The sequence below is a fragment of the Tauraco erythrolophus genome, chromosome 20 (genome assembly GCF_009769465.1).
Source record: "Tauraco erythrolophus isolate bTauEry1 chromosome 20, bTauEry1.pri, whole genome shotgun sequence".
NCBI lineage: Eukaryota > Metazoa > Chordata > Aves > Musophagiformes > Musophagidae > Tauraco > Tauraco erythrolophus.
In genome coordinates, this window is record NC_141484.1 from 13,573,916 (window position 1) to 13,631,055 (window position 57,140).

The window sequence follows — 57,140 nt, forward strand, 5'->3', positions numbered from 1 at the left end:
GATGTGCAGAGTGAAAGGATGAGAGACAACAGACGTGTTGCAGCAATAGAAATTTTGATCAGGTATTAGGAAAAAAATTTCACCATTAGGGTGATCAGATATTAAAGAGGGATGCAGAGGGACTGAGGAATCTCCATTCTTGGAGATAATCAAAACTTTATTGGAAAACTTGATCCAACATTTGCCCTGCCTGCGCAGGAAGGTGGATCAAAGAAGATGAGATTCTTCCTGAATCGCACATTCTATCACACTGTTTAATTTTTTCAATAAACTACATGGCAACAAAAAATGTTGTCTCATTTGGGCAATATATCTGCTCTTCCACAGTGTTCTCTGCTGACGAGACCCTCCATAAAGTGCAGCCATGTCGTCAGACTCTGAGATGGCCATATTCGGGGAGGCAGCTCCCTACCTCCGAAAGTCAGAAAAGGAGAGAATCGAGGCCCAGAACAAGCCCTTTGATGCCAAGACTTCAGTCTTTGTGACCCATCCTAAAGAATCCTTTGTGAAAGGGACAATCCAGAGCAAAGAATCAGGGAAGGTCACTGTCAAGACTGAAGGTGGAGAGGTGGGTAAAATGCAAGATTTACAAACAGCATTAAATTCCCACTCTGAGATCTTAGCTGAAATGCATGTACCTTGCTTTTCTCTGACAGACTCTGACAGTAAAGGAAGATCAAATCTTCTCCATGAATCCTCCCAAGTATGACAAAATCGAGGACATGGCCATGATGACCCACCTCCACGAACCCGCTGTGCTGTACAACCTCAAAGAGCGTTATGCAGCCTGGATGATCTACGTAAGTACCAGCAGCAGTCTTCCTTTGGGCAGCTAGGAGCAACTGCTCTGCCAGGCTAAGCGGAAGCCAACGTGCTGTCTCCCTTCCTCGCAGACCTACTCGGGTCTCTTCTGCGTCACTGTCAACCCCTACAAGTGGCTGCCGGTGTACAACCCGGAGGTGGTGTTGGCCTACCGAGGCAAGAAGCGCCAGGAGGCCCCTCCACACATCTTCTCCATCTCTGACAACGCCTATCAGTTCATGCTGACAGGTGAGTGGCTCTCAGAGAAATTCTATCAAAAGGACATTTTAAAAATAATCACATAGTTTCCCTGATAAATGTACTGATCCTTTCTTAACACATCATTACAGTTGTACTTCAGTCAGAGAGTTAATCACTGCTAATTTAAACAGGATTTTTTCATGTCAGGATTTCTAAAAAGGAAGTATAGTACCAGAATTAGTGTGCCAGCAAAAACAAGAAGCCAAATAGACTAGGTGGAGCAAGGAATATAGTTATGTCTGTAAGGAAATAGTGAAAGTGAGCAGGGTATGAAATCCACATGAGATGCCAAAATTCTGTCTAATGACACGAAGTTAATACATCAAAGGGCTGCACGAAAAATTTGTATCACAAATGTTCAGATTTGTCTTGATAAAACTATGACATGAAAAAATGAAATAGAATTATATATTGCTGCTAGTTTTGTTTCCACCTTTTCATTCTTTTCTTTCTCTGTGTTATTGAGTTCAGAACTATTATTCATGCTCTGGATTCCTTTGTTGTGGGTTTTTACTATCCCTTTCTCAACTCTCTACATACAGTTTGTGTAGCAGAAAATTAAAAAAACAAAGCCAGAAAAAATTTACTGTATGCAGGAGAAAATGGACTGTAAAAAGTTTAATAGGGAAGAAACACATATCCCTTCAAGAGTTTTCATTGTTCACGGAAAAGCATTACTTTGCAAAGAACTTAATTTTTAAAAACTGTTACTAATAAGCAAAGGAAAAAGCATGCAGACATTTTTCTTGTCATAACTTCCAGTTACTGCATTAATTTTCAGTCTTTTTTGTTCTTCATCTACAAAGTCTATTTGTTTCTGCCTCTCTCACAGATCGCGAGAACCAGTCGATCCTGATCACGTACGTACCCTCCCTGCTCGGGTCCCTGCGGGGCTGCCCGGTGCCAGGGGACCTCCTGCCTGACCACACGCTCTCTGCTTCTCTCTCTGGTTTGGCAGCGGAGAATCTGGTGCAGGGAAGACTGTGAACACAAAGCGTGTCATCCAGTACTTTGCAACAATTGCAGCCAGCGGGGAGAAGAAGAAGGAGGAGCAATCAGGCAAAATGCAGGTAAAATAACGGACACTGGCTTGAATCAATGCTTTTCTCTGTTGCTGACATAGTTTTTGGAAAGGAAAACCAGCAATAATTATAATCCTGCAGGGAACGCTTGAGGATCAAATCATCAGCGCCAACCCACTGCTGGAGGCCTTTGGAAACGCCAAGACTGTGAGGAATGACAACTCCTCACGCTTTGTAAGTTCCTGATCAGAGAAGTTGACATTTACAGGTGAACAAGGATGTCAGAACAGAAGCTGTCACTTCTAAAGTGTCATGGTCAGATGACTGTGTTAATTTAATAAATATTTTCTTCATATTTTTTCAACTGAAAGCTATCTAACTAGACTATCTTATTAACAGTATAACTTTTAAAGTGTAGTGCAGCAAACAAATATTTATCCAGGAGGATCATTTAAATATGTATAAATATCTATATTATTTAATATTTAAAAAATTATATACACACATACTCGTGGTATCTGGCGTACAGACTGTAGATAAAAATGTATGTAAATTCATACAATGTAGAAGGACGGCAGGGAGAGAGGAAAAGACAGACAGACAGAATGGAAATTGCCTGCATCAGATCAGGAAAAACACGTCTTTCTGGTTTTTTAGACACAGAACTGGTCAGGTCTGTTAGTTTGACTGTTCAGATCTTGATACAAGTTGTCTGGGAAGCGATAGGGACAAAGATGTCTTCAAGACTTCCTATCAGAATCCAAACTACTGTATGACATGTCCTTTTGATCCTTTTAATGCCAAAAGTCTTTCATAAAATTTATTAGATAAGCTGTGAATGTCTCTGAGAAATAACAATAACAATACCAATCCACACTTTCAGCATAAAGTTCTGTGTTCTGGATGGGTTGCCCCTGTCCCCAAAACTCAGAAAATAACAACTGCCTTCTGTTTTTCCACAAGATCTGAAATAGTCATTTAACATTTACACCAGCAAAATCCACCTTCACCTTTAATCATAACCTGATTAAAAAATGAAGTCACTGCATCTTGGCTTTCTCTATATCCATCTGTTTGAATGGAGGCATAAATGACCTAATACAAGGCTTGCTTAGTGATTTTCTTGTTTCTGTGCATTCAGGGTTATCTGCTAAATGTTAATTAACTCGGCTCAGATATTTAATCTAGCATTATCAGTACAGAAAGTTTCCTGATTTATTTCTTTTGTTTTGTTTTGTTTTGTTTTCCTAAGAAAAACAAGAAAAAAAATCGAAACAACATCTAAGTTTAAATCGTGTCCTCTGTGTCCTTACAGTTTTAGTGAAATTTCAAAATGCCTTTTTTCTTTCCCTTCTAAAGGGCAAATTCATCCGAATCCACTTCGGAGCCACAGGCAAACTGGCTTCTGCTGACATTGAAACATGTAAGAGATCTCCTGACCTGATCACCTTCCTTCCTCATTTTCCACCTTAGTGTACTATCTCAGGCCTAACTCTGTCCTACTGTCTTCGCCAGATCTGCTGGAGAAGTCCAGAGTCACTTTCCAGCTCAAGGCGGAAAGAAGCTACCACATATTCTATCAGATCATGTCCAACAAGAAGCCAGAGCTAATTGGTAGGAAGAATGACTAACTTGGAGGCAGATCGCTGAACATTGGCTCACACTACTACCTTCTTGACTAAACTAAGCCTGCATGTCCCCTCTTCTTACTTTCAGACATGCTCCTCATTACCACCAACCCATATGACTATCACTTTGTGAGTCAGGGTGAAATCACTGTTGCCAGCATCAATGACCAGGAGGAGTTGATGGCTACAGATGTAAGTGACACAGAGCATATCGGTAGGGAGAAAGTTCCATTTAATGTTCTAGAGGTTTATTTGACTGATTCTGTTGCCAGAGTGCCATTGACATCCTGGGCTTCACTGCTGATGAAAAAACGGCCATCTACAAGCTGACAGGGGCTGTCATGCACTATGGCAACCTGAAGTTCAAGCAGAAGCAACGTGAGGAGCAGGCAGAGCCAGACGGCACAGAAGGTATTAACAAAATCTAGAATTCCCAATAACAAAAAGCTTATGTGGCTGGTAGCTGGCATTCAGGTATCTTGCTCCAATTTACTTTCATAAAGACATATATCGCAACTTCAATAATGCTCATGCTTCTAAATTTCCCTTCAATCTATCACAAGATTGCAGTGCTGAAACCTACAGCTACATCTTAGCTTACAGCTACTTACAGCTTACATCCAATTTCAATGATCACTTCTCCTCTGTCACTGTCTCCATCTCTCTTTGTGTATAGTTGCTGATAAAGCTGCCTATTTGATGGGTCTGAACTCAGCAGACCTGCTCAAAGCCCTCTGCTACCCCCGAGTCAAGGTTGGGAATGAATACGTGACCAAGGGTCAAACCGTGCAGCAGGTAACAACCAGCTGGTGACTGGGAACCTCTGACTTGATTTACTCTCTTGCTCTGGGTACTATTTTCCTTCTGCTCCGTTCTTTAATTTAGGTGAACAATTCAGTGGGTGCCCTGGCAAAAGCTGTCTATGAGAAGATGTTCCTGTGGATGGTTGTTCGCATCAACCAACAACTGGATACAAAGCAGCCCAGACAGTACTTCATTGGTGTCCTGGACATTGCTGGCTTCGAGATCTTTGATGCAAGTACCACAGAAATCTTTGCTATGGCTGCATTTAGTGCACTCAGAGAAGTTCTATAGACACTTAGGAAAGGTACCTGAGTACAAGCCAAGACTGGCAAACTAACAAGGTCTAATTTTTTTGTAAGGTCAATGGGAACATTTACATAACACAAGAAAAAAGAGCAATGTAAATTGTACATTGATAGGGACAAGATTACCAAAACTTTTTGGAATTTGGTTTAAAAATAAATTACGTGTATAAACATCATTCAGGAATCAAAGAGAAAAAAAAAACACCAACGTCTTTAAAAACAGTTAATGGCATGTTTAAAAATTAAAACGAAAATCTCTGTTTTATCTGCGCACTCCTGCATGGGATTCTGAGTGCACAGCAGAAAGCTATACAGACAGTTCTTCATCTTGAGAATGAGTAAATCTTGTCTTTACACTGAGCAGTTCAACAGCCTGGAGCAGCTGTGCATCAACTTCACCAATGAGAAACTGCAACAGTTCTTCAACCACCACATGTTCGTGCTGGAGCAGGAGGAGTACAAGAAGGAGGGAATTGAATGGGAATTCATTGACTTTGGGATGGACCTGGCTGCCTGCATTGAGCTCATTGAAAAAGTATGTTGATTACATCTCACATTTTGTTATTTCTTCTTTGTGACAGAATTTCAGGATTTTTCTTCAGCCTTATTTTTTCTGGCCCCAATGGTTCACAAATCTGCCTATTATTATTCATTTATGTTCCTGGCTATTTGTATTCAAAAAGTACCTTTTCATTTCAAATACTGTATGTATTCAAAAAGTAATTTCTAAGGACTTTTGTGATTAGGCTACAAATGAAGTACCTTTAGGTTACCCATTAACTACATTATTACATCTTTTTAAAAAATTAGCTATAATTTTGCTTGTTTGGCAATAGAAGAATGTATGTTTTCTAGTCTGCAAAGATGAAAGGTCTCTTTTCAGAAAACCGGACAAAATTTTCAGTATTATGATTTCAAGGTTAATATTGTGATTTCTGAAGCATAGAATCATAGAATCATAGAATGGTTTGGGTTGGAAGGGACCTCAGAGATCATCTAGTTCCAACCCCCTGCCATGGGCAGGGACACCTTCCACTACACCAGGTTGCTCAAAGCCCCATCCAACCTGGCCTTGAACACTGCCAGGGATGGGGCAGCCACAACTTCTCTGGGACACCTGTTCCAGTGCTTCATAGTGAAGAAACACAACTGCTAAGCAAAATCATAGCTGTACATAGAAAAAAAGTACTGCATAAACAGAGATAAATAAAATCATTATGAGATGACACCAGTTTTTGTAACATCCTCTTGTATAGGACTGAAAAGACAGATACCTCATCAAAAAATAAGATTTCAGGAAGTATGTGAAAGATCAGTTGATCTGCTGAATAAAGGTTAATTTCAGTAAGACAAATTTGTCTACACAAATTTACTTTGGGAAAGCATTAATGCAAAAAATAAAAATTTACTTTTGATTCATCAGAGTTTCCAAATTATTCAGAAAACTTTGTGTGATTATTATGAGTCTAACAGTTCTGAAATGCATTAGTTTCTGACACAAATTCATACTTCATCAAGAACTACATATGCAAAACTTAACAAAAATTTGATCCATTTTTGACCCCAAAATTTAATCTATATCTCAGTTTCCTGTGCCTTCCTGCAGTCTCCTTCTGAAGGTAGACATGAGTTTTATAACTGTTATTTTTTGCTGTTTCTCCCAGCCCATGGGCATCTTCTCCATCCTGGAAGAGGAGTGCATGTTCCCCAAGGCAACCGACACCTCTTTCAAGAACAAGCTCTATGACCAGCATCTGGGCAAGTCCAACAACTTCCAGAAGCCCAAGCCTGGCAAAGGCAAGGCTGAGGCCCACTTCTCCCTGGTACACTACGCTGGAACAGTGGACTACAACATCACTGGCTGGCTTGAGAAGAACAAGGACCCCCTAAATGAAACTGTCATTGGGCTTTATCAGAAATCATCTGTGAAGACACTGGCCTTACTTTTTGCCTCTGCTGGAGGAGAGGCAGGTCAGTTCTCTGAAATGTCATCTCTTCGGTGCATAGTGGTTCTGCAAAATTGTGGAATCATAAATGGACCACAAAACCATAAATGTTTCATTGTCTTTACTTTATCAGAGGCTAGTGGTGGTGGTAGTGGCAAGAAAGGTGGCAAGAAGAAGGGTTCTTCTTTCCAGACTGTCTCAGCTCTTTTTCGGGTAAGTAAAGACTTTATCTTTTCATCTATGCAAATTAGAATTAGACTGTGCTTTCAACTAGCTCAGCCAAAATAAAAAACAAAACCAAAACCAAAACCAAACAAACTACTTTTGTTCAGATCCTCATTAAAAAAATAAAATTTTATGAAATTAAAAATGACATCGTAAAGTCCTAAACTTACACTTTCAATGAACATGAATTTTCTCATAAAACTATGAAGTCTGCACTCTCTACCTCTCATTGAATTGATAGCAACTTTTTTTCTTATCCTAAAAGCTAACATTCAATGTTCAGAATCATAAGGGATTGAGCTATTGATTGAGGTATTATCAATTGATAATTTTCAACCCAGTGCATCTCCATTGATAGGTCTTTTATGCTAAGTTCAAAGAAGCTAAGAGTTTTTCTGTATTTCATATAAACACATCAAATCGTGGCCCCACAGGAGAACCTAAACAAGCTGATGACCAATCTACGGAGCACTCACCCCCACTTTGTCCGTTGCATCATCCCAAATGAAACAAAAACACCTGGTAAGACACTCAAGCAGAAAAAGAACTTCCTCTGACACAATCATGTCCCTCTGTGTTGGAAACTGGTCTTCATTTATGCTCTGAATTTCCAGGTGCCATGGAGCATGAATTGGTACTTCACCAGCTGCGGTGTAACGGTGTGCTGGAAGGCATCAGAATTTGCAGGAAAGGTTTCCCCAGCAGAGTCCTGTATGCTGACTTCAAACAGAGGTGAGAGCTATGAAATGAAGAGGTAAGTCAGGTGTTCTCATTGATTGCTGTTCATCAAACAGCCAAACTTTGCCAGTGTTTCTGAATATGGAATCACAATTGAGCTGCACAAGCCAATGCTTACAAGAATAAAAAATGCAGGTTGGGACATGGCTACAACACTTTCTCAGACAAAAATTACAAACTCGGATATAGGGCTTTGGCCATTGTATCAGCTGCATGTTTCAGGGGAAGATGCTTTCTTCCTATAAACAGTGGCAACGTTCCTCTCTAGCAATTTTCTACAGTACAGTTTAAGTGAAAAAGATATTGGACTGAAATTGCTGGAGATCAGTGTCCTCTTTTCATGTATGACTGATCACCTAAAGATAGTAAAATTTTCCTTAGTTTTGTTATCTGATTAGGACTTCATTATAACTGTATGTCTAAACAAGGGATGAAATTCCAACTTCCTCAGCCTGATTCTGCTGCAAAGACTGCTGTTAATTTCAATAAACAGGATGATCTTAGGACTTGAGTTTGCCTTCATGTTTCCTCTCATTCCACAGATACAAAGTGCTTAATGCCAGTGCTATCCCAGAGGGACAGTTCATTGATAGCAAGAAGGCTTCTGAGAAGCTTCTGGGGTCAATCGATGTGGACCACACACAGTACAAATTTGGTCACACCAAGGTACAAATGCTAATTGACTGATGTACTGTGCTTGCAATACCTGACAGTTATGTGCTGCAACGTTCCCTTTCTCAAGGTGTTCTTCAAAGCTGGGCTGCTGGGACTCCTGGAGGAGATGAGGGATGAGAAGCTGGCACAGCTCATCACCCGCACACAGGCCAGGTGCAGGGGCTTCCTGATGAGAGTGGAGTACCAGAGAATGGTGGAGAGGAGGTAGACATTTCTCATCTTCAGCTGAAGTCACTGTACTTGGGGGAAAGTGTTGACATTCGTCATATTGAAAATATTCAATGTACATTTTAATTATGCTTCAGGGAGTCCATCTTTTGCATCCAGTACAATATTCGTGCCTTCATGAATGTGAAGCACTGGCCCTGGATGAAGCTGTTCTTCAAGATCAAGCCCTTGCTGAAGAGTGCAGAATCTGAGAAGGAGATGGCCAACATGAAAGAAGAGTTTGAGAAAACCAAGGAAGAGCTTGCAAAGTCTGAGGCAAAGAGGAAGGAGCTGGAGGAGAAAATGGTTTCTTTGCTGCAGGAGAAAAACGATCTGCAGCTCCAAGTGCAGGCTGTGAGTATCACCTTTTATTTCCCACTCAGAAAAGGAGTCTAAATTCAGACTGCTCTTCTACAAGCAGAAAGTCAGACTGTAGATGACCAGATGTCAGATATTTGTTGAATTATGCATCACATTGACTGTGAAGTTGAAGAAACTGGTGTCTCACAGTAGCTTGGTGAGCCCTCTGACATCCAGTGTGAAGAGGCAGGGAGCTCCAAGAGTCAGTTCTCTTGCTTTCTGAGGAGGAAGCCATCTATAGCTAGCCAAGATGAAGTACTCAGGACAGGATTGCACCTGAACCCCCAACACTTTTTGAGCAGGTGAGTCCTCCAGGCAGTAGTTCTGTCTCACCAGGTTTAATACACTTTGCACATTAAATGTAACTTAGAATTCAAATTGATGCTTGTAAATTCAGCCGCTTAGTAACTAATGGATAATTGTTCATTCAGGAAGTGGGAAATAATGACTTGAAATTTCTCCTCAGTCTAAAAAGAAATTAATCCACATCTCCTGCTTCTGAACAAAATCTTATCTCCCATAGTTGTTCTATGGTGTTTTACTATGCTCAAAAGTGCTCAATATTCCCTGAACAGATAGTCCCTGATACAGCCAGATGCTGAATCTCCCTAGTGAAATGGCTGAGTCCTGCCCACCCTGCTTTAATCCATAACTCTTAAATTCAAAATATGTACCAATTTGGAGATCATATGTATGTGTCATTTCTGGGTAGGCACTTCATATATCTGTATTATTTAGACATAATTTACAGGAAGGCTGGGGAGGGACTTTTTACAAGCGTGTCCACTGATAGGACAAGGGGAAATGGGTTTAAGTTGAAGGAGAACAGATTTAGATTAGATTTTAGGAAGAAATTCTTCAGTACGAGGCCGGTAAGACTTTGGAATAAATTGCCCAGAGAAGTTGTGGATGCCCCCTCCCTGGAGGTGTTCAAGGCCAGGTTGGACGGAGCCTTGAGTAGCCTGGTCTAGTTGAGAGGCGTCCCTGGCCATGACAGGGAGGCTGGATTAGATGATCTCTGAGATCCCTTCCTGCCTATGCCATTCTGTGATTCTATGATTCTGTGATAATTCAGTACAGCGCAGAATAACAACGCAGATGAGTAGTCAAGCAAAATATTTGATTTCTGAGTACTGTAGTGACTTTCATCTGCAAGCTGATTTTTAGTCATATGTTATGTGGTAGATTTGTTATTAACAATATCCCATGAACCTCGTAGGCATATCAAATTAAAAAAAAAATTATTTAAATATATACCCCAATAGCATTGGATATTCAAAGCCCACCTTACCAAGCAATTCTAAATTACTCATTAAATTATGGAAAGCATTGAAATTACCAAATATATTAGTCATGTTTTCACTGGTTACATAGTGATTTGAGCCTTCAGTTAGAAAATGGGAAACCTTTGGATTTTTCTTCTGTCTAAAAGAAAAAGATAGACACAGATTTTGATCTTCTTACTTATAAAGGTGTCTGTCAATTAAACTCAAATGAAATACCAAAGTTCAAAGGAACAGAAGGCCAGCTGATATTAGCATTGAAACTCCAGACGGGCAGGCTGGAAATACAAGAAGTATGCAGATTCTTTTAAAGTCAATACCTCTGTAGTATGTGCAGGAATTCTAATGAATGTAGACGAGAGATATTCTTCTTTATCTAACAGTTATTCTTTTGAGAATAATAAATCCTTTACGTCCCCAAATAACACTGGGTTCAGCATCAACTTCAAAAGGGAAGCCACTGATTACCGTGTGTCAAGGAAAGAGCCTGCAAGTCTATTCCATTGAAAAATTAGTAAGAGTAACTTTTTGTGGTACCTGTAAGTGCATGAGGTATTCTCACAACTACTAATTCTAAGAGACATTATTGAGAGAGCTATAAAAAACAGAAGTAATTACAAACTGAAAACTTCCATAACTATTTCCCAGACAGAAAAAAAAACAACATAGTTCAGCTGAGTGTAAGGACTATTTCAGAAAAGGCTGTTACATGTGTCAATTTAGCATAGATAAAAGATAAAGAAGATATATTATAAACAAAGAAAATCGGTATCTCCCCAATAGGAAGCAGACAGCTTGGCTGATGCTGAGGAAAGATGTGACCAGCTCATCAAAACCAAAATCCAACTGGAAGCCAAAATTAAGGAGGTCACTGAAAGGGCTGAAGATGAAGAAGAAATTAATGCTGAGCTGACAGCCAAGAAGAGGAAACTGGAGGATGAATGTTCAGAGCTGAAGAAAGATATTGATGACCTTGAGTTAACACTGGCCAAGGTTGAGAAGGAAAAACATGCCACGGAAAACAAGGTATGAGGCAGAACCTGTCACTCATGCTTCAGAAAAGAGCACTGTGCTGCTACTGGACTTCTGTAGCTGCTTCCTTTCTTCTCCTTTCTTCTCAAAGGTGAAAAACCTCACAGAGGAGATGGCAGCCCTGGATGAGACCATTGCCAAGCTGACAAAAGAAAAGAAAGCCCTCCAAGAGGCCCATCAGCAGACACTGGACGACCTGCAGGCAGAAGAGGACAAAGTCAATACGCTGACCAAAGCGAAGACCAAGCTGGAGCAGCAAGTGGACGATGTAAGCACGATTGCCCAGAAGAACAGGACAGGTATGGAGTTAGACCTGGCTGGCAGAGCACTGATGTCTTGTTCTGTTTAGTTGGAAGGGTCCCTGGAGCAAGAGAAGAAACTGCGCATGGACCTTGAGAGAGCTAAGAGGAAACTGGAAGGAGACCTGAAGCTGGCCCATGACAGCATAATGGATTTGGAAAACGATAAGCAGCAGCTGGATGAGAAACTAAAGAAGTAAGTGTGGCCGTGGGGCACCTGAACATTGGGCTGGTGCACTTGTCTTTTATCTTTGAACTCTAACATGGTTTGCTTTGCTTTGCCCAAAGGAAAGACTTTGAAATCAGCCAGATCCAGAGCAAAATCGAGGATGAACAAGCCCTGGGCATGCAGTTACAGAAGAAGATCAAGGAGCTGCAGGCAAGTCTCTGTTCCTCCCCCTCTCTCACTCAGTCTCAGGTTCGGAAGGAGGAGGGCCTGGGTGTGAAGGGTCCCTAATGTTCCCCAGGCTCGTATAGAGGAACTGGAGGAGGAAATTGAGGCTGAACGAACCTCTCGGGCAAAAGCAGAGAAGCATCGTGCTGACCTCTCGAGGGAGCTCGAGGAGATCAGCGAGCGCCTGGAAGAAGCAGGAGGGGCTACCGCAGCTCAGATCGATATGAACAAGAAGCGCGAGGCAGAATTTCAGAAGATGCGCCGCGACCTCGAAGAGGCCACGCTGCAGCACGAAGCCACGGCTGCCGCCCTGCGGAAGAAGCACGCGGACAGCACAGCTGAGCTTGGGGAGCAGATCGACAACCTGCAACGAGTGAAGCAGAAGCTGGAGAAGGAGAAGAGTGAGCTGAAGATGGAGATTGATGACTTGGCCAGTAACATGGAGTCTGTCTCCAAAGCCAAGGTACACCAATACCTTATAGTGTCATCGACTCAGTGGAATTCTATACAACTTCTTGCACCTGCTAGTATTCAGAGTGTGAATGGTTAAACCCTCCCCTTTTGTATGTTGACACACAGGCAAACCTGGAGAAGATGTGTCGCACTTTGGAAGATCAGTTAAGTGAGATTAAGACAAAAGAAGAAGAGCATCAGCGTATGATCAATGACCTCAACGCTCAAAGAGCTCGTCTGCAGACAGAATCAGGTAAGACATACACAGCTCAGATGTGCAAATGAATAATGTCAGAGTTAGTGCAGAAATGACCCTTCTGGGCACATGGTCTGTTCAACATGTTTTGTCTCCCCTGTAATGAGAAATGCATGAAATGGGATCATAAGCTTCTGCAAGGTCTGCTAACTACCTAGTTTTACAGCCCTAAATGTCCACAATATTGTCATCAATGTCAATCAAAGGCACGTGTATCTGCAAACTTTCCTAGGTGAATATTCACGTCAGGTGGAGGAGAAGGACGCTTTGGTTTCTCAGCTGTCAAGAGGCAAGCAGGCATTCACCCAACAGATTGAGGAACTCAAGAGGCACTTAGAGGAAGAGATAAAGGTGAGAAGGCTTTCCATATTTCCTCTTATCCATTAGATTACTCCTCTCTAAAAGACATTTCAGACAGGTAACTACAGAACTATCATGATGAGACAGGCAAAAAAAACACTTGTGTAAATCAGTGCAAGTCTTCTCATGTTAGCTTTTCCCTGGCTTTTATTCTTTTTTTTTTTTTTTTTGTCAATCCCTTCTTTCCTTATTTAACACATTATTGTCATTCTGCATAGAAGAATAATCTAGTGTCCATAACATTTCGGTCAAGACATTTCCCAGGATATTTCCATTCATTGTCCTAGTACTATTGTTGCTGCAGGCCAAGAGTGCCCTGGCCCACGCCTTGCAGTCTGCTCGCCACGACTGTGACTTGCTCCGGGAACAATATGAGGAGGAGCAGGAAGCCAAGGGGGAGCTGCAGCGTGCCCTGTCCAAGGCCAACAGCGAAGTGGCCCAGTGGAGAACCAAATACGAGACAGATGCCATTCAGCGCACGGAGGAGCTGGAGGAGGCCAAGTATGTGGTGATAAGATGTGAAGAAGCCAGGGGGGACTGAAAAATCAAAAGTGAAATTGGAGAAGACACATCAAGATATTCTGAGGAAAAAGTCATGGATTTGCTTTATAGAAGGGTAACTGAAAGTGGGAACATGTATCCTGTAGAAGGTTTAGTGGTTTAATACAGGCAAAGGCCAAGAAGAGCATAAATGTAGCCCTTTACTCTGTATGGCTGCAGATTACAAAAAGATTAAGCATGCTCTTGTCAAAAGCACACTGCTTCCTCAGTGCTAACTGTGAGCCGTGCTTACCACCTCCCAGGAAGAAGCTGGCACAGCGCCTGCAGGATGCAGAGGAACACGTTGAAGCCGTCAATGCCAAATGTGCCTCCCTGGAAAAGACAAAGCAGAGGCTGCAGAATGAAGTGGAGGACCTGATGATTGATGTGGAGCGATCCAATGCTGCCTGCGCAGCCCTGGATAAGAAGCAGAAGAACTTTGACAAGGTCTTTTGGGCTCCAGCCCTGGGCTTCCTGGGCAGAGCATCCCCTCCTGATTGCCACATCCATACTGAGACCCTGTTTCTCTTCAGATCCTGGCAGAGTGGAAGCAGAAGTATGAGGAAACGCAGGCTGAGCTGGAAGCCTCCCAGAAGGAGTCTCGCTCTCTCAGCACGGAGCTGTTTAAGATGAAGAATGCCTATGAGGAGTCCTTGGACCACCTGGAAACGCTGAAGCGTGAGAACAAGAACTTGCAACGTAAGTCCCTGGCCCTCTGCTCCTGGCAGGGCTTTCTCACAACCCACCACTACCCACCACTCTACACGGGTCTGTGCCTGCAGGTCTGCAAAGTTGCCCATCACCTTGGTGTGTCAGGGCCCTTCCCGTCCATCTTTGTGTCTGACCATGCCATTGGTCTTTGTTCCCACAGAGGAGATTGCTGACCTCACAGAGCAGATTGCTGAGGGAGGAAAGGCGATTCATGAGCTGGAGAAAGTCAAGAAACAGATTGAGCAGGAGAAATCTGAAATCCAGGCTGCTCTGGAGGAAGCTGAGGTACATGCCGGTAATCATTGTTTTCCAGAGAAGGGTACTGAGGAGCAGTGGGAGAGACAAAAGGTTGGGACTGTCAAGGAATTTCAAGGCCACAGTTTCCACATCATTCAGAGCAAAATAGTCCTATTTTTCTGTGTATGAGGTAGTTCGGAAGAAAATAGCTGTAGGAAAAAATCCTTTTATTGACATGGCATTTCTCTCTTATTCAGGCCTCCCTGGAACATGAAGAGGGGAAGATCCTGCGCCTCCAACTTGAGCTCAACCAGGTGAAGTCTGAGATTGACAGGAAGATAGCAGAGAAAGATGAAGAGATTGACCAGCTGAAGAGAAACCACCTCCGAGTTGTGGAGTCCATGCAGAGCACCCTGGATGCTGAGATCAGGAGCAGGAATGAAGCCCTGCGGCTGAAGAAGAAGATGGAGGGAGACCTGAATGAAATGGAGATCCAGCTGAGCCATGCCAACCGCCAGGCTGCAGAGGCACAAAAGAACCTGAGGAACACACAGGCAGTGCTCAAGGTATGGGACAAGGAAACAAGTGCTCACTGGTTTTCAAAAAGCTAAAAAATTTCCTGTTCTATAACTGTATCTGTTTTACATTGATGTGAAAATAGGAAGTAAGAAAATAGGAAAAATACACCTCATAATACGTCTTGTCTCTCTTACTAGGACACCCAGATACACCTGGATGATGCTCTCAGGACACAGGAGGACCTGAAGGAGCAGGTGGCCATGGTGGAGCGCAGAGCAAACCTGCTGCAGGCTGAAGTTGAAGAGCTCCGGGCAGCCCTGGAGCAGACAGAGCGGTCGAGGAAAATGGCTGAGCAGGAGCTTCTGGATGCAAGTGAGCGAGTTCAGCTTCTCCACACCCAGGTAAGTTCTAAGGTTGAGTAGATGTATCTACAGTTCTTAAAGAACTGAAATAATAATCAAGTCTATTTTCCTTTTTTAATAGCTGTATTTCACAGAATCTTCAGCAGTCTACCTTTAACCATTAATCAGCAGTGCATGTTCTTCATATAAAACATTAATTAAACCTTAAATAAAAATAAGCAATTTGTTTTTACTAAATGTGGTGTAAAGCTGCTGGAGAAAACACTGCAGTTTTTCTTCAACAGAACACCAGCTTGATCAACACCAAGAAGAAGCTGGAAACAGACATTGCCCAAATTCAGAGTGAAATGGAGGATACGATCCAGGAAGCCCGCAATGCTGAAGAGAAGGCCAAGAAGGCCATCACAGATGTGAGTTGGGGACTCCTTTCACCACCGATAGTGGATGCATTCTCCCCCTAAATGTCTCCAGCCCCAAAATGGCTTTGATCCTTTGCTTTCCAGGCAGCCATGATGGCAGAAGAGCTGAAGAAGGAGCAGGACACCAGTGCTCACCTGGAGAGGATGAAGAAGAACCTGGACCAGACGGTGAAGGACCTGCAGCACCGTCTCGATGAAGCCGAGCAGTTGGCTCTGAAGGGAGGCAAGAAGCAAATCCAGAAGCTGGAGGCCAGAGTGCGTAGGGCTTTTATTTGGGCACGACTGAGCATGTCACATAAATAACCACCAGGGAAGCTCCAAAGATGGGCTTCTTGTTGCAGGTGCGGGAGCTGGAAGGGGAGGTGGATGCTGAGCAGAAGCGCAGCGCTGAAGCCGTGAAGGGTGTGCGCAAGTACGAGAGGAGAGTGAAGGAGCTGACCTACCAGGTAAGGCAGGAGGCCTCCTTGGGCTGACAAAGTTTTCTCACAGCAAGTCCAATTTTGCACACACCATCCCCAAGGGGAATTATTGACCTCACATAGTGATAAATCAATAATTCACTCTCTGTCCTCTTTGCCAACCACTCTAGTCTGAGGAAGACCGGAAGAATATTCTCAGGCTGCAGGATCTGGTGGACAAGCTGCAAATGAAGGTGAAATCCTACAAGAGACAAGCTGAGGAGGCTGTAAGTATTGTTTGGAGAATGGGGAAGTGTTGCTTTCTGTAGGTGTCCCGCAGGTGCTGAGGAGATGAATATCAGAAATTTGGAAAATGCCAATTATCAACGATCTAGGGGTTTAGGGGTTTTGTCATCTAGATAAATCCCTCTGAAACACGAGCACCAAACAAGTTGGAGAATAAGTACACAAATGACAAATCTGAGTGATGAAATAACTCCTCAAGAGTGGCAGCATACTGGTGAAGCTTCTCATAGTGGGGTCCTGAATAAGGGAGGATGAGGAGGTCTGTTTGAAGCTTACATGTAAACAGTGTGGGGTGGGGGATGGAGGCTTGTGCCTTCCCCAGGGAAGAGCCGCAGCCCTGTAAGGCCGAGGTGCAGGAGGAGCCAAACCCCTGCCCTGGGCTCCTCACCACCGACTCCCTCTGCCCGCACAGGAGGAGCTGTCCAATGTCAACCTCTCCAAGTTCCGCAAGATCCAGCACGAGCTGGAGGAAGCCGAGGAGCGGGCTGACATTGCAGAGTCGCAGGTCAACAAGCTCCGAGTGAAGAGCCGGGAGTTTCACAGCACAAAGATCGGCGAGGAAGAGTGAGGCTGCCATGAGGCAGCAAAGTGACATGAGGGATGTACAAAATGTGAACCTTTTGGTCACTTTCTGCTGCAATGAGTCTTTGTACCCATGTCAGTGTCTAGAGAATAAAGACTGTAGATTCCTTTGCATACACAGCAGAAGCAGTGCTTGCGTTGTTAGAAACCAATTCTGTAGCTATCTAACTTTTGGTTGTTTTCAAATAATTACTTTTCAGGAGTAAGCTCCAGAAATTAATTTATTTTCCGGGGTAAGATTGACAAACCGTACTACTCCATTTATTGTAACACTTAGAGCTGTCAAATCAAACAACATGTTTTGCACTACACAACAGTGTTTTCTAGCAATGGAATTGTAATTTAAATTTTGAATTAGTTTCTGTAGGAAGAGGAATTGTAAACCTGTATTTTACAAGGTTTACAAGGGTACATATCAAAAGGAAGTGGTTTTGATCATTTAAAACTAGAAATGAGAACAACTCTTGGAAAATGACAGCATGAAAGAGATCTTCAAGCCTGGCACTCTGAGAATACAGGGAAACACTAAACATGGTAGCTCCACACTGCCAAACAGTGTGTCCTGTCTGCCTTTTGCAGCAATGGATGAGTTTTGTGGTGTGAGTGAACTGAACATTGGGTGGAAGAAGAAGCCAACAGTCACTGACTTTTTTTTCATCCCACATGGGGTAACAGTGCAGACAGTTAAAATAAGAATATAATGTGTGGGCAGAACAAAAATGAGGAAAAGCTGACCATGAGAAAGAGCTTCCAGGCAGAAACGATGGCTCCAGCCCCAGCCATTCTCATCAGCGCTAGGGGGCTGCGCAGTCTGAGCAGACAGAAAGTCTGGATACCACTGGTACCTCCACCCTGAATCAAAGAGCACTGTATCCACTGGGAGATCATAATGACACTCACATTAGTGCTTCATTAATCTGAAACAGGTATTTAACAGAGGCAACTGCCTAATTACCTGCACAGGAAACAGCAGGGCATCTTAAAATGTGGAGCAGCCATTCTGGCAGCACTGGTGTGTTGCACAGCTGCTAAGGGCAGATTCTACTAGCAGATGTCAGGAATGGCCAAGGAGACTTGGCTCTCTTTCACTACAGGGACACTTAGGGCTCCCTCGACACTCCTGGCTAGCTCTGCACCACTTCATTTCCAGGGAGTACTTCAAGAAGCTGTGAAGTTGCTGGGGAAGGGACCTGGAATTATTGGAGGAGAGGAGACAGCAGGAAGGAAACCTTTTGCACTGACCACAGCGGTCAGTGTGTTTGCAGCAACAGCATTCAGGATTGGGAGGTCCTCCCTCTCCAAAGCACGCTGAGGTTTACACCCAAGGAATCCTCCCATGTTATAACTAAATATGGAAGTACTTTGCTAGGCAGCTGCTAAATATATTTAAGGAAAAGATGACACCCTGTGTTGACTCTTATGTCACTGTAAGTCATGCTCTTGAGAGACAGCATCTTTATGTGTGAAGCTGTGAAAGCTGCAGCAATGCCAGTGATATCTGGGCACCAAAGAAGGGAAACCACCTCTCTCCTCTCTCTCTTCTTTCTTTCCAGACAAAACCTTTGTTTCCACACCTTGAAAGGAAGCAAAAGGATTTTGTCTGGACTAAAGCACATATTTCTTAACAAACAAACGACACCAAACACAAAACTTGAGTCAGTGTATTGCAACCGTGGCTCAGCACTATGAGGAAACGCAGGCTGAGTGTGGAGTGTGCTTCTCAAGTGTGGAGAAGCACTTCTAGCTCCATGGGTACCTTTTTCAACTTGCTGACTTACCAGCAAATATTGGAACAACTTTGAGGACCATATTTTGATGCCTAAAATCCCTGTTCCACTTGGACAATATTACAATGACCATCCAAAATAAACAACTTGACCTGACTGTGGAAGAACCATGATGCACTTGAAGCACTTGAAAATGCTGGGGCTCATCTCTCACCTGCAAGAAATTATGGCTTGAGAATTTGTTCCTAAAAGCTCAGCTGATGAAAGTGAACTTTGCAGGTTCTTTAAATGACAACACCTTGGTCTGATTATCTACTTTGAACTGCATGTGTGTGAAATGAAGTCCCACACATTGCATTGGGCTGACCTGGCCTTGCCACTGTCCATCCCAGAAAGCATGACCAGAGACTTCTTGGAATCAGAGTGGAACATTAGTGGGAAGGGTAAGGAAAACTAATTTCTCCTCACTTTGTGATTCACTGCCTTAGATGGAGGACAGGAGTCGTTTTCCACTGACACACTATTTCTGGAGTCAGAGTGCTTGTGACCTGAAGAAGTGCTGATGCAAAGGTAACTGATCTTGGGGAAAAACATGATTACTATCAGACACATCTTGTCATAATAATGTTCGTCATCGCTGTTCTCCAAGTTCTTCTAAGCTATACGCTCAGGACCCAGAAACATTGCCTTGACCAAAAAGTGCATTTCTCCCCAGTGACAGAAAAGGAGAGGGACAGCGAGTGAAGCAGAGAAAGTAAGCGATACAGGGAGTGAAGGGGGAAAAAGTAAGTGAGAAAGGGAGTGAAGGGGAGAAAGTAAGCAAGAAGCAGGGGATGGAGAAGGAGAGAAGGTGGTGGGGTGGAGGGAGGAGAGAGATTGAGAGAAAGAGCAAAGAATGAGTGAGGTGAGTGAGAAAGGAAGAAAGGATGGAAGGAAGGCAGGAAGAAAGAAAGGATGGATCAAGCGAACATCATCTAGCTTTTGTATCTGACCTTGGACTTCCAGTCTGCTGCTTTTGATCTTCTGTGAGAGCATTTGCTAGTTACAACATCAGCCCTCTTCAAGTAGTTGGGTCATAGTGCAGGTAGCTGCCATTCCTAGGTGCAGAATAGTGGCTTCAGTGGCCAAAGGTGTGATGACAAGAACACAGGGATGCAGGGAACTCGCTTGGGAGTGACTGTAACTGCTGTACCTATGATCTGGAAGGGGAATCCACACTGCTCTTGTGAACCCACAGCTCATCCACCCATTTCATGCCCATTGCCTTAATTCCTCAATGCTTGTCTCACTGGGTAAAAGAGTGTCTTGGGAAACAGATCCGTTTTCTGAATGTCTGCTTTGTCCTGGCACTGCAGAAGGGCCTGAGCCTCCTCACACCCCGAGTCCTTGTGAGCAATGTTACCTAAAGAAATGTCTGAAAACACTGAAGGGAGGGGCACCTTGGGAAAGCAGAGGTACTGGTGGGGACTGGTAGGGTGAGTAGAGTGTGGGACGCTCCTGGGATATCTGAGAGGGTTTACACATTGGGCATCGCATGACATACTACTACTTTGCAACCTGGTAATGCTTTTAGATACAGAGACCCTAAACATGATGGTCTCCATAGGAGAGACACTAGTCAGTGAAAACAGTATTAGAATTTCAGCTAGGCAGGAAGTTTTCCCATTCTTAAGTGCTCTTGGAAATGTTCAGAATTTCCTCCTCTCTTGGTGTGTGAAATTACAGTATTAGAAAACACATTTTAGTATTTGTCCCATCCTAAAAGACACTTGCCTTGGGTAGACAAAAATCAAGCATTAATGAAGGATTGACTACGTCCATGCTTCCACATAGCAATATGGAATCACTGAAATCAAACAAGGAAACACTTAGAATCATAGAATCATAGAATGGTTTGGGTTGGAAGAGACCTTAAAGTTCACCTAGTTCCAAATCCCCTGCCACAGGCAAGGACACCTTCCACTAGACCAGGTTGCTCGAAGCCTCATCCAACCCGGCCTTGAACACTTCCAGGGAAGGGGCAGCCACAACTTCTTTGGGCAACCTGTTCCAGTGTTTCACCACCCTCATTGTAAAAAATTTCTTCCTTATATCTAATCTAAATCTCCCCTCTTCCAGTTTAAAGCCACTGCCCCTTGTCCTATCACTACATGTCCTTGTAAAAAGTCCCTCTCCAGCTTTCTCGTAGGCCCCCTTCAGGTACTGGAAGGCTGCTAGAAGATCACTCAGTGCCTTCTCTTCCCCAAAGTGAACAACCCCAACTCTCTCAGCCTGTCTTCATAGCAGAGGTGCTCCAGCCCTTGGATCATCTTTGTGGCCCTCTGTTCATCCTTAGGATGAACGCGGAGAAAATTTGTTTTTCCTAGGGGTGATTTCAGATTGCGGATGAACCCTCATGGAAATCAGGGGAAATGGGCATGAAAAAAGATAATACAAGATAATCCACAACAGTTCTGTATGTAACTGCATGCACCTTACTCTGTTTTCAGGAGATGTTCTGGGGTTCAAACTGATGTTTGGATCACAAGTAAGTTGTGACAGTACCTAAGAAAAGTACAGCCACAGCTCAGACAAAGGAGCTGTGTTTCTTCCATTCACAGCATTCAAAAGCAAGGCATCAAAACCGTATTAGTCAGCTGACATTACGGCACCTCTGTTATCTGTCAGAGATTGCAACTGATCAACATGTCCTCAGACCTTTTCTGGGGGAGTAGTCACTTTCTCAAGCTATACTATGCTAGTAACCCTGATTTACCTTAGCCTCAAATCCTTCTCCTTCTTCAACTCTTTCTACCACCTGTTGTCTCTCTTTTTGCCTGTTCTACCCAGAGACCACCCAGCCTTCTCGCCCCACTCACCTGCTCTGTAACAGGAGCTCCTCAGCTGCTTTGGTGAGTGATGGAAAGGGCATCATGAATGTCATGTCCTCATCCAGTACCCACTCTCCAGTTCTCTTCCATTGATGCTTGCTGGAAAGACAGGAGGAGCCTAAGCAACTGGGCAACTTTGACATAAATTCAGCACTTGCCCAGGTATTATTTTTTACCTTTTTCTCCACTTCTCAATTAAGTGGTACTGAGCTATCTTTGGAGTTACAGTTGCTCTCTTCCTGCTCTTTCTTCTGAAAGATATCGTAAGTGTAAAACATTGTCCATACTTATGTGGCAGACTTCTCTATGCCATTAAGCTAAAATACATCACAAATACATCATAAAAATTAACGTTGGAGCAGAATCAAGAGAGTACAATTAGGAGACAGGAAGATCTTCACAGTCCCTCCATGCTTTGGAGCATGGATTAGGGCAATCTTCACAAGTAACTTCTAGCTCCAGAAATGCTAGCTTACCTTCGCCGTATCATGAAGAGCCAAAATTGCCCTCCACCCACTCTGTATGTCTTCCTCTGAATATTTTTATGTTTCTGGTAGTTCTGTTCATCAATCTGTTTTCCTCAATAATCAATTAATACCTCTAATCTTATCTTATGCTCATTATGTTTTTTTTAAAAAACTACACAGCGCACCACCAAGACTGTGGAATAGACAGTTCCTTCAGGGAACATTAAAAGCATGCATTTCACTAGTCAACAGGACAAAGAGAGGTTTTAAGAAGGAATACGTGTCCTACCATCTCCAGAGTCCAGTGCCCAGCTACATCTTAGTGTTGGGAAGTGTTGGGATGAGAAGTCTTGCTCTGACCGATCAGTGTTTCAGCAATTCTGTTTCTTCGGCGCTAACATTCCTGGGAGCTCTCGTTTTACACAGAGGGCAGCAGAAATGCTGCTGTGGCAGAGGCTGGGCATTCCCTGTCAGACAGTTCATCAGGGGTCCACAGGGTGCATTGATCCCTCCAGCATGCCCTGCTCATACTGAGAGCATGGCCAACAACAGCATTTGCAAGCTGCAAATCCCATGGGGAATGTTTCTCAAACAAAGTGTTGTACAGAATAATCCATATGTTTATAACGGTCACTTTATTTTTTTTCCTGGAGATCTTGATAGTTTTAGTTCTTTCTGAACCACAGTTTAGTCTTTTTTCTGACAAGATGTGTATCTAGTACAAAGATGCAAGTACTAATACAAGTGTGAAGACAAAAAGATATTGTTCATAGTGGGGGAGTAAAATTGCTTCTGTGAGTAAGGTTGGCAATGGCTGTCTGAAGACATATCAACTCTTATGCAGATCATTCAAAGACATCTACTCTGCTGTGATAGCAAAGGTGCTGCACCACAAGTAATTTTTATCAATGTGATTAAGAGAAAAGTGATTTTTAAATGAAAGCAGCTTGTGGAGCTAGCTGTAGATTACCAAAAACCCCATGGGAGTTGCTTGTCAGTTGTTTGGTTGCAGTGAAGATTTTGAGAGCATTTGAAAAGCCAACAGATAATCAGGTTGTAGAAAGAGAACAAAAGAAAATAAGACCTCTCCAGAAAAGCTGATTTTTCACTACAGAGCCGTTAGGGATATTCCCACTCTTTTTTTATACAAGAGGTTTTGGAATAAGTAGAAGAGTAACTTCACCAGGAATAGATGATGCTCACCTGATATTGCTAAAGGAATTAAAATCTGAAGAAACTGAATTGTTTTCTAGGGCATACAAACAGTGCTTAAAGCAATGCAAGAGTAGCATAAATAGCACATATAATATCAGGCTTTAAGAGGGACTCACAAGTGAATCTGAGAATACATCCCAGCATGTGTGATTTCTATATCAACAGATACTGCTAAAAAAGGAAGAAAGAAAACACACTGCATAAGTATCAGCACAGCTTTTGTAGAATAAAGGCCAGCAAGTGTGAGCAAAAAGGTGTCTGCATCAATGCTGAGTGCCTCAATGCTCACACTGAAGCAGTGCTAAGACTACCCTGCTCCACTATCACTGCATGTATTGATAGGCACCTGCATTCAAGTGGGGCATTGTCAACATGATCTCATCATAAGAACCTCAAATGTAGAACAGCAAACACAGCGTTTCAGAATGCAATGTAAAAGTGGCCGGAGGGTCACTGTGAAGGTGCCCTTAGATGTGGTAAAAACAAAATTGCACTTCTCTGATTCACTAGTAAGCCTCCAAATCCATGCAAGCTGGCCTTGCGGCTTGCATGTTCTTCAGTACTGGCACACTGACTTTCAAGAAGCTCTTATTTCTCTCCCTTTTCTGCCACTAAGGCAAACATACAAATCAGAGCAGTGCAGGGCATAGAAGAAGGTCATCATTAGTCAGTTCTCTCTGGAAGTATGCCTCTGCCAGAAAAATTTAGTGGAAGCAACATGAGGTTACTGTCACCTCTCTGGTTGAGGCCAGATCCACTTCAGTGCAGAGCTATGCCTGTTTAGATTCAAAAAATTTAAAAAGATTATCAAGGAAAACAGAATTGTCCATTGATGGCAGCTCATCTTCCCTCTATTCAGATGAGAAAGATTTGTCCAGACAATTGTTACATTCATTCCAGGCCTAAGATCCTTCTATCTGCCCAGGACAGTAAGAGTCAATGTAGGCAGTTGTGAAGAAGTTCAAAGTAGAAGGAGATATGAGAGATAGTCATCTTCTTTTTAACAAAATTATTTTTGTCAGTTCCTTTAATCAGTTTATGTGCAGTATCAGAAACAGCTGTGTTTCTCAATATAGGAGGGCAGAGCTTGAGATAAGAATTTGTTTAAACAATATTGTTACAAAAGCACCTCATAATCATCAGCATTAATCAATCTTGAGTGCGAATCAGTCCCAAATATTTTCAAATCAATGTTACTAACATTATCAGGGATTTCTGTCCTGATAAGCACATGGAAAAGATTGGCACGAATGGGTTCCCAGAAGAACAACTTCAGAAAAGATGTAGGTATAAGTAGCCCAGAAAGAAAGAAAAAAAAAAGAAAAGAAAAAAAAAAAAAGGACAGAGTCCACACTGAGAAGTGTGGAGTACAATAAGAAATCAAAATCATCTGCATCTTAAGAAAGGAATTAAAACAGAAAGCACATTTAAAAAAAAAAAAAAAATCAAAACAAAACAAAACCAAAAAAACAACTAGAGAATTAGATTCCCTATGAAATGAAATCAGGCAGAAATTAAAGATAAGTTAGTACAGCCTCTGGGTTGAAGGGCAGCATAAGCTTGCAGTGCCAAATGACTTTCTGATACCAAGGAAAAGTTTGTTGAACACAGTGCAGTCACAGCACAAATTTGCTATACAATTCCTACAACCAGACAGCATTACCACAAAAGACCTGGGAGAGAAAAACCCATGGGATACCCACACAGGCATGGCCAAAGGATGTGATTTCTAGTTCACAGATGTGTGAATGGAGCAGAGTCCAGGTGGTCCAATTCATTTTCTGAACTGAGGAAATGAGTAATGTCATATTTTTGAGAGGATCAGGCACAAGACAGATGCCAATACACATCAGGCACCAACCCTGTCTCCAAATGGCAGGAACGGGACCGACCTCCATCAGCAACATACACACTGTAGCCAAGTCCAACACAAGGGAAGGAATATTCAACCCCATTTCATTTGCTCCTTTGCATGGTCAAGTCATCTAGCCGTTGCTGAACAATGTGGAAGAGTTTTATCCACATGAATGACAGCAGCTGACCCATCACATGGTACAGTTAAGCAACGGCATGCCTATCTTTGCTCTAGAAAGGCATGACCAGAATTGGTGACAACAGCAGAAAAAATACAGTCATCAGAGAATTGGAGCCGCTGGAGCCCATTCATACAACATGCTTCTGGAAAAATCACAAGCTGCAGGTTTCCGCAGATTTCAACAGGGTGTAACTCTGGGGAGCTGGATAAACCAGTATTTTGCATGAGAATAAAAAGCAACAGTTGCTAACAGAACTGTAAGAGAAAACATTGAATCACACCCTAAAGATTATGTCTGTAAACAAAGCAGCAAAACATTTGTACAATGGCAGTAGGTAGTCAAACACAGGTTGCCTGAAGGAAAGAGGGAAAGTCCTCCCATTCCTTCAGACATCTAACATCTGTCCAGTCCCTCTTCAGGAAGGATTTGCAGAGCTGCTTTCTTACAAGCCATGAGGATCTCATCAATTGGCCTGGGGAGACTGGGATCCAGGGACAGCTACTGGGCACACTGAGTGTTTATGTTCAGGTACTAGCAGGTTCACTTTGTACGTATGTGTATCTATATTGCCACTACTGGATTTTCATCCTGAACTGTCAGAGGGGAAGAGGATGAGGCCATTTGTGCAGTTTGTATTTGTGCGAGTGCTGAGTGTCTTCACCTCCCCCGATCCGCGTGGCCAGCTGTGTATATATGCACATATACGTTGCGTACGTGTGGTCTGTGTGCACCTGCCTTCTGGGAATACATGCTCAGCCTCACTACTTGGTTGGACCTGGGCTTGGAACCGTGGCAGTCTTGCCTCTGTCACGCTGCCAGATTCAGCCCCATTCTCTGACAAGAATCACCACTGGAACAAAGCCAGCAGGTAACCTGCTGTTGAAGTGGAAAACAGTGAGGTACTAAGCATTGTGAGATGGGGAAAGGAATGTTTCCCTACCAGACAGCCAGCCTGCCAGCTGACCCCCTTCAGCTGGCAGGGCTGTAGAGGCTTTTGCTGCTCAAAATATTCTGGCACTGTCTGAGATAACAAGTGAACGACAAGCATATTTAGAAAGGTCCTGGTTGACCTGACTGCAAAGAAACAAACTTCACTATCCCTTTTCTGTATTAGCCCCATGTATTACTTGCTCAGCACTGTCAAGGAGGAAGCGTGATGGAAAGCAAATTGAACAAAATAAAAAGGGCAAGGTCTGACCAAAATAGCATGTTTGTGATCGAGTTGTCCAGCCCAATGTGCCCTCAGGGGACTGTTGGTAAAAGCCTTTTACCATAGGCCAACCAGCCTTGTTCATTTGCCACATTTCCCAGCAGGAAAGATGGCACAGCATTAGGCTCAAGGCAACTGAAAATGCAGGTGTGTGTGGGAACCCCTGTACGTTGCCACAGAGACACACACTCTCACACATACACACACTCTCTTGCTCACTTGTATATAGTCTAAAAAGGGCTCTTTTTTGTCATCTGCAATTTGACAGTCACAATTCAAGAAATACCTTTCCAGTGTTTTCTCCTCTAAGTCTTAAGGTCAAACCCTTCCCTTTCCCTTCTCCTTTCTGAGACGACAAAGCTGTGCTAGTATCAGCATCCAGTCTGTAGCCTCTCCTGGCTTTGTACTACTTGCTCTGTGCATACCTCCCTTCTACAGCACTGCATGGTTGGCCTGTGCTGGAAGCAGCCCGAATGCTTTGCATAACGTGGAAGCCTTCCTTGTTATGCAGATAATCCACTATTTAGTAGATGCCATGCCACAGGGTATTCCCAAACAACCCAAGTAGCCATTGCATGTGTGGATTGTTTCCTGGGCATGTTAACAAGCCCTTTACTGCTGGCAGGACTGCTGCATGGACACCTCAGCTGAGGACATGAGGGAACTGCCGCTTTGGCAAGAGTGAACTGATGGAAGATCAGCACCTTCCCCGAGGCTAAACACAAGCCACTGTCAAAACCAGCCTGGTCTTCTCCAGTCTCTGCGGTATATTGTCAAGTTCCTGATAACTGTGACGGGTTAGGCCGCTCTGGCAACTATACAACTATACCCTACACAGTCCCCTCTCATCCTCCCCCACCCCAGGGATGAGGGAGAGAATCAAAGAGGAAAAAAAAGAGACCCGAGGGTTGAAATAAGAACAATTTACCACTACCGCTACCAATGTATATATGTACGGATATGTACAAGGATAAACATATACAAACAAGTGATGTATATATGTCACCACCCCTTGACCGAGGCCCGTCTCGTTACGAAGCTGCAATCCTGAAACAGATAAAACTCGATACCGCAATCCCAGATGAACGGGAGGCCCCAAGACAGAGAGCAAGAGAGAGACAAAACACTCTGAGAGTCCGAAAGTGAGAGTCCCGGAAGGGCAAAAGCCCTTCTTTCCGGCTGACCCTCACTTTTATACTGGGCATGACGCTGCATGATATGGAATACTAATCGGCCAGTTTGGCCTCAATCTTAAGTTCAGGTACAAATCGTAAGGAGAGTCGTGGACCCCTTATCTCGGCCGTGCTCCCCCCTTATCCTCTTGTGCTCCTGCACACTGGCAAGAACCCGGCAGACTGAAAAGTCCTTGAGGCCTCAGTGCCAACCACAAACATCAGCTTGAAGACTTGGAGGACAGAGATAGTACAGCAGACACTTCTCATGAGCCCAACACATGATGATCCTGATTCTCTATGGAAATCTGATGCCACACAGGAGACCTCCCTCCTGTTGTATGACACAGAGAACAGGTGTTAGTCAAACAGGATATAAGGACTCCTTATGTGGTTCCACAGCCGCAATTCTGCTGCCAAAGAAGGAAATGAGTCCAACTTTCAGTGCAAAAGCAGCAGTGCTGAAATCTCTCTCTATGGAAAAATTTTGTCAAATAAGGAGAAGAAAATGTTTACTCTATGGCACACAGGAACCTCTTTTCTTATCAGAGAGAGCTATGCATGTTGTTTCATATACTTGCGTGAGAACTGGGACAATGAAACAGAAAAACGGGGTGAACATGGTCATGGTCAACTGTATTCACAGTTCTCTGAGGAAATCTAGTCCATCTACAAGTTTACCCAGAGATTCCCTCCCAGGAAGGCTTCAGACTCTGCACAGCAACGGCAAGGCCAATCCAGAGGAGAAATGTTAGAATACTATAAATGGTGTGGGACAAGCATCTGTGAGTATGGCTGTAAGGAGAACCACCACTTTAAATGAACTTCTAACATCTAAACCAAATGCATAAATCCTGGAGTTCTTATATTTGGCCCTGATCATATTCCCTGTGCAGCTGGTGGAACCAAATGTTTCACTTACTCCCCAGAGACTTAGAACCTCCCCCTCAAATTTTACGATGTCAGCGAAAAATTAGATTCTTTCTTCTGAAACTTGACCCCTGAGAGCAGTGATATCAATAACCATAAAAATAGCCACTTCAGCTGGGGTCCTCAGAGATGTGTTTATATCGGAATTGCTGAGCCGAGCGATTTTCATACCAAATCAGGCTTCACTGGCTTCCCTAAGTATAGGCGAGTTCGTTTTGATGAGAACTTCATACATTTTATGTACACTTAGGAGACAGACAGTTTTTTCATCTCTTCAACACAAACATGAATCAGAATAAGAGATATTTTCAAGCACCCTGTAAGGGTCCCTCCCGCTGGAAAGAGCGTTCAGTGTCATCTGGAACAGGCATTTAAAATATCCTTCAGCCCTTGAAAATGCTGAGTCAGCCTTGGGCCCTTGAAGCTGGAGAGGAGACAGCCAGCAGATGTAAGATAAGGTCTGTACAATCAAGAGAGGACAATGAGAGGGAATGGTTAGGTAATTGAATTTCCCTGAACAAGAAGTAGGGCCATCAGGTGAAATTAGCAGGTGGCCAAAGACAGAAGGATGGGATTCTTCAAACCACTCATAATTAATCCGCACAGCTCCTCACCACCAACAGAGTGGCTGCTGAATATTTCCACTCATTAAAAAAAGCTGCCACACTAATCCATGGGAGGAGAACAGGTGCAGGCTCCTGACCCCACACACAACAAATGCATGAGGATTGGGATGCGCCTGAGTCAGGAGCACCTGGAGAATGGTGCAGTGGTCAAGGAAAGCCTCAGCACATAGAATCGTAGAATTATAGCGTGGTTAGGGTTGGAAGGGACCTCAAAGATCACCCAGTTCCAACCCCCCTGCCATGGGCAGGGACACCCTCCACTACACCAGGTTGCTCAAAGCCTCATCCAACCTGGCCTTGAACACTTCTCTGGGCAACCTGTTCCAGTGTTTCACCACTCTCAGAGTAAAGAATTTCTTCCTTATCTCGAATCTAAATCTCCCCTCTTTCAGTTTAAAGCCATTAATCTGCCCGTTCTCCTAATTCCTGTACTTTGGCAGCCTCAGACACCAACAAGGCTCTCAGCCACTGCCAGGGAGACAAGACAGTGCTCTGGGTTGGCCATTGGGCTGACCCAGAGAAACTGCCATGTCTTGACATGCTTGTCACCACCAGCCAACATGCAGCAGCAAGGCAGGTAGGTCCCCCTTAATGTCAGCACCTGGCAAAGAGGCCATGCCATGGAGAGTCTGGAGATCTAGAGCTGCTGCTCCAGAGCCAGGGCAGGCTCTGGTCCCTGGGAGGCTGGACACCCCTCTGCTTGCATGCGCAGGCAGGCTGAGCACAGGCAGCATCCGATGCAGCGACTGCTTGTGGCTCTGGGCAGAGCGTGCACATGGCAGGCAAAGCACTCCATGCTCCCATACCATGGCTGCTGAGCCACAGCCTCAGATGCTCACTGGGTTCAGATGCTGACATGTGACTGCAGCACAGCTGGGATGGCTCACAGCTGAGCTGATCCCACTCGTGGGCTGATACAGGCAGTGGGGACACACTGCCAGGGCTTTCAGCAAAGCTGCTGGAGTTTGTCATAGATCCTGGGTTACTTCTTCAGTACCCAGCCCATTAGCTCAGAGTTAATGCTATCTGACTAGCAAGATATAAGCTAACTTGGGTACGCCATGCTATTATTGCATACCTGTACTGCAGTCTGCAGTGTCACACAGAGGTGCCTGAACCAGCTGCATGCTGCTTCTTGCCCAAGTAGAGAGCCTCGCTGAGCTGCTTAGCCTGCTCTGTAGCTGGGATCATGAAATCGTACAGAATAGCTGAGATTGGAAGGATCTCCAGAGTTCATCTAGTCCAACACCCTACTCAAAGCTGGCCTAAATAAATCAGGATGCTCAGGGATTTGTCCAGTCAAGTCCTGAACACTTCCACAGGTGTAGCCTCTCTGGAAAATCTGTTCCTGCCTTGGATTACTCTCATGGTAAAAATAATATTCCTTATATCTAATTTGAATTTCCCATGTTCCAACTTGTGTCCACTCTTTCTCATCATATCAGACAGCTGTAGATATCAGTAAGATCTCCCTTTAGCCTCCTCTTCATCAGATTGAACCAATCCATTTCTTTAGCTCCTCCTGATACATCATGTGCTCCAGTTCCCTGACCATGTTGGTGGCCCTAAGACTACAAAACAGTCCTTAGAAATCAATTCTCACCTAGAGTTATTTGTGACCATGTTATGTTCTTGACAGTTTAACAGTGCTTTTGTAAAAGCAGTTCTTTAGATCAAAACAATCTTTTCTTCCACTGGAATAAGCCCTCCTCGTGTACCCTTTTTCACTGAAAGTTTTTGTTTTGACTAGACTAAACGAAACAAGCCCTTTTATTTGACACTTCTTAAGTCAATAGCTAGTTTTCTAGATCACTTTTATTTCTGCATCAATTCCAGTCTGAGTAAGTCTCTTTTATGTGCAGAAATGGCAAGTACCACATCCAGTATTCTCATAGACTCATACAGCAGCCTTAACATTGCTAGAGCTGTACCAGAACTATTTCAAACTCCTGATCATATTAGGGATCATGCTGGTGACTTACAGTTCTGGTCTGACTTCCTAGGGCAGTGGAGGCTGGTACATCTTCTTTATATCATGTCTACAGAGGCAGCAACATTATTTTCCAAGGCTTGGGCTTGCAGTATTTGAAAGACTCAAAAAGACACTCTGTATTAAGATTTGTTCCCATCTCCATAACTTTTCATGTCTCTCTGTATCACAGAGAAACAAAAACATTCTTACACATTGATCTTCTTGCTGTGAGCCTACTGCTGCTTACAGTTCAGGCAACAACAGCTAATGGAGCCAGGAATGATCAGCAGGTCGGGCTGCCCACACAAGTATCTCTGGCACACCAAGGTAAGACCTACAGAATATCTATGTTTCCTTTAACGTCAGACACAAAGGAAAACTAAGTTTATTGGCCTCTAGGTCAAAGAACGGCTTGTGCCACAGTATTAGTTTAATAATACAGACAAAGTCTGAGTTTGTATCAAGGATCTACACTATCTGAGGGCCATTACATCACCTATTCTAATAGGATGCCTCTGAAAACAAAACTCTGCTGCTTGCGTGAGCTCCCAAGCACCGCACTTCTGTAAAGCATTCATGTGCCTGCAATAGAACTGCAGGAGATGTGCTGTTGGGAGAAGGGAATGACGAAAATTCTGAGTTATAACTCACAATATAGTGTCTAACTTCAGAAAGCGTGTGAGGAAAGATCAGAGTTGAGTGGACTGCTCATTATTTACCACTGTCAGAAACTCATTCAAACCCAACTACAAGTTGTGTTCTAACACCAAACTTGTTTCCTCATTAAAGACGCAGTAAGTTTTGGGAAAATATGAAAATGCACAAGCCTAAAATCCTTTGCTGGATTTTAGCACAGTCTTACAGAAAAGCTGTGCAAGTGGATGACGCTCAAGAGTGCCTGAGGCAGAACAGCATTTCAGGAAAGGGCAGAGGAAACCTACAGACTCTCACAGCATCCCCACCTGGGCCACCTCCACTGGACCATCAGTGCAGCTGCTCAGCCAGGCTTTTACCCATTTTTATCATACCCTCATGGCCATTACAGAGTGGGAAAACAACTCTCTCAGCAGCACAGGAAAAATATTCCTTCCTGGTGACTGGGGACGTCCAGCAATGGTGAGTATGTAGAGATGGGTAAAAGGAATCATATTTTGTTTGTGATTCAACCCTATATTGCAATTGCTTTATTGTGTTTGTATTTTGATTTCATCACACTGCTGTTATCACACTGCTAAATCAAAAACCCACGTAACATCAAATATCTTCAAATAATTAAATTTGGTATTAAGCATTAAACCCTCCTTATGTGGAATATCTAAAAGGACCAAAGAACATTGATCTCTGACATGATCTCATAGGTTAGGCATGGTGAGAGTATTCTGCTTGTCACAACAGATAGAAAGGAGGGCTCTGGCATGACTTGTTTTTACTGAAGAGCTGGTGACATTGCTGAATCTGTACGGGAGGCAAGTCCCTCTGGGAACCTAGGTCAACAAGAAAGAATGTGAAGAAATTGATAAGAATTTGATGAAAGACAAGTTGGAAAATAATTTGGTTTTAGAATACCAAATGATTGTATTCTGAAATCTGCCATGACTTAAATGCTGATCACGCTGTTCATCTGAGTTTATCTTCCACAGACCATAAAGTGGCTGGGAAAGGACATAGCCCTTTTTTATTCTGCACTCAGACTGGTAAATCTAGATCATTTCATCCTGCTTCCACTTCCTAATGTAATAACTCTCTTCCACCAGAAGTAGGAAAGGCAGTTCAGTAAATTGTCCTAGCACACCTTTATTTTTAAGAGTAGTAGAAACAGTCTCTGAAAGAAAATCTTTTTCAGACAGTTATTTTTGCCCCTGAGAAAAAAAGATATGCTTTCTAATTAGCCTCCAAAAGAAGGACTTCCACAGTAACTTAAGACGCAATCATGGCCAGAGGTGAGAAGGTGTGAGCAAGTGGCAAAATCTCAATATCCAATGGTATACTGCAAGGAGGGGCAAGAGGGGATAGACAATGCAGGTTTCTTTCTGGATCAGTAAGAAAGGTCCAACAACAAATGACTTAATAAAATAGACAATTGGATAAGATAGAATAAGAAGAGGAACTTAGATGCTGAGTAAATCTTATACCCCTTCAGATGCTGGGCATCCTGTGTTTGTGCAGCATTGACTGGACCCAGGATGGATTTTCCCATGGTACACCGCACAGATCCTATCTGTGGAGAGGTTCCTTGTTTTCAGGTCATTCGTGCTACCACAACTTTCTTTCTTACAAAAAGCCAATTCTATTCATAAAGGATGTCTACATAAGAACATATTTTTGCACTTTCAGATACAGGCAAGGCCAAGCAGATGGTGTCATCACTGGTACTGAGAGGGAGCCCGCGTGCAGGGTCCTCCCTTACAATGACCTGCCTGAGTATGCCCTGCAGCCAAGGGATTTGTGCAGCACAGCCCAAAGGCTATGCTGGATGGGCAGTGCAGTGCAGCACAGCACAACACAGCCCTGGGCAAGCTCAAGTTATCTGTGAGGTGGATCACTGACTCTTCCATGTACAGTGGTCATCTGGTCAGGATCAAGACATTCCACCCCTTGATGCAGACATAGTTTACTTTTCTCATAGATACTATAAGTTAAAGCTTATGCTAATAACATACGGAATTCTCAAGTTGTAAGTACAAGGACCAACAGAGTAGACAAGGCTTGTTCAAGATCACTGACTCCCAGAGTACAGTGTCTTACACAAGACTCCCAATATGAATGGCCTCCAATAAGATTCATATTTCAACCCATCACCCCAAATCAAATCTCTGACACAGTTCTAATGTGAATTTTCACTGGAAATGAAATGTAACTGAGAAGTACGAAAATAAACAAATTCATGCATTGCTGAATGTGACTTAAAGGACGGATAATAGCCTGTTTTCTATCTCTAGGAGTTCAGTTAAAATCCATCTCTATTCAGAGATAGATTCAGTCTTAATCATAGTTACCAGGAAAATCTACAGACTCCAAACCCCAGTGCACACAGAGTCATTCTCGCGCTTTTCAGTGACAAGACATTATATGAAATGTAAATGCTACATGACTGCACAGTAGTCACATAAATAAATCCATGTCATATAATCACTCTACTAGTGGCCATGAATTTGCAACCTCATTCGTCTCTGGTGAGCCTTTAGTGGATATTCTTTATCTCCTCCTACTTCATGACTAAATTCACAATTGCACTTGAGTGTTACAGATCCTGAAGGGGACTGATAAGGTAAGGATAAGAAGAACAGGGACACAAAGAGTCAGCCTTCCAGTGCTGTAAGAGGAAAACCAGAAAAAGCTATTACCTCAACACATTTGAGATTTCCTTTTTCGTTTAGCTGCAAGAACATACTCTTCTTCCACTTGCTTTAACAAATTTTTTCTCTCTTCAGCAAAACACATTTTCTTTTGGTCTAGCTCCCCAGAAAGACTCACTTTCAGCTAATGGCAGTGCAAAGTTCTCAACTAAAATTAAGGTGCTGTTGCTATCATACAGGTGTGGTGTCCTCTGCTGTGTTCTGGAACAGGACGATTTTGAAAACTCTTTGAGTTAACCATTTTAAAATCAGAAAAATGTCATTAAGGTCTTTCCACAGAACTACAAAAGAGAACATCTCATCTTTTGATCCCTCCTATGGAAATAGAGAGACAGGCTCAGTAATGGCCTAAAAGAACGTTACTGGACCTTGGAAAGGCCAATGGAGAGGGGGGGAGTACTGACAAAGCCAATACACAAAATGTAGATGTCCAGATTCTCACTCAGCTTCTGCCTAATTCTGAAACTGGGGCTTATGGAAACAGACCCAAAGCATGCAGGATTCTGTGTCCCAAAGTAGATGTTTTAGCAGGAAACCTGCACATTATACCAGTAACCAGATGTCAAAGTTGAGATTCTTAAACTTCTGTCCTCTCCACATCCTCTCCCCACCCCCACCAGACACTACTTAGCTGCTCTACTTCTGACCAGTGTTTAATGGAAGTAAAAGTTATGGCCTTTAGCTTGATAGGAAATCTAGAGATAGTAATGGAAGCAATGATGAGAAATGATTTATGAAGAATTGCATAGTGATGCCAACTCACCCAGCTTAGAATTCACAATTGCTGATTTAGATGTCAAAGAAGCATAGTCTGGAAAACGTTTTTGTTTTTTCTCTGGGAAGATGTCTTTGTGTACATCCAATATGAGCTTCTCAGTGGTGAAGGTTAATATTCTTCAATAATTAATCAGGAGAATAACACATAGGAACTGTCATTGAACCTACACAGAGTGTGAGAAAAAGGCATAAAAGTGCATCTTAGACTTGTGCATGACTAAAACAACATGTGAGACAGCATTGGACCAGCACATGCATGTGGACATGACTTCCAAAACATCTGTTTCTGCTATATTTTCAAATACATGCCCTATGATAATTCTCTCTTGTAATGTCAAAGATAAGCAACCTGCTACCTCACACCGCAGTACAATCAAACCTTGTCTTGTCCCCATCAAGACTCACTCAAGTGAGGGCCCCGCAGTTCTGTTAGGATCTCTAGAACCAGCTCCCTTTTCAGGTAAACCTTCTAGTCCTCAGATATGAAGCTCAGTAAAAAAATCAGATAAAATATCAAATCAGTTAGAAAACTGCATGTGCACTTATCAGAGCCAAAACACCGTTGAAATGCCATGATGCACAGTAGCTTGCATCCAGTTCTGTCCATACTGCATATTATGCTCTCAGCTGAAAGCTGGAGATCATAAAAGTATAGAATTATAGAATCTTAGAATCATTTGGGTTGGAAGGGACCTTAAAGATCATCTAGTTCCAACCCCTCTACCACAGGTAGGGACATCTTCCACTACATCAAGTTGCTCAAAGTCTCATTCAACCTGGCCTTGAACACTTCAAGGGATGGAGCATCCACAACTTCTCGGGGCAATTTTTTCCAGTGTTTGACCACCTTCATTGTAAAAAATTTCTTCCTTATATCTAATATTAATCTACTCTCAGTTTAAAGCCATTGCCCCTTGTCCTATCACTACACCGTCTTTTAAAAGTCCCTCTTCAGCTTTCTTGTAGCCCCTTCAGGTACTTGAAGGCTGCTAGAAGGTCTACCCGGAGCCTTCTCCAGAGTGAACAACTGCAACTCTCTCAGCCTGTCTTCATACGAGACATGCTCCAGCCCTTGGATCATCTTCATGTCCCTCCTCTGAACCCATTCCAAGGGGATCATGTCCTTTTTATGTTAGGGACCACAGAGCTGAACGCAGTACTCCAGGTGGGGTCTCACAAGAGCCGAGTAGAGGGGCAGAATCACCTCCCTTGACCTGCTGGCCACTCTTCTTTTGATATAGTCTAGCATACAGTTGGCTTTCTGGGCTGCAAGTGCACGTTCCTGAGTCATGTTGAGCTTTTCATTAACTAACACCTTCAAGTCCTTCTCCTCAGGGTTGCTTTTAATCCATTCTCCACCCAGCCTGTACTTGTGCTTGAGATTGCCCTGATGCATGTGCAGGACCTTGTGCTTGGCCTTGTTGAACTTCATGAGGTTTACACAGGTACATCCTTTCAAGCCTGTCAAGGTCCCTCTGGATGGCACCCCTTCCCTCCAGTGTGTCAATCACACCACACAACTTGGTGTCATCAGCAAATTTGCTGAGGGTGCACTCGATCTCACTCTCCATGTCACTGACAAAGATGTTAAATAGCACTGGCCCCAGTACTGACCCCTGAGGAACACCACTCATCACTGGCCTCCACTTGGACTTCGAGCCATTGACTGTAACTCTTTGAGTGCGACCATCCAGCCAATTCCTTATCTACCGAGTGGTCCATCCATTCAGTCCATGTATCTCCAATTTAGGGACAAGGATGTCCTGGGACAGTGTCAAATACTTCGGACAAGTCCAGGTAGATGATGTCAGTTGCTCTTCCCTTATTCACCAACACTGTAACCCCATCATAGAAGGCCACCAAATTTGTCAGGCACGATTTGCCCTTAGTGAAGCCATGTTGGCTGCCACCAATCAGTTCTTTTTTTCCACCTTGCCTTAGCATATTTTCCAGGAGGATCTGCTCCATGATCTTGCTGGGCACAGAGATGAGGCTGACTGGTCTGTGGTTCCCTGGTTCTTCTTTTTTTCCCTTTTCCAGTTGGTGGAAACATCACCAGACTACCATGACTTCTCAAATATGATGGATAATGATTTAGCAACTTCATCCACCACTTCCCTCAGGACCCGCAGATGCATCTCATCAGGTCCCATGGACTTGTCCACCTTCAGGTTCTTTAGATGGTCTCGAACCTAATCTTCTCCTACAGTGGGCGGTTCTTCATTCTCCCAGTCCCTGCCTTTGACTTCTGTAACTTGGGTGGTTTGGCTGGAGCACTCGCCAGCGAAGACTGAGATAAAAAAGTCATTGAGTACCTCAGCTTTCTCCATATCCTGGGTAACCAGGCTTCCTGTTTCCTTTCGGAGAGGGCCCACGTTTTCCCTAGTTCTCCTTTTATTACTGACATACCTGTAGAAGCTTTTTGTGTTGCCCTTGATGTCCCTGGCCAGATTTAATTCTATCAGGGCTTTAGCTTTCCTAACTTGATCCCTGGCTGCATAAACAATTTCTCTGTATTCCTCTGAGGCTACCTGCTTCCACCCTCGGTAGACTTCACTTTTGTGTTTGAGTTGATGCAGGAGTTCCTTGTTCATCCATGCAGGCCTCTGGGTGTTCCTACCTGACTTCCTCTTTGTTGGATTGCACTGCTCCTGAGCTTGTAGCAGGCGATCCTTGAATCAGGATTCAGCTTTCTTGGGCCCCTCTTGCCTCCAGGGCTTTATCCCACGCTACTCTACTAAGCAGATTCCTGAATAGGCCAAAGTCTGCTCTCCTGAAATCCAGGCCAGTGAGTTTGCCGACCACCCTCCTTGCCATCCTAAGGATCTTGAACTCCACCATTTCATGGTCAATGCAGCCAAGGCTGCCCTTGAGTTTCATATTTTCCACCAGACCTCCCTTATTGGTGAGAACAAGGTCCAGCAAAGCACCTCTCCTCATTGGTTGATCTATCACTTGGAGAAGGAAGTTAGCATCAATGCATTCCAGGAACCTCCAGATACCGGGGTGGTTGAAGTCCCCCATGAGAACCAGGGCTCGTGAACATGAGGCTGCTCCTATCTGTCTATAGAGGGCCTCATCAGCTTGATCTTCCTGGTCAGGTGGCCTGTAGCAGACCCCCACTATAATGTCAGCTGTCCTTGCCCTCCCTTTAAACCCTGACCCATAAGCTCTCAGTTGTTTCCTCATCCATCCCCAGGTGCAGCTCCATGCACTCCAGCTGGTCTTTGACATAGAGGTGACACCTCCTCCTCGTGTCCCCAGCCTGTCCTTCCTAAAGAGCTTGTATCCTTCCATTCTGACACTCTAGTCATAGGATTCATCCCACCATGTCTCTGTGATGCCAATAAGATCATATTCCTGCAGGTGAGCACACACTTCTAACTCCTGTTGTTTATTCCCCATGCTGCGTGCGTTTGCATAGAGGCATTTAATTTGGGCCCCCGATGAATCTGACTTCCTGACCGGAGTGTCTGGAATTCCTTTCTGCTGTTCTTCAGGTGCTCTCAGCTTGTCTTGATCAAGCTTGTGTGATAGTTTGATGTGGGGGGGTGTTCTGGTGGCAGGAGAGGGGATTTGCTCCCTGTGCCACCAGATCGGACTCCCATCCCCCTCGGGGGGGCTTGAGCCAAATCGTCGCCTCTGCGAATGGCCCTATTTAAGTTGAGACAAAGGGACGGAAAGAGGTCCTTTGCCCAAGAACGAGGAGAGAGCAGGAGGGCGCTGCCCTCGCTCCCGGCTCCCGGCCGAGCGGCCGCTCGGGCCCGGGCCGGCACCATGTGCTCAAGGTGGAGCCGGGGGAGCCACAGGGGGAACTCAGGAAGCACCTCGCTCCCGGGGTGCCCGCCGGGCTGAGCTCCCCCAGAGAGGATTAAGATCTAAGATAAAACAACCACAACGACCGGGTCAGTCAAGATGGAGCAGGAGGAGGTGTGCTGGAGCTGAAGTTTTCCCTTGCAAATCGGTGTGAAGATGGCAGGCGGCCCCCTGCAGCCAGGGTGTGCTCGGCGGGGCAGAGACCCACTCGTGGCTCGTGGAGAAACCCCTGTCGGGGAAGAGATGCCTGAGCCCAGGAGAGGTCGTGGAGCAGGGGGTGCACGACGAGGTGCTGTTAATAATGGGCAGGGGATGCACGACGGGGTCGTGGAGGCATCTGGAGTCTATGGGACAACCCACGCCGATGCGAGTGGCAGCAGCTCCCTGAGGGGCCGAGACTGGTAAAGCCCGAACTGGTGCATCCATGGGGAAGGATTGCAATCCTGCGGGCAGGACTCACTCTGGAAAAGTTTGGGGATTTTTTCCTCATGAGTAGGGGATCCACTGAATCAAGGGAAAAATGGTGTAAGGACTCCTCCTTCTTTAAGAAAGGAGCGGCAGTAACAACATGGATGAACTGACCTGCACTCCCCATTCCCTGTGCCCCTGCGCCGCCGGGGGGGAGGTAGAGCCAGGAACGAAAGGAAAGGGGGGTGGGGAGGTTGTTGTGTTTAAGATCTGGCCTTGTTTTTCTCTTTCTCCTCTCAAGTAACCGGTTTCGTTCCCTTGTGTCTCTTGTTAAGTAACTGTTAATAAATTGTTTTGTTTTATGAAGAAAGCCTGAGTCCTGTTTTGCCCAGGACCATGGTTGGTGGGTGCTCCCTCTCGGTTCTTGTCTCGACCCTCAGTCCAAAAACCACAACAGCTTGATATTATGCCCCTCCCCCTTCAAATCTAGTTTAAAGCCCTGTCAATGAGCCTCTCTAGCTGATGTGCAAAGACCCTCATCCCCCTTTAAGAAAGGTGAACCCCATCTGATGTCAGCAAGCCTGGTGCTGTATAGGCCATTCCATTATCTGAAAACTCAAAATCATGGCCATGACACCAGCCACAGAACCAAGTATTAAGAGACTGGGTGCATCTGTTTCTTCCAATGTCACTGCTCACAACTGGAAGGATGGAAGAAAAGATAACATGTGCCCCAGATCCCCTTATCAGCTGTCCCAGGGCCCTGAAGTCTCTTTTGATTGCCCTTGGACTACACATTGCAGCTTCATCACCACCTACATAGAAGAGCAGTAATGGATAATAGTCCAAGGGCCATATCAGGCTAGGAAGTTTCCTAGTGATGTCCTTAACATGGGCTCCAGGGAGGCAGCAGACTTCCCCAAAAGGAGAGTTTGTCTGGCGTATCAGATCCTCTGTTCCCCTCACATGAGAGTTACCTACAACTATTACCCATCTTTCTTTCCTCGTGGAGGTGGTTGTGATACAGGAGGTAGGCCTTTCCGACCCTGGCAATACCTCTGGTGCAGATGGACTGTTACCCACATCCTCCATCGATGGGCCTTTCACATCCAGAGCCTCATACCTCTTGTACAGAAGCATCTGGGAAGACAAGGCAGGCAAGGAGAGGGGTTGCCTGCCGCCCTGCACGTCAACTTGCCTCCATTCACTCCTTTCCTTTAAGCTGGAGATTCATGTACATGTTTCACATGCTGAAAGCCCTGTACCAAGAAGTCAGTTCAAGAATGAAAGCCATCATACTAAAATAGCAGTTCTAGCGGCTGACGGTGAAAGTCAGCATATTGTGGCAAAAGGTCTTCAAGTTCCTGATGTTTTGTCTTGAGGAAGAATAGGTGCCATTGGTGCGGCACTGCTGAGAAGACTGCAGGACTCTTGCAGAGATCCTGTCAGATATTCGCGATATCAGAGGGAAGCTGTTGTGGTTATGTCACCTGATTATGAAACATGTTGTGTTCTGGTGCTTGTTTTCAATGTACTGAGTTATGTTACCTATATAATTGAGCACTAGCACTTAAAAAAAAAAAAAAAAGCTCTATAAACAGGAATACCAGCAGCTTTTCTTTTTTTGCCTGAACATCTTCAAGGTAGCTATAGTTCATGTATTTGACTGTCTGAAACCTGACTGCTGTTTCCGGGACAGAGCCATGTTTGCCAGCATGTCTTGCACAGCATTTAGTGGAAGAAGGAGAAAAGAAGGATGAAAGCTAAAAATATGAAACTAAAGAGGGACCACAGCCACCAAAGCCTATTACTGCATTTTCATTCTCCCAAGAAAACCTAGAAGGCTGCATTTTGAAGGATATTTTAGCAAATCATTTTGTGCAAAATGTCTGTCTATTACGCCTTTGAAGTTTCTGTGGGGTTTTGTTATTCAAATAATAATGATGCAGGCAGTAGCATCTCAGATTTCTGCTAGGAAGCCGCATTAGAAGATCGGCAGGTATAGATCTTCTAAGTGATATTTGTCTCCCATCATACTCTCAGAAGTGAGGTTCTGCAGGGTTTGTATCTAATGGGAGTGGGGAGGGGAAGAGGGAGAGGAAGGGACAACATGAGGAGAATATATGGAAAATAGTCTGAAGAGATGGAATGTAGAGTTGGAAGGCTCTGCCTAGGAAGAAGAGATGAAGAGGAAGGGTCACCAATCAATGTTGCAGCTGCTTTCCCCCCAAAAATAGCTTTCTCCCGCCTTCCAATCCTAGAGCCTCTGTCTGTGCAGACTACTAGATATTACCAGCTGCTGGTAGGTCCACTTCTTATTGCTTTTCTTCCACTCCTGTCACTGCTCCTTTACCGTGATGTGTCTTGGCAAATTCATATAGCACTAGAAAACCTCTATGAGGGCATGAGTTTCTTTAACACGACTGCCAATCTCTTCACTGAAGTTCTTCAAGTCTTTTTATGTCTCTGGCTGCACCCAAAAGCAGTGGAAAGTTTTGAATAAAAACATTAAATTCTTTCCCTCATCCTGTTTATGAAAGGACATCACCAGTGCGTTTTCCAGTCCAAGCCAGCACTGGAGATGGCACAATCTATTTTACAGTCCCCCAGATATAAAACTTTTTCACAAAAGAAAACATCAGCCAAATTCCACTATTCAGAGAGAGCATGATGGATTGGGGAAGGAAGAAATAAGAGAGGAAGAAAGAACTGATGTCCAGTACTTTGAAAACTGGATACAACAATGGGTGACTGTCAAGCAAATGAAGAATCCATGTCACAGTAAATGTTCAAGGTTATAGTATTGGTCTAATGATGACAAGTCAGCAAAAGAACCCATTCAGCTCAACAAGACATATCCTACTGCTACTTTGCAGTGCCTACTTGTAGTTGGTTAGAGCTGCCACCTGTCCTGGAACACCTGTCATGTATTTCTTGAGCCCACGCTAAGAGAGATGCTGCTGCATTCTTATAGGTTCAAACTCCAACTCATCTCCTCTTGGCAGACTTGACAAACAACCATGAATAGACATCACTTGGTATGGATTGACACAAGGAATGCAATGATTACCGATTCTGTGCAAATATCCTGCCCAACTAAAACAAAGTGAAACAATTTTCTGTTCGTCAAAGATGATGGAGATGGAGGAGGGACCGGACTCAAAACCAGGTAAGTCAGCAGCATCAGTAAGGCTGGAAGTTTCTGTTTTGCTGTGGTGGAAGCAGAGACGCTAGCCAGCCCAGAAAAGATTCAGCCTGGGCAATGACTAACATTACCCACTCAGTTAGACTTGGCAGAGAAGCTCCAGCTCACACCAGTGAAGGGCAGGGTCAGAATTTACAGCCTGGGACAAAAAGCCCAAGAGGGAAACTCTAGGAGTCCAGCAATAACATCAGACATGGGGAAAAAGGAAAAAGCACCTAATATGTTAACCAAAGAGAGCGTAGTATGAGCTACAGCCCAAACAACAAAATGCCTCAATGAGGATTTTACTAAGTAGAAAGTAGAAATATAAGTAGAATTCTAGTATAACAGTAGAAACGTAAGAAAAATAAGTAGAAAGTATTACTGCAGGCATACCAGGGCCTGCACGAATTATTGTATTGCACGTGCATATCATTAACCTTCACAGATTTCTTGCAAATATTACAGTAATGTTGACTTTCTGTCTTTCACTGCCTAGTGTGCCACCTTAAAATCAGCGGGCAATACTGGATGAGGATAGTAACTTAAAGATTGCAGTGCTTATGAGTAAATGCTCCTTTCAGAACACTGTGTTGTTCATATTAGTTATTCCCAGTTGAAATGTAAATATCACCTCCACAGCAGAATGAACAGGGGGAAGATAATTTCTCTTGGGGCTCTAGGAAGGGGCAGGTCATGAACTGAGAATTTTAAAATATTTCAACTTTATTTTATGTGAACCGCTGAAATTACTTATCTGTCTTTTATGGCCCCTCTCAGCATGGGGGAAGGGAAGTCATATCTTCAGAGCTGGCAGAAAGTGAGGCAGCTGCCTGATCTCCATCTCAAGAAGGATCTATTTTAAGCACACATGTATCCCCCCTCGTCTGTAGGGAATGTCAGCATTCCAGTGCCTTGCTTATACTGCATTGCTGTGCAGGATATTCTATATCCAGAGCTGGCTTTCAACCAGCCACTTCTTTTTGACAGCGCTGTTTTGCTTCTAGTGCCAGTGGAGTCCAACCTTGCATAGATGGAAACAGAAATGGTAGAAAGTCAATTATTGGTAGGACTCCACTTGTTTTTGTTTTTGCATCCAAATGTTGCTGGCTCTTTCAGGACTATCGGTCCACATCATCTTGCTAAATCTTGATTAGATGTGGCATATGGATTCACAGACTGAATGCAATCCTATTTGCATTCATGGCACTGTAAAGGTCGGAGCTAACTGCAGGCTGGTTTAGATTGGCAGGCAAGAGGGTATCCTGATGCTCCCACAGAAGAAGTATTAGCACCAGCTCTGTACAGTCGCATGTTATGTGTCATATCCAGTGACGTCCCTGAGATACAGAATTTCATTTGTAATCCCCTAGGTTAACAAAAAACGTGGGATCGACTGAAAAAACTGCAAGCAATATGCAATACAGCAAATATAGGGGCAGAAAATATGGGTTCGATAGCATTTAACATCATCAACAAACTGGACAATGTGACAGAACACACTTCAGCAAGTTTGCACACAATACAAAATTGGGAGGAGCAGTTGATAGGGACCACGGCAGCAGGCTGGAGAAAAGGGCTGACATGAAGTTCAAGAAAGGGAAGTGTGAAACCCTGTACCCGAGAAAGAATAGCCACATGCACCAGCACAGGCTGAGAACCACCAGTCTGGAAAGCATCTGTGCAGAGAAGGATCAGGCAGTCCTGGTGGACAGCAACGTGCCCCTGCAGCAAAGAAGACAAGCGTCTTGAGCTGCATCAGGAAGACCATCACAAGCAGATCAAGGGAGGTGATCCTTGTCCTCTGCTCAGCACCAGTAAAAGGGTAAAATAAACTGCAGAAATTATCAGAAAAGGCAACAGAGAAAAAAAGATCAAAACAAGTCTTCATATTTCTGCTGCATTGCAATATAAGTCTATCACTCCTGAATATAGTGGCTGTTCTTATCCCTCATCTCAAAGAGGAGATAGCAGAGCTGGGTAAGGTCTGAGAGAACAACAAAGAGTGGTATAGAGATTTGAATAGGATGATCTACCTGGACTAGTATGAATAATTGCTTCTGATGGATCTATTCTCCAAAAATTAGTCTAAATTTTTATGAAATAATATATTAAAAAAACTACAACAAAACTTGTTAATTCTTTTTAACTCGTTTACCCTTTGATCTTCACAGTGTTCTGTGGAAATTATTTCTACAATTCAGTTGTGAACTCCAAGAAAAATTCCTTCGTTGATACCTGTTGTTGATACTTTTCCATATTCACCTTTGTATGTCTGTCATTATTTTCCAGATGTTTTTGAGACCTAGGTATAAACAGCCACTCCCATTCCAAAAAAGAAGAGTCCTGCCCTATGTAGTGTCCTTTATGTGCAGGCCACTCCTGATCCTTGATCACTCTCCCCATTTCTTTTTGCGTTTTTTTTTGGTTGGGTTTTTTTGGGTGTTTTTTTGTGTGTTTTTTTTTTTTATTTCTACTACATGCATATGTTTTTAAGTGGAGTAATCATATGGACTGCCTAGGCGACTTGTGGGTGCCCAATCAATTTAACAGTATAGCATAGTAATGTTGATATTCTATTTATAGACTATTCTATATTCTAGAATTCTGTTTATATTCTATTAATGTTTTGGGTGCTGCAAAGCTCTGATCTATATTTTTATTTTTTGAGTACTACGTTTGCTACTTCCTTTTCCTAAAGTTTCTGAGATGTCTGATTGTGCCAGGGCTCTGAACTGATCAAAACTCGGCAGCCGATCTGCACAAATCATTTTTGTAAGATGATGAAATTGACACAATTTTCAGACTATTATACCCCAAACCTGATCCTACTATGAAGAACAGTTTGTAAGAACACAAAAAGTTCAGAAACGGACAGATCAGAAGCGCAAAGATTTTGTAAATTAATCTCCCCTATCCTTTACAATGCTACTCCCATTCAGTGACTGAAATTTTCTGTGAACTCTCTGATCTGCTGTAAGTACATGGGAAAATTACATCGAGTCCACAGTCATTTCGCATACTGCAGTAAGTTACAACCATGGGTGAAGGAAGCCTGGACGAAAAGGGACATAGGAGTATTTGGGAAGTTTCTTCAGCAAGGACTACCTGTGGTCATGCTGAAGAAGGAATATCAGAGGAAGCTGTAGAGCTGTTAAAGAGTAACTTTAGGAGCCACGAGGACTATTCATGGCCAGGTGGAGTTAACAGTATGGCCAGCAGCATGGAGCTGCTGCAAGGGACAGTGAGAAAAGAACACTGACCTGCAAATGGCTCACATTTTCAGACATTCATATTCTAAATTCTGACTCCAGGAAATGCAAAGTCAGGTAATAGCCAGGGAGTCTCAAGAGAAAGAGGACACCAGTGATTAATTGTGCCCTTTCAGGTATTTCTCTGTTTTCCTATCATCTTTCCAATATGCAGTCTTTAATTAAGCCTATTTGTGTGTTGACACACTAGCAACAGAAAAGTGAGGGTACTCAGATCAGCTGATCACACTCTTCTAGGCCTCTGGGTGAGGCTTTGAGCTGGATTTAATAAAGGCTCTTAGAACTCAAAGCTCATCTTTTTCCACCAGTCAGGTCATGGTGATAGGGTTATCACTGCTCTTATCTATCTCGGGAGCTGCAGCTGAGAAAAAAAGTTTAATTAAAGGCAATTTCCAGCAATTCTTATGGCCAAGGTATACTGGTTTCCCTGCCTACCTCCAACTAGCAAGGAGTCAGAAATTACCTTACCAAAATAAAAGTTTGTAGTGGAGTTCATAAATTAAAGACTGAGAGAATCACAGAATCATAGGTTGAATCATAGAATGGTTTGGGTTGGAAAGGACCTTAAAGAACATCTAGTTCCAACCCCCCTGCGATGGGCAGAGACATCCTCCACTACACCACATTGCTCAAAGCCTCATCCAACCTGGCCTTGAACACTTCCAGGGATGGGGCATCCACAACTTCTCTGGGCAACCTGTTCCAGTGCTTCACCACCCTCAGAGGGAAGAATTTCTTCCTTAGATCTAATTTAAATCTACGCTCTTTTAGTTTAAAGCCATTGCCCCTTGTCCTGTCACTACACGCCCCTGCAAAAAAACCCTCTCCATCTTTCTCGTAGCCCCTTTAGGTACTGGAAGGCTGCTACAAGATCACCCCGGAGCCTTCCCTTCTCCAGGCTGAACAGCCCCAACTCTCTCAGCCTGTCTTCACAGGAGAGGTGCTCCAGCCCTTGGATCAACTTCATGGCCTCAGTCAATGGCTCAATGTCCAAGTAGAGGCCAGTGACAAGTGATGTTCCCCAGGGGTCAGTACTGGGGCCAGTGCTGTTTAACATCTTTGTCAGCAACATGGAAAATGGGATCGAGTGCACCCTCAGCAAGTTTGGTGATGACATCACGCTGTGTGGTGTTGTGGACACACTGGAGGGAAGAGATGCCATCCAAAGGGACCTCGACAGGCTGGAGATACGGGCCTGTGAGAACCTCATGAAGTTCAACAAGGCCAAGTGCAAGGTCCTGCATGTGGGTTGGGGCAATCCCAAGCACAAGTACAGCCTGGGCAGAGAATGGATCAAGAACAGCCCTGAAGAAAAGGACTTGGGAGTGCTGGTGGGTGAGAAGCTCAACATGAGCCAGCAATGTGCGCTGGCAGCCCAGAAAGCCAACCGTATCCTGGGCTGTATCCAAAGAAGCGTGGCCAGCAGGTCGAGGGAGGGGATTCTGCCCCTCTACTCTACTCTTTTGAGACCCCACCTGGAATACTACGTTCAGCTCTGGAGTCCCCAACACTAGAAGGACATGGAGCTGCTGGAGCGAGTCCAGAGGAGGGCCACGAAGATGATCCGAGGGCTGGAGCACCTCTCCTGTGAAGACAAGCTGAGAGAATTGGGGTTGTTCAGCCTGGAGAAGAGAAGGCTCCGGGGTGATCTTATAGCAGCTTTCCAGTACCTGAAGGGGGCCTACAGGAAAGCTGGAGAGGGACTTTTTACAAGGGTGTGTAGTGACAGGACAAGGGGCAATGGCTTTAAACTAAAAGAGCGTAGATTTAAATTAGATCTAAGGAAGAAATTCTTCCCTCTGAGGGTGGTGAAGCACTGGAACAGGTTGCCCAGAGAAGTTGTGGATGCCCCATCCCTGGAAGTGTTCAAGGCCAGGTTGGATGAGGCTTTGAGCAATGTGGTGTAGTGGAGGATGTCTCTGCCCATCGCAGGGGGGTTGGAACTAGATGTTCTTTAAGGTCCTTTCCAACCCAAACCATTCTATGATTCTGTGATTCTATATTTCCACAGAGGCACCACCAGCTTCAGTGATGGGCTCAGCTATTGTGGTTTAGCTCAGACAGCAGCTGAGCTACCATGCGGCCACTTGCTCACACCTCCTCCAGCTCACCCTAACCCCAGTGGAGTGGAGAAAAAATACAACAAAAGTCTTGAAGGTCAACATATGAACAGGGAGGAATCACCCACCAACCACGGCCCTAAGTGAAACAGACGGGGCTTGAGGACAAATCAATTTAATTTGTTACCAGTTACTTCAGAGAGGATAACAAGATACAAAGCCAGATCTTGCAAAACACCTTCCCCCATCCTTCCCTTCTTCCCTGCTCTACCTTTTCCCCACAGCATTGCAGGGGGACGGGGAATGGGGGTTGCAGGTCAGTTTGTCACACACGGTTTCTGATGTTCCTTCTTCCTCACAGGTAGGACTTTTTACACCCTTGCCCTGCTCCAGTGTGGGACCTCTTCCCACCGGAGACAGTCCTCTACAAACTCCTTTCAGGCACAGGCATCTCTGTTGCAGTGTGGGGTCATCTTCCATGGGCTGTGGATGCGTCTCTGCTCCACCGAGTCATGACCGCAGGGCGACCACCGGCTGCCTGACAATGGGCTGCAGGGAAATCTCAGCTCCGGCACCTACTCCCACTCCATCTTCACTGACCTGACGTCTGTGCGGCCATTTCAGATCTCAGTCCTCTCTCTGCTGCAGCTGTGCCGGGCCCAATGAACCTCAGCAGTCCCAGCAGGATGAAATCTGAGCAGCAGAGTGCTTCATAGCTCTCCAAGCCACGCAGCCACGGCCATCTTCAGTTGAGTGGTGGTGGTCCAGTGTGGCAGTCGACTGCACAGGAGTCCGAGGGCAGGGGCAGCCCCCTGCCTGGCCCCTCTCTTCACTGCAGGTCCCACCTGGTTCGGGCTCATTTGTCCTCTTCTTAAATATGGCATTCACAGAGGTACTGATTGGCTCAGCCCTGATCAGAAGTGTGTCTGACCTGGCCAGAGACTGGTCTGATCAGTTTTAGAGCCAGGGAAACTTCTCAGAGCTCCTCACAGGGGCTATCACTGCAGCCCTTTCTCTGCTACTGAAGTCCCATCACATGAACCCAGCACAGCTGTGTCCTGTAGTATGTCAGTTGCAGAACTGGCTGGATCTGTGTCCAGCAGAGAAGCAGTTCCTGGTCTCTTCTCACAAAAGGCCATCTCTGCAACCCCTGCGACCAAAACCTTGCCACAAACACTCAATACAGAGTTATGTCACCTAGCACTGTTGGGTGGTTTGGGTTTTTTTTGCAGTAGGAAATGTCTGTGCTGTTTGTTTAAATAAAGATCAAAACAAGAACCTAGAGAAGACAGCTGGCATAAAGTTAATGGGAGATTTTAACTGTCCTAGTATCTACTGGAAGGGAAATAACAACAGTCCAAGAAGATTTGAAGGCATTTGTGATGACTTGTTGACACAGGTGATAGAGGCACTAACAAGGGAAAGTGCTCTGCTGTATCTGATAAGAAATTAGAAGGAATGGGATGTGAAGGTCAGGGACAGCTCTGGCTGCAGTGACCATGACATGCTGGGGTTCAGCAGCCTGGGAGGGAGGAAAAAAGCAAATCGTAGGATAAAACCCCTGGCCTTCAGAAGAGCAGACATTCACCTCTTTGGGGACCTACTTAGAAAACTCCCATGGGAGACTCTCCTGAAGAGAAGAAGGGTTCAGGAGAGCTGGATGATTTTCAAGGCTCACCTCCTTCAAGCTCAAGACTGGTTCATCTGACATGCAGGTAGTAGCATGAATGAGCAAGGAACTTCTGACTAAAATCAAACAGAAAAAAAGGAGGCATACAAGAGGTGGAAGCAAGGTCATGTGTCCCAGGAGGAATATAAAGACAGTGTATGAGTGCAGGAATGGGGCTAGAAAAAACAAAAATCCATCTTGAGTTGACTGGCAAAGGGATGTGAAGAGCAAGAAGGGCCTCTACAGGTATATCAGCAGTAAAAAGACAACTAGGGAAAATGTGGGTCTGCTGATGAATAGGGCGGAGTACATGCTGGCAGGGGACATAGACAAGGCCAAGGTTCTGAAAGGCTTCTTTCACTTTCATTTTCACTGGTAAGATATGTCTTCAGAAATCTCAGAATCCTAAGCCCAGTGGAAAAGTATGGAGCAATGAAGACATACCCTCAGTAGTGTAGAATCAAATTAGACAATAATTAAAGAATTCAAAGTTAAAGCCTTGTGACCTGGTAGGACACATACACAAGCGCTAAGGGAGTTGGCTGATGTCATTGCAAAGTCATTATTGGCTCTCTTTGAAAGGTGATGGGGACTGGGGAAATTCCTGAGGACTGAAAGACTGCAAATGTCACTTTTATCTTCAAGATAGGCAGAAAGGTGCAAACTACATGCCAGTCCCCCTCTCCTTGATTCCTGGGAAACTGATAAAATCTTCATGGAAATTATTTTCATGAACATTGAAGGACAAGAATATCATTGGGAGTACTCAGCAGGAGAAATAATACCAGATCAACCTACTAGCCTTCTGTGACGAAATTATTAGCTTAGGAAATAGGGAAAGAGCAGTGTCTGTTGCTCAATTTGACCTAAGCAAGGCTTTGACTCTTTTGATCTTGTGTTTTGTAATGTCAGAGAAGGAGGGGGAGAAGGTGGTCCAGGCACTGGAGCAGAGACTCTGCTGCAGCCCATGAAGAGAACCGTGATGGAGCAGATATCCACACTGTGGCTCATGGAGGACCCCACAATGGAGCAGGTGGAAATTTCCTGAAGGAACTGCAGCCTGTGGTGAGCCCATGCTGGAGTAAGGCAAAAGTATGGAGAGGAAGGAGCAGTAGAGAGGAACGGTGATGGACTGACTGCTACTCCCCATTCCCTGTCTACATTCTACCATCCCCAGAGGTGGGGGCAGAGAAGTCAGGAGTGAAGAAGAGAAGTTGAGTATTGGAAGTGTTGGGGAGAAAGTGTTATTTTAATATTTGTCCCTGTTCCACACTAACAGAATCTGTTTTAATTGGCAAAAATAAAATAAATTTTTCTCAAGTTGAGTCTGCTTTGCCCGTGACAGTAACTGGTAAAGCAGCCTCTCTTTCTTTATCTTGACCCATGAGCTTTTCCATCCTATTGTCTCTGCCTGTCCTGTCAAGGAGGGGAGTCCCAGATCAATACTACATCACACCATATCACGGTGTCTTTTCTCTGTGGTATGCTGTGACAAGGAGCAACAGGCACATATTGAAACATTGGAAATCTCATTTAAATATAAGAAAAAGAATTTAACAGTGAGGGCATTCAACTGCTGGAACAGGTTACTGCGATGGGCAAAACCTGGAACAAAGTCCAGACTCCTACTTATTCCTTGCAACACTATAACTTGTAGTTGCAACTCCAAGAAAGTTACAAACTTTTATTATTTCAGTTATGACTTATCTGTTTAATCATTTTATTTCTGCAAGATGAAAATCACTTAAATCAGATTTTTAGAAAACAGAACATGATAAAATGAAAATTAACCAAAAAATGCAATGAATCATGTTGTTGCAATCTGTGTGAATTTCACTTCTTTAGATCCAAGGTGACCTAAAGAATATGAAAAACAACACAAAGTGCTGAGTTCATTAAAAGTATTATCATTAATAATTTATAAATTACTTTCACTTTGAAATTGAAGGAATTTTCAATTGCTGGTTATATTTTCCCCTCTTCCTCCTCTTTTTTTTAAATTCCTCTGATCATTGCAACATAGGGAGAATGAATATAGAAGCAGGTTTTTCATTCTTTTCTAAGTTTTTTTTACTTAATTTCTCCTTTTGCTTTCCTTAACTTCTAAAAACTTAAGAAGCCCTCAAAATTTACAGAACACTTGGTGAAGTGAAGAAAAGAAGGAGGGACAAATAATTGTACTGGAAGAGATGGGTTCTATGATTAAATAAATAGGAGGATGAGGGAAAAAAGAGATGAGCTTTATTAATGATTTTGACATTGTATCCTAAAGCAATCTTATTCAGAAGAATGCATTGGATAGATGGACTACTAGGTGTCTTGAAAATTGGCTGGACTCCTGAGTTGAAGGGATAGTGGCTTGATATTCAGTTAGCTGTCAATAACAAGCACAGTGGTTCAACACTGTAGCCCATATTATTCAACATTTTCATCAGCACCTTGGACAATGGTGACACAGAGTGTGTCGCAGAATCATAGAATCATAGAATAGTTTGGGTTGGAAAGGACCTTAAAGAACATCTAGTTCCAACCTCCTCGCCATGGGCAGGGACACCTTCCACACTACATCAAGTTACTCAAAGCCTCATCCAACCTGGCCTTGAACATTTCCAGGGATGGGGCAGCCACAACTTCTCTGGGCAACCTGTTCCAGTGCCTCACCACCCTCAGAGTGCAGAATTTCCCTTAGATCTAATCTAAATCTACCTTCTTTCAGTTTAAATCCATTCCCCCTTGTCCTATCACTACACACTCTTGTAAAAAGTCCTTCTCCAGCTTTCTCGTAAGCCCCCTTTGGGTACCTGTAGGACTGCTATAAGATCTCCCCGGAGCCTTCTCTTCTCTAGGTTGAAAAACCCCAGCTTGTGTCCTTGACAAATCTTCAGATGACAAATGTGAGCAGAAGCCAGCAGTTCACTCTTATTGTGAAGGAAACAAAGCATATATTAGACTACTTTAGGGAGTGTTTCACCATCAGATGGAAGGAAGTTATTATTTTCCCTCTATTCAAGAAGGATGTGGAGAAACTGGAGAGTGCAGTGGTAGAGTGCAAGTTGGTCAGCACATGCAATACAAGGACTTTATCTGGTAAAGAGGCTGGGGAGTGATACAGCAGCCTATAACTACTTGATGTGCCATTAAAAAAGCAATGAAGACAGACTCTTCCTGATAGTGTCAGATGATAAATCCCAAGTAGTGGCTTGGAAGGTTCAGCCGGGACATTGTTTTTCAGTAAGAAGATAGTGCACCATGGCAACAGATTTTTGAGAGCTGTGGGCTGTTTTCATGACTTGAAAATGTGACTAGAGACCTCCAGAGGTCCTTTATCACCAACACTTCTGTGATTAGCTATGAACTTGTAAGTCTTTTTCTACTGCAGACATTCATTTGGGGAGCAAAAACTGCGAAGTGTCAAGGAGAAACTGGTAAAGGAGAAAGGTGAGTTGAAGATAGAGATGAATTACTTGGCCAGTAGCATGAAGTCCACTTTTACAATCAATCACAGGAGAAGTAGAACCATCATTGCTTTGTATTTACAAACCTTTTTTCCATCCACAGATGAAAAATTTTTACGCAATCTTTTCCAAAACTTGAAAACATACCAACCCAGTTTAACAAATTCTGTAAAAAGTCTTGAGTTTAAGGGGAGCATGAGAATGTCACAAACATGAAAAGTTATTCAGAAAAGTCACAGAACATTAAATTGTCATTTTTTAAATAATAACTTGCTGCTTTCTTCTTTTCTAGGCACTTTTTTTTTCTAGAAAAGACAGTAATCTTTTCTGGAAGATTACAGAGATTACTGCAAGCAATAAAAATCCAGATTTGAAGGTATAGTATGGGTCTGGCCAGCTTTGACTTAGGTTCTACAGACACTTGCATTATGATGCTGTCTACTATTGCCATAATGCTTGTTCATTCTCTATTGCACCCTTCTATTGCTGGCTGTGGGAAAAAAACATCAATGTGCCACCAAAATAATAAAGATGTTTGAGCTTGAAAAATTCCTAAATCAACTTTTAATAGTTGTACCTTTCCATTCCACCAACTGTTTTAGGCTTGGAAAGTGCTGAATGTAGGGTAGCAACCTTGTTTAGGAAAGCCTTTATCTGACCTAGCCTTGTTTCTCTAAGAGTCTCCTCAGGAACATGAAATTTTATGTTGAAGACAAGGGCAGTGTTTCCTGACTGAGACTGAAGATGCCTTCTGTGACTGTCTTCCTTTGCTGTGTTCTGACCTGGCAGAATCAGTTTCTCTCAGCAGATGGAACGAGGACCTTTAGGCCGAATCATACTGTGCAAAGGGGGAAAACCTCACTTATTGCTCTTTATCCCCTCAGCAGGCTGAGGATCAGGAAAGGGGTAAAAGGAACACCTCATCTCTTATACAGTGCAGTGAGTAGAAATACTTCTGCCTTGGCAAGTCCTCTTTCCAGACAGATAATAGCTAGAACCTCTTTCCAGACTGATTAGAGTCTCCTCATTCTCACTTTTCCAAGCTAGATCGAGAGGCAAGGCAATCCACAAGAACTCAGATGGCTTTGCGACCTGATGGTGTACTCACTGTGGAGAAAATATATGTGAGGTGCCATTTCCTGCACTTGGCAGATGAAAGTCATGCATTGTAGAAGGTGGTCCTTTATTACCAGATTTCTAGCAAGGGAAGTTAAAGACACAGGGTTCAGAAAAACAAGTCATCTGTCATTCCCTCTCTAATCTATTGCCTTCCCAGATGATTCCCATTACCCTAGGAGGTGAAACAAAATACAAGATGTCAAACTGACAGAGAGGATGATATACTGCAAGTGTGATCTTTGAACCAGTGTACTGGAATCCAAGTCATCTTCCTTAATTAACATGTGCAGAGGACCCAAGAAGGAATCTGAAATATAAAGAATCATTTTACAGCTACTACTAGATACATAAACACAGTAATGACTGTAAAAGTGGATATTGCCAGGGTCACAGAAAACCTTCATCAGAATTAAAAGGATGAGAGGTTTCTTACGGCAGCATGGATTTCAGCTGCTAAGCTTTCAGTTCCTGCACAACTTGGAAGTCATTATGTCAACAGTCAGAGACAAGTTTATCAAAAAACTACAGATCCAACTTGGAGTTAATTTCATGTGTCATATAAAGAACAGTCAAGTCTTTTCTTTGTTAAAAAATTATATAATGCATTAGAAGAAGAGGGGAAAACCTATCCTTTCTTTCTCTCCCTTTATCACTTTTGCATGCTGGAGGATGAGTAAAACCTTTCCATTTTCTTCAGTGACATTTCAATATTATTTTTCAAACAGAAACCATAAAATCTCTACATATATTGTTGAGAAAAACATTGGAAGCATCATGAAAAAATACTTGATCTGATGTTTCAGTTGCACATGCAGTGTTGGTAACATACAAAACTTCTTTAAAGCAGTGACTTGAGAAGACTGGTCATCCTCTCTGGCACTTCTTACAGTCCTTCACCTCCCAGACATTTGAGGGAAAGTGTGAGCCATCAGAATATGGTACAGAATTACAGCACTGCATCCTAGCTCCATGGAAGAACTTCAAATAGCAGATCATACCTAACTCTTCGCAAAGTAAATGACAGCTCTGCAGGACCCAGAAGGTATTCCCAGACCCCTCATGAATCTAAAACTTTTATTATCTAGAGCATCTGGAGTTTTCTACTTGTATCTTTTCCCCCTACATCCTTCCCACAAGATATGATATATATTTTCTGCCGTCTGATGCGTATCTGTAACATCACAGGATATGGACACTGTGTTCCCTAAAGTAGTCATATCCTTAAAATTCCCCATGATCTGCTAAAAGCCATGTGAGTGGCCTTTTTCCCACTTACTTATCGCATCTTTTCCCAGGTTTACCTAACGCTCACCTTCACTGAGCACTATCATGCTCAGTTTAAAAGCTGTCTGCACAAAACTTATTTGTACCTAGATAAAACAATGTGCCTGTCTTAAGACACAATGCGTGTCTTTGATGTATTGGAACAAATCAAGTGCTCTTCTTCCTCTGTGTAAAGAGCATCCAAAACCTTTGCGAATTTTGCTTAAACTGATGATTTTTTTTTGTTTGTTGTTTTAGAAAGGGCAAAGCATTTTAAGATTAAGAAAAAAACTTCCTTCTTGATCTAGATTTGTATTCTTAGGGTGAGGTTTAGGTTACTTTTGTTAATATTTTCTGTTGAATGAGGCTTCTGGCAGAATAAATCTACCTAGAATTTGCACTGGATTGCTATGGGGAAAAAAAAAAAGTCATGTCTACATCCACAGGTTAGACATAGAATCATAGAATCATAGAATCATAGAATGGTTAGGGTTGGAAGGGACCTTAAAGATCATCTAGTTCCAACCCCCCTGCCATGGGCAGGGACACCTTCCACTACACCAGGTTGCCCAAAGCCTCATCCAACCTGTCCTTGAACACTGCCAGGGATGGGGCAGCCACAACTTCTCTGGGCAATCTGTTCCACTGCCTCACCACTCTCAGAGTGAAAAATTTCTTTCTTATATCTAACCTAAACATGTCAAGACCTGGAGCATCTCGGGATTCTCTACATTTCTGTGGAGTTTGTGTTTATGCTGGAGAAGGCTAAAGGAGGTACATTTGTGATCTACAACCTATTCTTGCATTTGCTAACTATAACCACTGTCCAAGGTCTCTACAGATGCAGCAATTTGATGAGTTAAAACTGCCAATAAACCTAAAAGATGAAGGATGCAAATTGCCAATAACCACTGCAAGTCTGACTTTATCAAAACTTCTGCTAGACATAAGTCTAAGCAAGCTAGCATAGCCAGATATGGAGAACAGCAAAATAACACCTTTAAAATCCAATTTCAAATTGTAGTCAGTTGGAAATACTTCAGAAGAAGGTAAAACATGTAATTAAATGTAGGATTTAAGAGGGATAAACAGTCTTCTCTGATGTTTAGAAAGTAGCCAGCAAAAGCTAAGGAGTTGTAAATAGGTACAGTAACACAAGCATGCTATGGTTGTCCAAAGTTTTAGAATTAGACTATACTAGATTGTTCCTATTCTTTGTTTCCGGAATATTTCAGAATAGAATCTCCTCAAAGCTTCTTGTAATAGTAATCCTTCTCACTGCTGCTGAGTCCTGAGACACACAAATCTTATATGTCAAACAGAAATTCAGAGTCAGGAGAAGATAAGCCAACAATTCCAAGTCCCAAGGTCCTGCTCTATTTGCTGGACAGCACTTCCTCCTTTCAGATTCCT

General features: G+C 43.6%; 1 protein-coding gene across 1 annotated transcript; it reads left to right on the plus strand.

Annotated features, from left to right (window-relative positions):
- Window positions 1-364: 364 nt before the first annotated feature.
- On the plus strand, window positions 365-17,109 carry LOC104369738 (myosin heavy chain, skeletal muscle, adult). The gene is made up of 38 exons (XM_086624280.1): window positions 365-568; window positions 657-800; window positions 894-1,050; window positions 1,895-1,922; window positions 2,021-2,132; window positions 2,226-2,318; window positions 3,444-3,507; window positions 3,600-3,698; window positions 3,801-3,904; window positions 3,985-4,123; window positions 4,389-4,507; window positions 4,598-4,747; window positions 5,186-5,356; window positions 6,486-6,792; window positions 6,901-6,980; window positions 7,427-7,514; window positions 7,607-7,724; window positions 8,273-8,396; window positions 8,473-8,609; window positions 8,711-8,966; window positions 11,039-11,281; window positions 11,379-11,555; window positions 11,637-11,782; window positions 11,875-11,965; window positions 12,054-12,443; window positions 12,560-12,686; window positions 12,922-13,040; window positions 13,354-13,550; window positions 13,853-14,036; window positions 14,123-14,288; window positions 14,461-14,585; window positions 14,795-15,103; window positions 15,254-15,457; window positions 15,703-15,828; window positions 15,922-16,092; window positions 16,179-16,283; window positions 16,427-16,522; window positions 16,954-17,109. Exons 1-38 carry the CDS (start codon window positions 365-367, stop codon window positions 17,107-17,109), a joined length of 5,826 nt encoding a protein of 1,941 aa, XP_086480406.1.
- The last annotated feature ends 40,031 nt before the right edge of the window (window positions 17,110-57,140 follow it).

Excerpts from the sequence above, each read along its gene's own strand:
- LOC104369738 (XM_086624280.1), top strand. The coding sequence starts at position 365 with ATGTCGTCAGACTCTGAGATGGCCATATTCGGGGAGGCAGCTCCCTAC. Across the intron at positions 8,967-11,038 it reads TGCAGCTCCAAGTGCAGGCT|GAAGCAGACAGCTTGGCTGA; the intron begins GTGAGTATCACC and ends TCTCCCCAATAG. Across the intron at positions 16,093-16,178 it reads TCCAGAAGCTGGAGGCCAGA|GTGCGGGAGCTGGAAGGGGA; the intron begins GTGCGTAGGGCT and ends TTCTTGTTGCAG.